The following is a 72,089-nucleotide window of genomic DNA, read 5'->3' on the forward strand; positions in this document are numbered from 1 at the left end:
GGAACAGGGTTGCGGCGGGCGGCTACAGGCGGCGGTGCTCGGTTGCTATGGAGAGGCACGCCGGCGGCCGGCCAAGCCAAAAACGGTGCCCGCACACGGCCCATGGGAGCACAAGGGAGCTCACCGTGGGTTGGATACGACCGGAGGGGCGGAAACACGGCGGCTTGTCGAAGAGGGGCGGAGCTCAACCGGAGTGGAGGAAGAAGGCCGGTGCGGAAGGCTTCAATCCAACAGGGAAGAGGGCGAATCGGCCGGGGAAAGCTCGAAGGAGGGCCTAGCGTCCTCCTTCAACGCTTCAGGGAGCTTGGCCGGGGTGGAGGTGGGCTCAACAGCGCGGATTTTGTCGGGCGGCGCTGCTGTGCTACACGGGCGGCTCTGCTCTGCTGTTGGCGACCGAGCGCGAGAGGGAAGAGAGAGTGAGCAGAGAAAGGGGGGTCGGGGGTATAAGGACAAGGCTGATTGCTTCTCCTTGAAGGCTCGGCTTCAGTGACTCAACGGCCGGCCGCAATAGTCAACAACGGTGGCCGAGAGAGTAGCAGGGAGCGGGAAACAGGAGAGTGGGCGTATGAACAATGATCAACCGGTCAAATTCATCCCCATCACTTTATCCATCCAATTGAAGATCTTTTTGTGGTCCAAAATTCGTGGGACAATTTTTGTGCGAAACTATAATTCACGTGCAACCCCATTTTAACTGGTTTGACCCATAATGCCTAAGCCAATTTCAAACTAAAATTCTCCAAATATGCAACCTTTTCTAACTTGTGGTAATTTTTATGCCTTCAAGACCATCTCCAAAAATTTAGGAAAATTCATTTATACTATTTACATTGCATTGACTAATTTCTAAAATTATTTTCAACCCTATGTTATATAGCAACATCGTGAGTTGCTTACCCATTCACCAATTAATATTGATTTTTACTATTTATGTTTAATTGAAAAAGCATGTTCATATTTCACCAAAACAATTAAGCATGATACCAATGATGTTTATGATGCTTAATGATATGATTAAGTCATTTGGGCTGTTACATGCTTAATCATCTTGAATTTTCACTTTTTGCACTTTGATAGCTTGGATGTTTTCTCGAGTATATATAAGGTTCTTTAAACTCTAGCATCTTCAAATGACTGAGTGAAGGGGTATTTATAGCCTTAACCCTGCGAACTAACCGTTGCCTCTAATAGCTCAAATTCTCTATATACGTCGGATATTCTGATGTAGACAGATTGTACTCACCAGAACATCCGGCATGTATATCTTCCAAAAACTTGCCCCACTCAAAACCAATGTGAACACCAGATGCTACGGCGTGTTTAACTGAGCCATCATGCACCTTTCTCAGTGTAAAATACTCCGGTGTTGTTTTACTACTTCACTGAACCATCCGACGTGTTAAACTATACCAAACCGGACTTTAACATCTTCACTGTAACAAATACTCTGACATATACTCCAATGTGCACGCTTCAATCGTCGAACCTTCTGGCGTGTAGTCCTTCAGCCTTCTAGTGTTGCAATCCTCTCTGCAATAATTACTCTGGCATGCATACTACCGATCGTCGAACCTTTCAACGTAGTCATTTTTCTTAGAACCTCTCTAATTCAATCAAATTTTATCTCAGTTGTCATAACTTAATGTATTACAACCATAAGACCTATTAATATATATTCTTGACAAATATGTTAATCGTATTGATTATATTATTATTAATCACTAAAATTATAATTATAACCTAACAAGACTACTTTCACTACACTGTTTGTATCGCCACGTGCCACGTCGACCGTTAGCATACCGTGTTAGGCCAAGCCAGACGTACCGAGTGCTTAGCCACACCGTGCCTAGCGAGGTCATCTGTGCCACACGAGCCGCTGTCGTGCCAGGCCAGGCCAGGCCATACCGACCCATGCTGTTCCCGGGTCAGCCTGTATCAACCGAGACGTGTTATGGTCGAGGCGTGCTGCGCTGGCTCGGCATGCTGCATGCACGGCTTGTCACACCTTGCTGTGCCCGTGCCATAACTAGACCATGCTTACAGTGACGGCCTCGGATAGGCCTAATAGGCAGAGTCCATTTGAACTGGTTCGGGTACATCCATGTTTGGATGCTACAAGGTTAGTGTGTGCTGTAAGAGCATCTCCAAAAGAGACGCTATCGCGCCCTCTATCGTCAAAATGGCGTCCACAGCGCAAAAAACATGCTCCAACAAACACGCTATTGCTCACGCTATTTTGCCGGCCACGCTATCCTCTCGCTCCCGCACGCTAGATCTAGCGGGTTTCTTCCCGCACGTCATCCTCCAACCGTCGCTCGGCCGCGCGCTTCCCGCCACCATCCGGACGCCCGTCTATCTCCCCGCAGACCATGTGGACGATGCACTGGGGGGCATACCCGGCGATCCAGAAGCGGAGCGGCATGGAGGGGCTCTCGTTGAGGCTGAGCACGAGCACGACGGCGGAAACGAGGATGAAGATGAGGTTCAGAGAAGGTCAAGGGCCAGCACGGGGCAGGAGTAGGCCCAGCCGGCCTGCCGCTCCTCCAGCTGCTCCGCCGCGGCCTCCCGCACCAGCAGCGACGGCTCCCGCATCGTCCAGGTCGGCCGGCACCCGCTCCTCCGTAGCAGCCGCGCTGCACCCCTGAGCGACGGAGAAGAGGAAGTGAGGTAGCACTGTGCGTCCGTTTGACGGCCGCTCCGGCAGGGCGGATTAAAGGTGGATGCGTATTGTGTGAGGAAGAGAGAACGGGAAAGAGAGCTCACAGAGAGAAGGGGAAAGAGTTGTGCGGCTGATTAAAAAAAGGAGGTGGAGGTGTGGAGGCTCAATTCCAAGGTGGTGTACTGGATTTTAGACCGCTGTACTTCATAGCTTTTATTGAGTGGTTTGCCGAGTCCGTTGTAGCATTGATCTTGGTTATCATATTTGTTATGTTTGCATTGGTAGTTCCAGGATCTCATTTGTTCATGGTGGTATTTAGTTTCCATGCTTGTGGTTGGTCTCTAATTTTGAACAACTCATCTTCGTAGTGAGCCAGTGACATCTCCTGATGATTCTGAACTTGTAATGGCATGTAAAGTATCCACTTTTCTTCTGAATAAAATGCAAAGAGAGAGAGATAGCCGTTGGAAATATAGCCGTTAGAAAAATATCTATTGAATAAATAGCTGTTAGAAATATAGCCGTTGGAAAAATATCCGTTAGAAATATAGCCATTGAAAAAATAGCCGTTGAAAAAATAACCGTTAGAAAAATAGCCGTTGAAAAAATAGTTGTTACAAAAATATAGTCGTTACGAATATATTGTTAGTTATAGAATACTATTAAAAAATAAAAGAGAGAATATAGAGGGTGAAATATGGATGTGCTGTTGGAGTGGTGGAGTAATATGGATGGAGAATCTTTATAGATGGCAATCCATATAAAGATATAGAGGGTGAAATATAGATGTACTGTTGGAGATGCTCTAAGTATACAGCAAAGAGTTTTGTGTTGATTAAACAATAACGCTGAACAGTTAGGCTGATCAAAGAATGCAGCGCAGGAAGTGCTCAAGTACCTTGAGAAATCTGCTATCTCAGCAGTGTATTACAATCATATATGATCCCAGCTCTTCATGCGAATCTTTTAGCGTAGACAAGAACCAATGCACAATTAGGCAGCTCGCACACGGATTTTCGCTGAGATATAATAACACTAACAATAGTTGTTCATGACACAGCTAGATAATTTTACAAAACATACAATCATATCAAACCACAGAGCTGCTACTTACAACCTGTAGAGCAGCAGGAGCAACACCTAGGAAACAAGGCAAGAACAATGGACACTGACCGGCCGGAGTCACTGACCGGTGACAGGCCGACCACAGGAGACGCCGGACATAAAAACGCCGGCTTCCCATTGGTTCTCCAGAGACCCAGAGAACCAAACCTAACATCGATGTAGAGCAAGAACAGTAAGACAAATAATTCTACACAAACTAACAAGATTAGAGCTAAGGATCCACTAGTGCCCGCGCATGATGTCTAAAATCCCATCTGCGCGTGCCTCTGTAGCAGTAGTTGAAAGAAGTGGTTAATTGGTGGCGAGGAGGGAGTCCCAGTCGATCTCGTAGGACGGGTACTTCGTGAGGGCGAACCCGGCGTCCCAAGGCGCCTCGCTGAAGTCCAGCTGCTGCATCTCCGGCACCGTCGTTGCCTCGGGGGAGGGCGATGGGGACGGCGAAGACTCGGCGGACTCCAGGCAGGACGACGCATCGTCGGTGGTCGGCGAGGAGTAGTTGCTGGTGGGGGCGGAAGTGGAGGTGGAGGTGGAGGCGGACTTCTTGGGCGCTTTCTTGGAGGCAGCGATGTTCTGGCAGAGCGCCTGGAGCTTGGCGTCGACAGAGGCGTGGAGCGGGCCGCGGGAGGCGGCGTTGTCGGGGAAGTTGAGCCGCGCCGCGTCGCCGCGGAGGCGGTAGGCGGCCTGGTCGTAGGCGAGCGCCGCCTCCTCGGCGGTATCGAAAGTGCCGAGCCAGAGGCGGGTGCGGTTGCGCGGGAGGCGGATCTCCGCCACCCACTTGCCCCAGTGCCGCTGCCGCACGCCGCGGTACAGCTTCTGCGGCCGCGGCGGGGTGGGCGCCGCAGCCGCAGCAGACGCCGCCTTCATGGGCTGGGCCCGCGGGCCCAGGACGGACTGCGCCTGGCGCTGCAGGTGGAGGCGGGCTTGGATGTACTGCATCTGGGCCGGACTCAGCTGGCCCGCCCCTGCCTCAGCCGGGGCCTGGACTCCGGCGTACGGGTACCAGCGGTAAGCGGCGGCGGCGGCGGCGGCGGCGGCGGCGGCGGAGTGGGGGAAAGAGAAAGGCGAAGTGGGACTGAGTTGTTGGAAAGGACTGGAAGGAGCAGAGGCATCCCGGATAAAAGGCTCGAGTGCTCTCATCAGCTCTTCCCCGGACAGATCTATAGCTGCAGCCATGGAACCTACTCACAAAGATCTAAACAAACTCTTTTTTTTTTTGGGATTTTTCTAGCAAAAGAAGAACAAATCAAGAAACTGGCAGAGGCCCACAGCCACAGTAAAAACAGGTGGCTCTGGTAGATCTGCACAAGAACAGCAGCAACAAGCGCAAGGGAGGTGTGGAAAAAGAACCCCTCTTGCCTACCTAGCTCGCTAGCTACACTAAAACAGAAGACGGAGCAGATCTGAAGCCCGGGATCTAAAAGGCCCTGGGTCTCTCGCTCTCTGCTCTGCTCTAGGAAGACACAGAAATCAAGAAAAAGAGATGAGACTAGGAGGAGAGGAGCGTCGGGTCGAGAGAACTTTACCTGCGGCGCGCGAGAACTCGCTCAGATCTATGGCTTACCCTCGCTCAAGCTCACGGGAAGGTGGTGGTTGGTGGCGTCGGGGCGGTGTGGCTATGATGGCTGTGGATGGCTGGATGGGTGACTGAATGGGAAAGGGGGCGGGGAGGAAGAAAGGCGGCCAAGGAGCTCTCTTATAGGCGGCCGAGCGAAAACCGCCGGCCATTTCCAACGGCGCATTAATTTGGAGCGGTGATTTCCGATTAGGGATTACTTCGCTCTTACTCCTCCGCTAATCTCTTTTCAGGAGCGTGTCAGTGATGATGGCAGGGCCAGCCGAGGCACTGCCATGTGGGGCACCGAGCGATGGTCCCACACGGTTTCATTATTGCACGGGCATTGATGATGCATCGGATCGGATGCGATGGAGCTACCACCGGTTGCGCTGTTGCGATCCGCGCGCTCAGCCAATGGCATGGTGCCAGGTGTATGGTCTACTGACACGTATGATCACGCGCGACCGGCTGGGGCCGGTGGGGGAATACGTGGCCGGGCGCTGCTGGGTGCCGTGGTGCTCGGTGTTCGACGGGCATCAGTCTTGGAGCTGCCGCGAATGTGCCACTAGAGCATCATCAGCAAGTTTCGTGCAGCGTACTGTTTCCCTTGGAGCCGAGGGCATCTCTAAAGAACTCTTCTATGCCACTCTCCGCCCCATTCTCCATCCATTTTTTCAAAAAAATAGCTTATAGTAGATCCTTTATCCGGCACACTACTCTAACGACACGTTATTCACGTCCTTAGACACTCCAGATTTGGCATCTCTTTCATCATGCTATCCTTCAACTGCCGCTCATCCATGTACGCTCCCATCATCATCTGGCCATATGCCAGCCAGTATAGTGGTCGAGGACGCATAAAAACACATACACATACAATCGAACACAGAACACATGAACAGCCAAAGCACCTCAACGTTATCAACACGACGGCTAGCCAGAGCGTCTCAATAGCAGATCAACGGCACATGGCTGGGCATATGCACAGCGACAATGCACATGATGGAGGAGGCACAAACTAGCACAACAACGGCACATGACTCAATGTTCGTAACACGGCAACGGCACTCACCGGCGGGGGCCGAAGGCCAGCCGCGTGGCGCCACATTGGCCCTCAACAGTAGAGGCTTAGGGTTTGCCGATCTATGCATACCAATCTTCATGAGCGGTAGCACGATGGTGATCGACTTCATGAGCAGCAGCAAGGGCTCCACCCTCTTATCTTTCTCTGCCCTCCCTGTATAGATCGAATCCGGGATGTGTTATATAGGGCGTGGCTCAAGTCTCGGTTAAGAGATTAACTTGATTTTATTGGGATTTGAGGAGAAATCGGTTGGGATTCCGTTTTGCATGGATTCGACTTGATTTGCTTTGAGATAGGGAGGGAGAGCACTTGGCTTTGGAGATAAGGCACAGGTGCTGCTCGATCGGGAGGCACAGCCGAACTCATGCGGTTAGGGAAAGAAGAAGAATGGGGTTGCCAGCCTAGGCTAGATGAGCTTTTCCGTGCTCACTTGTGCAAAAGGTAGAGGAGAAAAAGAAAAGGATGTGGGCCGACAGAGAAAGTAAACCTAGCTGCTCTTTCCTTCTCTCTTTTTTTTATTTTCTTTTCTTCTCCTTTTATATCGATATATATGTGTATGTGTATCACACAAATATCGTCATATAATATAGTCGTTACAAATGTAGCCCTTATAAATATATAGTTAGTTATAAGAAATTACTAAAATATAGAAGAGTGAAATATAGAGGGTAAAGTATGGATAATTTATTGGAGTGGGAAGAGATATATATGGAAAATCTTTTTAGATGATATTCTATATAGATATATGAAATGTGATATTTAGCTAGTCTGTTAGAGATGCTCTAAAAGTTACTCACCAGTTTTCTTGTCTACTGTAATTCTGTGAACGGTGATTTTCCTTAATTCATATATCGTCCTTTTTGCGAATTTTCATCGGGTTTTTAAAAAACACAAGTCTGTTGCGTAGTTGTGTCGTGCCACTGAGTGTTAGCAAAACTGAACATGCTCATGCGGTTTTGCTCATATCTTTTCCCCGGTTTGCATCGGCGCGCGTTCATCATCCCTTGCGCGTGTTCGGCTGCTGGAGTGGCATGCAACAGGCATCATGATTCATGGGCCTCACGGCCATCGCTTGGTTCCGCGTCGCGCTCATCTCACCACACACACTTCTCGTGTTGCACGACGCCGTCGTCGTCGTCCTACGTGACGCCATAACCTCCTGCTCGCTGTTACAGTCACGCCCGGTGGCCTGTACTGTGTGCCGATCGACGTGTTGCGGCTTTGCAGCGTCACGAATTTCGTCCCAGGTTTCAGAAGCGCGTGTGCTCGTGAGACGATCACGAACGGTAATGAGATACTCTGGCAAACGGGATTTGCCAGTTACATAACGGTTAGAAGCGTATATTTTTTTAAAACTGATCGGTTGTTCGATTCATGATAAGTACAAGGTATACGTGATCAGTCTCCCTGCACTATCATATAAACCTGCGACTAGTCTCACTGTCGTAGAGTCAGATCTGACACAACCTGTCCAATCGTATTTAATGACATTCACTTAAGTATTTTTCTTCTTCAGACGCCAACTCTATTGGACAAAGTTATGGATGGCGTAAAAGGGCATTGTCCCATTTCGTAGCATTAAATGCTACGGAATAAGACTTTTTGCAGGTCGATGCGGCGCCGCACGACAGACGAGATGTTGTCAGCAGACCGATCAAGCAAGTGGTCGGGGACAATCTTTCGTAATAATGGCTTGAGTTAGATATTAGGATAAGCAGGGTCTTCTGTTTAGATTCATACGTAAGTTTTCTTCCTCTCTACTATATAAAGGGATGAGGACCCCGTTTATAAAGGAGAGAAAGATCAAGTCCGGTAATCAGCTAGAACTATCTAGTAACCAATTGAGATCTTCCATAACACAACACACAGGACGTAGGGCTATTATCCTCCGGGAGTCATAAACCTGTATAACTCCTGTGTCTCTAAGTCCATTATACAAGCACACATCAATTCTTAAAACGTCGTTCACACACCCGCTGTCTAGCATACCCTAAAATTATTATCAGAGACTAACCCTCGACATTTTGCGTGCTAGGTAGGGGCACATTTTTTGTCGTTTCATCAAGTTTGAAAAGCTTGATCAGGTTACCCATGACCGGATCCACGGCAACGACTGAGTCCCGTTCCGAGAACCCTGGCTGCCGCAAGGTATTCAACATGGGGTACCACCCAGATGAGCCCGGTGTGCTCCAGACATGAGACACTGAGACAGAATTTGGAAGCTCCGAGAAACGTGAGGTCTGCATGGCGGACCATGCATCAGGAGGCGCTGGATGCCCTCACGTCCCAAGCACTGGTGGCGAACCCCTGGCTATATGTGCAGAGGGAAACCAGTTCAGCGTCGGACAGACAGGTTCATCGATACAGCCCCCATATCCTCAACTCCGTCCCGATGAGCCCCTGCACAGGGCACAGTCTACAGTGGTGTTATCGCCTAAGCTATCGCACCACCCAAGTGTCAGGGGCTCCTCCCTCGTGACTTATCACCGCTCTGTACCCAGCGTCTCGACTACGAGACCATGATGTTGGTGTAAGACCCTATGAGTGCTCCTTAGCCACCCAGGAGTACTAATATCGGAGGGCTCGCTTGTGGCACCATGGTTGTGTGACCTCGCCCTCCTGGTCGAGACCATCCGACGCTAGATCGTATCAACATGCACCGCGCTCATCGCAAAGGCCAGTGAGAGTCACGGTTGCCAAGGGTCACAGCAGGGTCTGTGGTGGAATAAGTCATGTGCTCCCTTAACCACAGGGGGTTCGTGGACCACCGCCACATTGGGACAATCAACTTTCCAACATATGTGACTTTCTGCACCAACGTGACCTCTGTGGTGTGATCCAGAGCCAAGTGGCCACTAAAGAGCACAAGGATCAGGCTAAACGAGAGCAGGAAGGGGGCAAGCAGACCTACCGCACACCTTCCCCCTACAGGGAGGCATTGGACGGCTTCACCCCGTCACTGGGACCCCGAGACCGCCGGCCTCACTGGTCGTAGGGCTGGATCTGACACAACCTATCTAATCGTATTTATTGACATCCACTCAAGTGTTTTCCTTCCTCTGACGCCAACTCCAGTTGACGAAGTCATGGACGGCGCAGGTCGATGGGGTACAACACGACGAACGAGACATTGTCAGTAGGCCGATCAAGCAAGTGGTCGGGGACGGTCCTCTGTAATGATGACTTAGCATGAGCATGATCTTCTATTTGGACCCACACGTAAGTTCTACCCCTCCCTACTATATAAAGAGATGATGACCCCGTTTGTAAAGGAGAGAAAGATCAAGTCTGACAGCCGATTAGAACTACCTCTATAACTAATTGAGATCCTTCATAACACAACACATAAGACATATAACACAATACACAAGACATATGGCTATTATCCTCTAGAAGACCTAAACCTGTATAACTTATTGCGTCACTGAATCTATCGTACGAGCATATATTGATTCTTAAAATACTGTTCACGCACCCGCTGTCTAACAAATATCGAAATCATTATCAGAAACCAACCCTTAACAACGTGTGAAAGAAGAACTAGTGCTTTTAGCAGTAGTTAAGCAAAGCTTTCCCCGTCACCATACCGGAACAAATAGGTTGGCGACTTTTTGGATGGTTGAGCAGGTCACTACCGGATTTCGTGACTTTGCCGTGTGCCCAGCGCACACGGCGAAGGCTTAAAAACACTCGGCAAATGGTTTGCCGAGTGTAACACTCGGCAAACAGCAGTCGGCGTACAACGTGCCGGCAAACAATTGTTTGCCGAGTGTTTTCTATCGCGCACTCGGCAAACTATTTTGCCGAGAGTGAAATCCGACACTCGGCAAAAAAAAGCGTCTAAACGGTAGCAGGGCCGTAACGGCCGGTTTGCCGAGTGTCGAGGGAATACACTCGGCAAAAAGTGGAGGGTTTGCCGAGTGCCCTTAAAATACACTCGGCAAACCATTAAAAAAAGAGAAAAAAAAAGCCACCACAGGAGCAATCTTATCACTGCAATAGTACATTCAGCATTCGCTTCATCATCGCTGGAAGGGAAAAAGAACATAAGCAATGCGTGCTCTTGTTAGATCAAGATAGACGATAATTTGCTAGGACTGCAGTGCTGGACAGAATTTAATTGTACTCTGAACAAACTTAACACCAACGCAAATTAAAATCATATTTGAATCCATGGTGCAAAGTCACAATTTGTCACAGTACGGCTTTTCCACGAACTCTGAGACCTGGTAGTTACATCACCTAAATGCAGAGCCGCTCTGCACCAACCCGTACAGCCTAAGATCTGAACTCTGATAGCTCAAAACTCATTAACATTCAGCAAAAGCGGCTATTGCAATTCATGGATGAACCGGTTTCATGAAAAGCACAACTACAAGTGAAGCTTGACTGGTCCACTACAGACACAGGTTTATTGAAAGAAATCTGAATAGGTTAACTAATAAAACATTAAATTTCAATGCTCTGTTCCTTTTAGCATAGCATGAAACTGGTCTAACAGCCTTCTAAAAGGACCAGAACTGAACATGTAAAAGGGACTATTCATGGTTCTCACACTCTAAATCTTATCAGGTGATCATTACTTGCGAATTGAAAATTAAGACAAATTTCGGATAAGCATATGAAAATCAACAGCACTAGCCTACATCAGATGGACAAAACCAAACTAGCAGAATACAGAAGGTCAAATAGAGACCAAATCATTCAGTTTTGCTCAACAGCAATATCCACATCAACATTACCTAACATTCAAAAATGAACAAAGACACCAGCAGAAACATGATTCAGTTAACGACAAGTCACAAGTAGTCAGGTGCGCGACAGTACACCACATTATGAGTGACGAGATGGGGATATGAGCTGGCTTGGACCAGGTGTTCTTCTAAGCTTGCGGAGCAAAGTTCACTGGCACAGAAAAACAAACACTTCAGATATGAGGGAGAAGATTCACCTGCTAAGAGGGGCAGCGGCGCAGCACAGGACCTTCTTCAAGACATTCAACCAACACACAAAGCTAGAACATGGATTGGAGGGGGTGGCGCAGCAGTAGGTGGAGCGCGAAGCTGGCAGCCAGGATGTAGGCGCTGGTGCTCTGCGCCTGCAGGTACTTCTGGATGTGGAAGTTGACGGCGTACGCGAAGATCTGCGGGATGAGTCCGTAGGCGAACTCATGGTCGCTGGTGCCCTGCACCTGCAACTGAGTACTGCCCTGGAGCCCCGCGAGAAAAAACTATCAAATGCCCTGCTCCGACTTGAACTGCGCCCCCCCCCCCCCCCCATGAGGGAAAACTGTCCCCGTCCCTACCCCGTAAGGATCCCCGCCTCCACAGGAGAAATTGCTCAACAAGCAAAAAGTCACATTTTAATGCAGTTGATCAGCTACATGGTACTTAGGTGACAATAGATGTTCATTCATCAAATTGAAGGAACTTCTGGGCAAAACTTGACAGGGGTAAAACATGTTTGTGCTAATCTAGGCCTTGATAGCATACTTCCTCATGGGGAAATACTTCTCACGCTTCTTCTCCCTCTCAGTCTTCAAGGAGAGCTGTGCAATGAAAACAACGCAAGTAAACAAACAGAAAGGGCCAACATAGTTTAAAGCCAGAAGATAGACTACTGCAGTTAGTGAAGAATGCAGATACATAGGTGAGGATTTCATCTCAAAGGAAAACAGGACCTAATGTCTAAGCAACCAAGTAGTTAGTTAAGTGGAGCACTGAACAACGTCTAGAAAACTAGCACGGATATGTAAAGCCCAAAGAATAATCGAAGACCTAAAATAGCTGTGGTGACTAGCATTTACTAACAGTAACTTTGGATCGCTTCTCAAGATGTTTCTTACAGTGGCCAAAAAGAATCATAAACACAACAAGACGTATACAACAAACAAATAGCAAGAAGACATACCATGACATGCAACCCGCACAATACAACTAAGACCTACTTTGACTATATCCAATTACAAAAACCGGAAGAAAAAAGCTGTCCTCAAGTTTGTATTTATTCACTAGGAACAGATTTGAACACCTCAAAGACATTAGACAAGAACCACAGCTCACTCAAACCATCAGGCCATTTGTGAATATTATGTTCTTGTAGGAGTACTACTAATTCAACCAGTACTATTTTCTCCAGCTCACTCAAAACCTCAAGCCATTTATGAATCCAATATTCTTGTAGGAGTAGTACTAATTAAATCAATTGTGTTTTCTCCTCGCTTGTGCCACCAAACATCTCTATTCATTTCTGCCTTTGGATTGGAGCTGAACAATATAGACTGCTTAATATTGCATTCAGTCAAACGAAGTAAATACTCAAGCCACCTAGCAATTTCACTGGCAATTAAACACACAACACACTGACACTACGCCAAGTTGAACCCAAACACAGAATCACTTTCCAAACAATAAAGTCGGCGACGTCGCAAGCCAATTAGCAAACAGCAGAAGAAACGAATTAAACAAATCACTTGCAAACAACTATTGAATAAGCCACACATACATCTTAAATGACACTGCAACCATCCATAACAATTTTTGAAGTATACCCATCTTTTCTACTAATACATAAAAATGGCATTTTGGACAAGTACATTTGACCCACATTTACATGACGCACATCAATTTCACTGAACACATCTAACATTAATAACTAGGGTTACCACACAACATTAAAACCTCCGTCAAATCGTAAGTTTCAACAAGGTAACAACACAATACGTGTAGGCGTTGTAGGAAGGGAGAGAAGAGCATGGCGTACATACCTGGTGCTTGGTGAGGCGCCTGCGGATGGCGCGGGTCTTCTTGGGGCGGAGGTCGAGCGGAAGCAGCTTGTTCTTGTACGCCTCCCGCAGCGCCGCCTTCTGCTTCTGCGAGATCACGGTGAGCACGCGCGCGACGGATGTGCGCACCACCTTGCTGCAAAGAAGAAGCCACGGATCCACACCTCGGTTTCAGTCCGCCGCGAGCGCAAGGAGATGGAGAACAAGATACATAGTTTAGAAGCGAGGGCGGGGGGGGGGGGGGAGTGGAGCAAGCAAATCACATCTTGGAGAGCTTGTTGGGGGCACGACCGCGCCCGCCGCTGCCCGCCCGAGCTTGGCATGTGAGGGGCGGCGGCCGACTGTGTAGGGGTCGTGAGCTCCAGTGGGCAAGAGCGACGGCGCCGGCGTCGAGGATGTGGTGCAGCCCAGCGGAGGTAGAAGGGTCCGGCGGTGGCGGAGGTGCAGACGGGCGGCCTGCCGGCGGCGGCCAGTGCGGCTACAGCGGGCGGCAGGGACGGCGGAGCCGGGCGGCAGGCCTCGAGTGTGGGACGGGCCGGCGCCGTGGTGGAGCATGGTCGTGCGGAGGAGGAGACGCGACGGCGGCGGGCTCCGGATTGGCGGCAGCGGGCTCCGGTTTGGCGGCGGGGGACTAGGGATTGGGGAGGGGCGGTCGGGCGCGGGATGCGTGGGGAATTTTGGAGTGGGGATGTGTTTTGCCTGTGCGAGGGAAAAGTTTAGCGCGAGAGTGTTTCGCCGCGCGCGCCGCTGAAAACACCCTGTTTGCCGAGTGTCAAATAGAGGACACTCGGCAAACAACTGATTTTTTTTTAAATTAAAAACCCACCCAGATGTTTCAAATTTCTTTTCATTTCTTGGGTAAGACCTAAAAATAGACTCAACAACATGAATAAGATTTTTCTACCCATTTTTTCCTATTATTTCATGCACTTGCAGTACAAATTTGACTTATATCCATTAAAAGCCTAGAAATGCACTTAATAAATTAAAAATAGCAAACGAACCTAGAAAAATGCCAAATTTTAACATCGAATATGCTATATTGTATGTTGAGTTTAAAAAAAGTTTCAAAGTCAAACGACGATTCAACCGTCACTTCGGCTTCAAACTTGATCCGTTCCCTCTCGAAACCACGATTTTTCCTCGGAGATGCTTCGGTTTCTAAGCATCATACGTGACAACTTTTGCGAAACCTTCTCAAATTTTTACCACAGCCTCTACGTATCATATCATGACACATGGCAAGTCTCATGTTTTTCAGACTTCGTTTGCTTTTTTTAGAATTAAAAAACCAATAAGCTACATGTTGGTGGTCGAGTGTTGCCACCCAGATATTTCAAATTTCTTTTCATTTCTTGGGTAAGGCCTAAAAATAGACTCAACAATATGAATATGATTTTTCTACCTATTGTTTTCCATTATTTCATGCACTTGCAGTACAAATTTGACTTATATCCATTAAAAGCCTAGAAATGCACTTAATGAATTAAAAATAGGAAACGGAACCAGAAAAATACCAAATTTTAACATGGAATATGCTATGTTGTATGATGAGTTTAGAAAAAGTTTTAAGGTCAAACGACGATTCAACCGTCACTTCGGCTTCAAACCTGATCCGTTCCCTCTCGAAACCACGATCCTTCCTTGGAGATGCTTCGGTTTCTAAGCATCGTACGTGATAACTTTTGCAAAACCTTCTCAAATTTTTACCATAGCCTCTACGTATCATATCATGACACCATGGCAAGTCTCATGTTTTTCGGACTTCGTTTGCTTTTTTTAGAATTAAAAAACCAATAAGCTACATGTTGGTGGTCAAGTGTTGCCACCCAGATGTTTCAAATTTCTTTTCATTTCTTGGATAAGACCTAAAAATAGACTCAAAAACATGAATATGATTTTTCTACCCATTTTTTTTCCATTATTTCATGCACTTGCAGTACAAATTTGACTTATATCCATTAAAAGCCTAGAAATACACTTAATGAATTAAAAATAGCAAACGGACTCAGAAAAATACCAAATTTTAACATGGAAAGAGAGGGGGAAAGAAAAGAAAAGAGAACAAAAGAAAATAAAGAAAATAAAAGAGAAAAACAAATTAAAACATTTTCGTGTTCTAAAATAATGAAATAAGAAATTTTTGCCGAGTGTCCGTTAGACGACACTCGGTAAAGGAGGGACGCGCCGTCAGATTCCGTCCGAAGGGACACATGGCGCGGTGTTTGCCGAGTGCCCGACTTTGCCGAGTGTGTTTTCTCGAGTTTACCGAGTGTTTTTTTTTGTCGAGTGCTTTTCACTGGGTTTGCCGAGTGTCTACTTGTTTGCCGAGTGTTTTCGTTCGGCACTCGGCGTATTGGATGGTTTGCCGAGTGCGCGAGAAAATGCACTCGGCAAATATACAAACACTCGGCAAACTAGCGGTTTCCGGTAGTGGGTGAGGCTGATCGTAAACTAGGGCTCGAAATCTTTATTGAGCTGTAAGAAAATCCCCGGCCATGTGCAGCTCATCCATCTTGGTACCTCCCAAAACGCAGGTGAGTTGACCAACCCTCTAGATCAGCAACGAGCAGCTTGTCTTGAGCCCGAAAAGAAGCAGAAAACAGGTGTAAGCGAGCTGTAACTAGCATCAGATCAAGGGCTCTCATAATAAAGAACTGCCTCACGCACAATTGCGCAGTTCTTGTTCTCACCGCACAGAATGCAAGGACGTTGACCAAACCCCTCTAGATCTACACCGGGCAACAACTTGACCACCGAAAGAGGCAGAATCAGGTGCAGGTTATTAGCTGGAAGTAATATAAAATCTAGCTCTGACCTTCACGATTAAAACGAACTTGTTTGTTTAAGGAAGTGACTAGAGCAAAACAAACTGACGCAAATAATTAGTAATGGTAACAGAATTACAGTAGTATTAGCATGGAGCCCACATGGTGGCTGCTGCACCGGTGGTCTGGGTCTCGAGCCAGGAGTTAGTTGTGGGCAGCAGCAAAGCGGTCAGCTGTGTGCACGCGCCTTCAATGAGCGGCGGTTGCTGCCCGTTGTTGCCTCGTCAGTTTGGGGTCCAGTCCCGTACTCTGAGCGTCTCGGTCTCGGCGGAGACTTGGAGCTGCTCGCAACCCATGCACGGCCATGTGCGCTCGTCCGAGGCCACATGCGCGCTGCTCCCTCCTCCACGCCCCCTCGCCGTTGGGCTCGCCATGTGACGCTGCTGCCGCGCGCGTCCTGGTGATCGGTGAAACCATTCGTGAGTTCGTGATTGCTCGTGGGGTTTCGCGGTTCTTTTTGTGCGTTATCGTGCGAACCTGCGTGCGGGGGTGTGCGGTTCGAGGCCGTAGCGCCGTGCGTGCCGCCGAGCTCGTGCCATCGCCTAGTTTCCTTGGATGGTTGACGTTAGGCTACTAACAATGCTGGTTAGCTACATATTAATTAGGTGCCTATTTAAAAAAGATGAAATCACTTAAGAAGAAATCAGCTTTTTGAACAATCTTAAATGACTGCAAGATAAGAAATTGTCTTGTAAGTCATAAAAAACTAACAACACACATAAATACATTAGAAGTTTATTTTTTAACAGTAATTTCTTATTATATCTTTCCTCTTAGACATCACTTAAGAAACAAGATATTGAGAGTTGGCTTAATTTACCCTTTGCTTTCGTAGGTTAAGTTTGTCGCATACTCCAGTATCATACTTAACGTTAATACTATGTCGGCATGAGAGTGAGTTCATTAATTATTGTAAACTTTTGTGTTGATCCGAGCCGTCATGACTATGTTAATTCATCGCATCTGTGATATCTTTTCTTTGCGACTACCATTGCATCAGTTAAAGCGTCTACAGCACTTAAGCTAGTTGCTAAATATTACCTTCATTTTAAAAAATAGGGTGCCATTTGTCCCCACACGGTCTTCAAAACTAAAGTTTGATTATGAATTTCTCTTATATTATATTATTTGTAGCAACAAAATTATAGTCACAAGAAAGTATTTCTAAATATGAATCTAATGGTATCATTTTTTATCACAAAACTTATGTGTCGCTAGACTAATTATTAGTAAAAAAATTTAAAGTTTGAATCTTGAATTCCGTGCATTCCTTATAAAAAGAAATGTAGGGAGTATTATTATATTCACATCAACTGTAGACAATGTAATAGCTAACCTCTCCTATGGTTGATTCACAACACAATAAATTTTTAATTAGTCCACCCACACATGTTTCTCTCTCAACAAATCACCATGTATGTCTTGTTTTTAATGCCTCATGCGTTAAAATCTATCTACAAATTAAGAGCTAGCTTTTCTCTCCCTTCTTCGCCCCTCTTTCCCTGCTAGACAAAAATATGATGTAGACAACTTTATAATAGCTTATATGTATTGTTAGAGACGTTTTTATGTTACTCACTGTGCCCACTAGACTGGCTATGAAGTTAAGTTGTGATGAGAGGGGGGGGGGGGAGCACGATGTTCTGTGAGCCGAGACCCTGATTTAGAACGAGATGGCTCAATGCATGCATGGGTCTGAGACGACAAGAACACAACTGTGTTTGTGTTCGGTCTCTACTCTACGTGGGAACATTTCTATGGTCCCTTCAAGTTTGATATGACTCCCATTGTCACCATAGTTGTTGCCTTCTAAAATGGGTTCCTCTTGGTTCACATTTTCTCGGTCATGTCGGTGCTAGTTGCATTGCATCATGTTGATGTATAACTTTGAAACAATTACAAATAGATAAGTCATTGAGCTCACCTATCGCTATAAAATAGTACCTCAGATCTAGATCGGCATGTGCACAGTGGCGTATGCAGGACGAAACATCTAGCCATTTAGAAGATGCTCACATATAAGGCAAATGAAGGATAATCTCATGAATCTCATACAAATAACCACTTCTCCAACCTAAGACTTTTAGCAGGTGCCACAAGATGGTGGCCTTGTGCTTGCGCCTTAGCTACACTGGAATTGGATCCGCCCTGCATGCGCATCTCTTGGTGTAGCCCACGGCTAGTGCTTCACTTGATTTGCCACCATCAAGTCTGTTCTACCATCACCTAGCCACTCGGTGCCACCTAGACGCCTTTATTTTTTCTGAATTGGTAAGCTATCCGCTTAGGTGACACCGGTCGGGGAAGAAGCAACGGTGATGGGAGAGAAATGCCGATAGTGAAAAAGAAAGAAAACCAAATGACGACAATAGGGATGAAGAAAGAAAAATGGCCTGAAAGAGTACAATATTTCTCTTTACTCAATAACTATGGACCAACTAAACTAGAGATTTACTTGGGTCAATACGGGAAATTCCTAAACCCTTGTCCTTCATCCTCCAATAGTTGCATGTGCTCCCCTCATCCTTCCACCGTTGGCAACGCTGAGGGCATCAGAAATCCTCCACTATACATACTTCTCTTACCTATATCCCTCTTCTTCTCCCTCCTTATATCCTTCACCTCTCATCCTTGCAATTCCATCATCCGCTAATGCCTCAGGATATTTCAAGATCCCCTTCAGAAACATGTAGTATTTATTTACAATAAAATATTCTGAAAAATGCACCAAAAAAAAAAATTCAAACGCATGAAACTAACAATTTGTTAAAATAAGTGAAATATGCTACCAGTTCGAAAACAAGGTGAAATATGCAACCGAATCCTGAAATACAATATCGGGGCCAGATTTTGGTACATTTTCCACTGCTCAGACACTTTGTTTGGATCTTGAAGTTATGTTACGAACTTATGGTCTGTTTGTTTGGGCTTCTATTTTTGTTTTCTCTGAAAAGCTGTGTTTTTGTCTTTTCTGAAAAACTGTTTTTGATTTTAACGGTTAGATTTTACAATAATTTTTTTGGCTTCTAAGCACACTACTTTTAAAAAAACTATTCTAGCTAGCTTTTCAGCTTCTAATTCATTTTCTTAGAAACAGGCTTCTAACTTCTTTCGAAGCCAGAAACAATCTGAAACAAATAGACCTTAGGAAATATAGCTATTGCGGAACTTGGCAAAAAGTTGTACTCTATGCTCATAGTCGTAGGTAATATTCTCCAATATTACTAATCATTTTCTCTTGAGATGAATATTACTAATCGTTGATTACATAGCTTTTGAGAACATAAGACATTTGCTTCCAGAAAAAGAGAATAGAAGACATTTCCTTTCCAGTTTCCTTTTTTTTAAAGCAGCCAACTTGCTCCTGGCTTTTGGTTGGTTCCGGCGTACGGGCCTACGTCAGCAGCATCCTGGCCTAGCCTAGGCTCAAACAGCCCAGTGGCGTCGATGCATGTGGCCTAGTCCAGGTGGGAACAATTGGTAGAGGAGGGCGCAGTCTCAGCCCACCTTTTGTACGGCTAGTTCCCGAAGGGAGGAGGGGGAGGGCTGCCCACTGCCAGCGGTGGAAACAGCGCACCAACTCAAACGCGGGCATGCGTCGTGGTAAGCAGCCCAGTCCGTGGTTTCCAGGCCGTGGCCGGCTCCCCGCGGTGCTCGTGCCGAGTGCTGTGCGGGCGAGCACGCTCAACGAACTGAACCAAGTTGGAGTGTTGGATGCCGCCATGCGTCCGCAGGCTAATCACGCTGCACGGCTGCACATGTTTGTAGGGGTCTTGTGTACTTGCTGCAACTCTGCAAGCAAGGCCCAGCTTCAGTCACTCTGGTCAATATGTACAGCCTTGTTTACTTCTGGCCAAAACCTGTGAAGCATATGCAAACCTATAGCAGGTAGAATAGGAGCGCAAAAATCTATGCACTTATCAAATGCAGAGCTCATTCAGCCGCCGGAATGCTGCAGAATGGCAGAACATATGCAATGAAGTATCAATACACACAGCATGTAGTTCGCACTCCAGCTGAGCAAGGATATAAGGGTAACTTCGGTGGTTATCTCCAACTGTTATCTCTTATTTCTCTTAGCACATTTTTCAATGGTTATTTTCAACTGTTATCCTTAATTTTTCTCATCACATTCTCAAAAGATTACATTCTTAATTTTCCATACCTCACAATACTTAGATCCATCTCTTATTTTCTCTCTTTAAAAGCTAGTTTCCCAAAATTCCCATCCATATTAACTTCATTTTTACCCCTACTCACTTCTCTTCTCTATATATCATAATAATAAAAGCTAGCTGCTATCTGTAACTACTGAAGTTGCCCTAAAGACTCTAAGCCACATCATGCCACATGACAAGACCGTTTGAACTCAGAACACCTGATTCCAACGCCAGCAGTGTTGCATCTGATCGAAAGGAATATTCAAGCTCAACAAACAGATAAGCATGCAGGCAACCAGGAAAAACATGAACGTCAGAACCTTCACCGGTAAATTTTATAGACATCAACCATTTAGTTACAAAAAAGTGCATCTCACACACATAATTCAACCACTTATAGTTACAAAAATGTGCATCAGACACGTACCCACATATGGGAATGTAAAGTTGGCGGTACACTACTAAATCAGGATAATTTTTTCTCAATCAGCTTCTTTCTTTGTCCTATAAGCTAACCACACCGAAATTCAAAATGATCTGGTATGGTTTCTCATTTCACGTCTCGCGAGCAACGTCAGTTTCTCATTTCACGTTTTCAGACAAGCTGGCCATGGCACCTGAGAACGTCGAGAGTCGATCAAACATTGTTTGTCAGTCTGCAGAATCACCATCTTTGATCCAACTGCGCATTTATAGAAAGCCATATCTAAGCAGTGCCTAGATTTAATTTTTAATGTATTAGAATGTTTTTGATTAATTTCTTAAATAATTTGTATATTTTTATGAACTTTATTCTTTCCTATCCATAATTATTTATATTAATTATGTATAAATTTTGTTTATAGGAGTATCTATTTACCTATTGATATGTCAAATACGTTGATTGTGTTTTGAAAATGAGTTTTGCTCTTCTGGGCGCTGACCTTCCAAACATCCTCGGCTCTTTTGTTGTGGTTTCTTTTGCATGATCAATCTTGGAATATATATACTACTAATTTAGCATGTTGTTCTTTACTTATGCAGTAAAAGTTTTAATCCTTAGAATGGCAATTCTTATTATCTTTGTTGTAGTGTCATCATTGGGTATTTTAAAATGGATGATTCACAATTTTGGATGCACCTTCAAATGTCCCCATTTAATATTGACAATATTGTTACATTCTCAATCCAAACTTTATGGGAATTATATTTCCATATATCATCTAGAAAGTTAAAAATAAAATGTCAAGCTATAAGTTGTCTAAGAACGAGGAAGTTCATTAATCACTAACTTAAAAATTCTTGTTTCTTTTAAGCTATCTTACTGGGGAAAGGATAACACAGCTATATAATGTTTTTAGAGACAAAAACACCTATATGTAATCATAACAAGATAGCATCAATGCAAAGAGCTCTCCAAGTTCATTAAAATACTCTATTAATAATAAGTGGATCCTCCACATAACATTGAGCTCTAAATGAAATTCCAAAAAAAAAAAAAATTATGACGCAATGTGAACATATCACGAAAAACATCTTAAAAGTAAAAATCTAGTGAGTTCACTATGAAGCAATCAAACTGGATGGTATGTATGGTCTTCTTTTGTAGAAGCTTAAAATGTTAGAAGACAATATGCGACACATAACAGTATACATTTTAAAAATGACTGTACAAAATTTTAATATGCATACATATTAGTTGTGCTCTTATGACTCCACTAGCTAATGAACAGATTACAAAAAGTACTGGTAACACCTACTCTCTCTGTAGAGAAATAGTAGACGTATTTCTTTTTGAAAAAGTTAAACTTTGTGTATTTTGACCAATATTTAATCAAATTATAATAATGTCTAGTGTATAAGAATTATACAACTAGGTTCATGATTCAAAATGATTTCACACTATATAGGTTTTATAGCTATAAATGATATATTTTATACGAAAACCTTAGTCAAAATTTAATTTCGAAGCTCGAGCCAGAAAAATACGCCTACTATTTTTGAATGGAGGAAGTACAATATTGTGCACATAAAATAAGATAAATGGTACTAAGGAAAAAAATAATCTCGGTCAGCTACTCAGCTTTGCTACCTTTACAAGCAAAGCCGAGCAAGGAAGTCATCAACTAGGATAGATTTATTTAGGCTAGCCATTCACCCTCTTGTAATAGACTCAGATCAATACAAGATGTTGGGTTATTATCCTAAGTGAGGTCCGAACCTACCTAAAACCCCCTCTGTGTGTTCCTTTGATTCATCTATTTGAAGCATCCCCCATCTATTCTATAAATTTGTAAGATCAACGGTTTACCCATCGTTGACACTGTGTAACTGTAAATACCAAACACATTGCAATTTACATATTGCATTTGAAATCAAAAGATAAACATACCATGTGATGCTATGTTTCTATTTTTGCAACAAATCAACAATGTTGACAGAGCATCTGATGATTTCCCTGATAACAAGAGATTCAAAAAGAAATTAGCAGCAATGTTTAGGCAAAAACAAGTTCAGGAAAATGACAATATCATCATGAAAATATTATCCTCTGTTCTCACCAATTATTTGTGAAGGAATACAAAGTCGAATCTTCCTTGTTTCAATCATTCTTGAGACCCCATGGCACGACTCAGCTGCCTTGATGAATTGATGCTCAATTTCTTCCACTTTGGACAAAAGATCCTTGATACGCCAGTGATGAAACTGGTCGCGTCTTCTTTTCCGCTACATGATTGTTTGGGTACATTTACCTTGTCTACAATGCAAGCTTCATTTTTGTTGTTATCACTAACATTTTTAGAATCCACCCCACCTATAACTTGAGTCTGCACTTCATCAAGGTCTTTCTCCAAGCTCGTGTGATTGGGTAAATGTGTATCAAACATATTAATACTGTTACAATCCGTGTGATGCAAATTTAAATGACTATTGTTCCCATGGACTTCTTTGCATTCAGGTGTGCGCAATTCTTCTTCCATCTCAACAATTTCACTTGAATTTTCAATTGAAGAAGACAAATCCCTTTCATTCGGAGGGCTCCAATTTTGCCACCTTCTAAAGCTAATACATCCGCTGTTCTCGGGGACTATTGTTTCCATGGACTTATTTGCATCCAGGAGTGACCTATTCTCTTCTTTCACCTCAACAATTTCACTTGTGTTTCCAATTGAAGAAGACAGATTATCCCTTCCATTCGGAGGACTCCAATCTTCCAACCTTCTAAACCAAATACCTTTTCTGTTCTCGGGGACATGGGATGGAACATTTGGCATGTCATAAGTTGGATCAAAGTAGTCCCACAAGGGGCACAAATCTGGGGGCGGCGCTAGCGGTGGAAAGAAAGCAGAAATGTGTTGCTCTTTTCGACGAAAGCTGGCCTCACTTGAGTTGACTGTTACTGTCAAGGAATTCTTGCCGCTGACTTCATGTGACTAACATCAGAACTAAGAGGTCCTGGTTGTGTTGGCAAGTTAGCACTGTTTGTACAATTTTCCTGGAGGAGATACCGATGAAAACTTCGTATCTGTTAGTCAGATAATGGTCTACTGCATTTTGTGAACTTCCTGCATAATTCTCCACATACACATCAATATGTTAAGTACAATAGGAAGTGTGATACCTAAATTAATGACGAAACTTACCAATAATGGCAAAACTCGTAATTTATGTGTATGCCACAAGAATTTGTGTGTGTGTGTGTGTGACACTAGCCTCCCAATTGGCATTTGTGTATGTGATGAAAGAGTAACGTTTGATTTGGAGTTGGACTTGTGTTAGGGTTTTAGTGGAAACACACCAAGACAGAGAAGCTAAACACAATATCAACACACAAAACATGATGTGTTTTTTTAAGTGGTTTGACCATTTTGCCTATATTCTCGGAGCATGACTACGGACGCTCTTCCCTATATTTATCTGTTGTTATTGTTACAGTTACACAGTGATGTCTAATATTTATAGGTCTAGAAATAGGATAAGCATGCAGGAAAACTAGGAAAGACATGAACATCAGAACCTTCACTGGTAAATTTTTATAGACATCAACCATTTAGTTACAAAAAGTGCATCTGACACACACATAATTCAACCACTTATAGTTACAAAATGTGCATCAGACACATACCCACATACTGGAATGTACAGTTGGCGGTACCAAATTACGATCATTTTTTCTCAATCAGCTTCTTTCTTTGTCCTATAAGTTAACCACCAAAATTCAAAATGATCTGGTATGGTTTTGTAACTTGCCTCGACCGTCCAATTCTGCATGCCTCGCGAGCAACCTCGGTTTCTCATTTCACGTTTTCAGAACGTCAAGAGCCGATCAAACATTTTTATCAGTCTGCAGAATCACCATCTTTGATGCAATCTCTGATTTCTCATGATCTCCAATTGATTGGCTAGTACTATCATCTGCATGGACATTTTCCTGAGATCTACCTCAAGGTTCTTGATAGAATCACATGATTCTTCAGAAGGAAGCTTCATACCAATCTCCTAAGAGAATAAACATGGGAGAGTTTAACTTCAATTCCTTCATCATGAGTGGTCGTGTGGTGGTACCACACGATTCTGCAGCTAGAAGTGCAGACCACTCACATAGGATTTGTAAGCATCAACCCAGTTGCCCAAACTGGACCAGAGGAAATCCATCTCACTTAATTATAAGGTTCATCAGTGACGGTTTGTACAATTTTCCTGGAGGAGATACCGATGAAAACTTTGTATCTGTTAGTCAAATAATGGTCTGCTGCTTTTGGTGAACTTCCTGCATCATTCTCCACGTGCACATCAACCTGTTAAGTACAATAGGAAGTGTGATACCTAAATTAATGACAAAACTTACCAATAATGACAAAACTTGTAATTTATGTGTGTGTGTGTGTGTGTGTGTGTGTGTGTGTGTGACACTAGCCTCCCAATTGGCATTTGTGTATGTGTTGAAAGAGTAATGTTTGATTCGAAGTTGGATTTGGAAATTGATGAGGATTAAATAATTTATAATAATAACAATATACCAGAGATGCGGTATACCATATAAGTAAGTACCTACGGTACACGTGTCCTTCACTCGATCAACACGGTAGGTTCTAAAAATCTCCATGGCATATAAGGCATGTGTAGGATTTTTGGGTAGCTTATCTTGACCCACACAGAAACTATCCTCGGATAAAGAAATAATCTTCTAGATATTCGTAAGATATGCTACCAAGAAAGGTTACACTCGAGACTACGAGTATGATACGCTCCCCCAACCCAACTATATAAAGTGGGGTAGAGGGAGAGGCAGGGCATCTGGTCTCAAGTCGACAAGAGAAAGCCGAGTCAAGAGGGAAGCAAATTCAACCCTTTGAAATCCATATGCCATACCAGGATCCCTCCGATTGGATTTTCCGTACTAGACACCCGAAGAAAGAGGGAAGCAAATTCAACCCTTTGAAATCCATATGCCATACCAGGATCCCTCCGATTGGATTTTCCGTACTAGACACCCGAAGAACTCACCGAGGTTGTAGTAATAGATCTAGACACACCCCCCGTATTGTAATCCTTTTGTACTTGCATAAGCACGGTGACACATGACGTAGATCTTTTATCATAAGGAAGACCTAAATCTGCATAAATCTTCATGTCTATGCATACAACACGCCAGGACATTTGCGTATCGACTTATGAATCATCGACATAAATTATAGTGGTACTAAATATTCTTACACCTTTTATTGGATAACATGGACCCTAGGCCATCGACTGTTGTGTCTATCCGACTCTCTCACTCTCAACTTGAGTAGATACATAACTCCCTCCTGATTGCTGGGATTCTCTTGCTGTATATCCTGCTGAGTTGTTGAGATGGAGATCCTTATCTCCATGTAAAGCAATCAACTATGAGTATGAAAAATAAATGGAAACACGACATTGTGTGTTCTTCCTATCAAAACTCACGCTCTCCCTCTCTCACTTTTAAATATTTGTGTAATTTAAGTTGATGATGGGTAGTATAAAAATACAATATATGATTGTCCTATATGTATACAGATCTCTAGGGTGTTTGGGAATGAGTAGGCTACACTAGTGCAAAACAAAAATTTCTAGCACGTTCAACCAGGAAACCATACGAGTAGAGGATCAAAGATCTTTACCTCTAGACGCATAGTGGAGCGAAAAAAGAGTTAGAGCAGACCAGTCCAACGTCCTACGCGTCGATGTAGAGGAAGTAGTCGAACTCAACAGGGTTGTCATAGATGATCAACCTCATAGTTGGGATCAAATTTTGGGTTTGGCTTCGTTGTCAGGAGCATTCTAACTACCTAGTCAGGAGGGTTCCGACTAGTCGTGATTGCCTGGTCAGGAGTGATGCTGAGCCGATCAGCGCCGCAATAGCAGTAGCGACTCTACGGTATCCACACGTCCCAGGATGGAGCGTCGAACACCGGTGTGCTAGCACCGCACGTACATCTAGGGTTTTGAGAGGTCAGGTGGAGAGGGCGCGGCTAGGGTTTCGAAGTGGCTCAACTGTGCGCCTCCTTCCCCATGCCTCCCTTTATATAGATCCTATAACTGATGACACATCATATAACAATTCCAACAATATCCCAAGGTGAGTCTATCCAATATCATACTCTCTAACATATGTCTACATTATTGATTTGATATCTCTATATCTATGATCTGTGAAACATGATCATCAATCAATACATGTGCTAGTATGTGAATCATTATTGCCCTACATAATGATACAAGACTAGAGATCATTTAGAATATAATCACAATAAAACAAAGAGCTTCACAAATAAGTTACATACTTGCTAGTTGATGTAAATGATAATTATCCAAAGAACCGAATAACATATTATTCAAAAGTACATAAATATAGACGTGATCCAATCATATCTATGATTGCCTCTACAGCATATTACCAACATAGAGTTTCGTGTATTCTTGGGCATACGTTCATGCCTAGGAAAGGAATCCTTAGACCTATGAAAACTGCTTGTAGGAACCCGAGTATCCCGTAAACAGGGAAGTCTATCTCTAAGGATAATAGAATCCTATTCAGAAAGGAGTCCAGAGGCCACACGGCGATCCCCAAGGCTAGGGACTCTGCGAGGGAGAACAAGCAACAAAAGCCATAAGCCAACAGAAGAAATAAGCGCTCCACGAGCCCCCAAGCCTTCTATACTCATGATCTACATCAACATCTCGCCGAGACTACACGCAAGGAGCCCTAGACTAGGTTTAAATCCCATTTAGGATAGCCAGCCCCCCCTGTAATATGTCTCGAAGATCAATATAAGAACACATGACGTAGGTCTATTATCCTTCGGGAGGTCTGAACCAGTACAAATCTCTGTTTTTTGGCGTACGATTTGGTTGAAGGGAGTATCCCCTACTTTATTCACATATTCATAAGATTGGGGGTTTACTAATCATCGACAGCTGGCGCCGTCTGTGGGAACTACGACAAAAGACGCCGAATCTTCATCACACAATATGTCACCGACTCCACCCAAGTATTCACCAAGAACCCAAGCTTCTCAGACGAGGGGTTCTACAACAACTTTGCCCTCTCGACCGACAAGGATTTGATGGTTGATTAGGTGGATCTAGGGGACAACTTCCTAGTGACGATTCTAGCAATGATGTAAGTCATTTTATGTATCTGTGTGCTAGAGACTACAACATTGAGCTCCAATCGCTCGGTGACCCAGACGATTGCGCAAGTGACGTTTGCCACAAGTCAAGGTCTTCCCCCATGGCTTCCGACAATATGGATTGCCAAACAACCTATTTGGAGGCATCCTCTGATGACAAGTCCATGATGGACATGGACTCCTCCTCTACTAGAGCATATCGTCGAGAAGTCTTCACCATCGGGGACAGAGGTGCTAGTTTATCCAACCTATGTCATTGATCCGGCTACGGGTAACAATCAACCCCCACCGATGACAACAACTCCAATCCAAAACCCTACAGGGAACCTGGATCTTATGTCTTCCAATCATCAGCAAGGAGCCTAGTATTTTAGATCTACGACAGCTCAGAGGCTCCTAATTCTACAGGATGCCCTCTGATAGCCCCCCTACTATAGATCTGAGTACTCCCGAGGGCAAGGGCTGACTCAACTTGATAGATGATCTCACCATGGAAGCTCAGGCTCAGGCCGAGAACTCTCTTCAAGTAGCATCCACAAACAACTCTACCTAGGGGAAGTCCATGCTGGTTCTTCTCATGATGAATCGATTCCTAATGAATGATAATTGATAGTTACCATGTCTAGGCACCCCAGGGTTTCCTACAATTCCCGGGGGCATATCTCTATCTCCAGGAAGGGGATCCCTGGATGAAAGAAAACTACCCGTAGGTACCCCAGGCGTCCTGTAACTGGGAAGGTTTATCTCCAAGAATAGGAAGGAGGAGTCCAGAGGACATACAACACCCCAATATATGTATGGAACCATGGGGCCCTACGAAAGACACGTCCAAAATGAAGAGACAACAAGGCCCAAACAAACCGAATACAAACCAACAAAAGACGATCAATGAAGTCACCGACTAGGTTTAGATCCATCTAGGCTAGCCACATACTCTCTTGTAACATACTCAAATCAATACAAGATAAATATGACGTATGTGTATTATCCCCAGGGAGGACCAAACCTATATAACCTCCTCGGTGTGTTCTCCTGCAATTTGTCTACTCAAAGCATCACTTATTTCTTCAACAAGTACATTAGATCGACGGTTCACAAATTGTAGACACTTGGCACCGTCTGTGGGGATCATGACAATAGGCATTGAAGAATCTACACAGAACATGCTATCAACATCTCCCAAAGCTTTGCCGAAAATCAGTTTTTTGGATGAGGTGTTATACGACAACTTTACCTCTCTTCTCGATGAACCGGTGATTGATCCGGTGGATTTCAGCGATGAAATTTCCGGTGAAGATTCAAGCAATGAGGTAAGTCTACTTATGGATCAATGTGCTAATGATTACGGCATCGAGTTTGAACCACTTGGCTGCCAAGACAATTGTGAATGTCCGATTCACATCAAGTTGGGATCTACCCCCACATCTTCTGACAACATGGATTGTTAAGATACCAATCCGGAGCAATCCGATGAAATATCCATGATGGATCTGTACCCCTCCTCCAATGGATATTACCATCAAGAAGTTTTCGCAATCGAAGACGGGGGTGATAGTCTGGGTAATCATGATGACGATCCTACAAACGAGCAGGCACCTATGACTCTGGGTACGGGTGATGGTCAGTACCATATGAGCACACCACCCCCGATCCTTAATGGAGTCCCGTTATTTCCGTCTCCTGAACATCAACACTGGACTGACTGCTTTAAATCTGTAATTGTTAATAGGATCCTTACTCTACAAGAGGCCCTCATGCACCCTCCGACCAATGATCTAACTACCCCAGCCGGTAAGGACTGGATGAACTTAGTGAACGACTTGACAAAGGAGGTCACCATCTGAATGTACTTAAAGTTGCCTAGAGGGGGGTGAATAGGAGTTTTTGAAAATTAAAACTTAGCAGCGGATTAATCAGAGGCTGGATACTCCGGTGAAGGTCGGATACTCCGGTCTGTCCAGAGTATCCGGTCTAGTCCGGAATATCCGGGTTATACAGGATTTCGAAAACAAATGAATCTAAGCAAGTTTACTAGAGTCTAAGAGATACCACTAGTTCTACTATGAGTAAAATGCTTAAATAACGATAGCTAGCAGTAAGATTCTTACAAATACTAGAATTTGGGAAAAATCCCAAAACTACAACAATTAGTAAAACTTGTACAAATGAGGAGACACGAATTTATCCCAGAGTTCGGCCACCTCACAAAGAAGTGCCTACATTTCTGTTGAGGAGCTCACAAAGAGCCGGGTCTTTTCCAACCCTATTCTCTCCTAGCGACCACAAAGATCAAGCTAGATTTTCTTACTCAAGTCAATGGCGATTACAAACTTCCCGTGGCACTCCATAATTGTTGGGTGCTCTACGGGCGACGCCTTGCCGTCTAGGAGCACGAGGCTCCAAGAGAAAGATTACAAATGTGTGCTTGATGACAAACTCAATGCTCAACAACTCAATTTCTGTTCCAAACATAATCTCTCAAATTTGGCGCAAAACTAGACACTAGAGATGTTTGGAGGGCTCTTGAATGCTCTTAGAAAGTTTTTTCAAAGTGGAGCTCAGCAGCAACAGCAAGCAATAAATGCTAGGGGGTGTGGGGGTATATATAGCTAACCCTAAAAAACTAGCCGTTACTGTTCTGACTCACCTACCCCGGAGTATCCGGTGAACACTGGAGTCTCCGGCCTGAAATCCAAAATGGGATCAGAACAGTGTCAGAACTAGCCGTTACGGTTCTGTTGAACTGTCCAGAGTATCTGGTGAACACTGGAGTCTCCGGGTGGGACTTAGTCACCTCAAAGAAACAATCCGGAGACTTGCCGGACTCTCCGGTCTTTCTAGGTACCGGAGTATCAAGTGAACACCAGAGACTCCGGTCATTTAAATTAAAAGCTTACCGAGGCTCTCTGGCGGAGTCTCACTCGGAGACTCTGGCCAAAAACTTCATCTACCCGGAGTATCCAGTGAACACCGGAGACTCCGATCTTTTTAAATTAAAGGCTTAACAGAGGCTCTCTGCCGGAGACTTTCTCGGAGACTCCGGCCAAAAATCACCAACTACCGGAGTATCCGGTGAGCACCGGAGACTCTGGACAATTAAAATAATTTGGAACCGAGACTCTCTGGCGGAGTCTCTCTCGGAGACTCCGGCCTAAAACACCGAGTACCAGAGTATCCAGTGAACACCAGAGACTCCGGACTCAGGACATTCTGCCTATTTTTCCCGGTGTCCGTGGGTGAATGTGTCTCTCAACTATTGGTTCTAATAGATTACTTTGAGCATTGAGACACCATCAAAGCTAACAAATGCATCCCTCTTAATAGTACGGCTTTCCTAGACTCAATTTCAAAGGTAAAACAAATTAAATCCGATTGAGTACTACAAACCGCTTCTCTTTTCTTTTCGAGGGACGTCAACGTCATGTATCTTCACCAATGAGACTAAAACCTGTGCATAGCTTTAATAAACACATTAGTCCCTTAATCGTTTTATCATCAATAAGCCAAAACCCACTTAGAGGGCCTAGATGCACTTTCACCATCAAGGTCAAAAACTCTCATCTGGACCTAGTCGAGAACAATGCTAATCGTGGCAGACTCAACAATCCCCCGTTGCGAGACACATCAAACTCGAAGAGGTGTAACCCCCGAAACAAAGCTTTCTGGGATGACAATCGGGTGAACAACCATCGTTGAGCCTCGCTGGTAAAAGGTCTTCCAATCAATGACTTGCACGAGGTCATCAACGTCCGACGAAGGCACCCGGGGGCTTCTAAAGAGGTTTCATCTACCCCTCATCGATCTAATCGGGGAACGTCCCAACATCGATCAAATTAGGAACAATCTTCGATATCTATGGGAAAGACTCTCGAGGATGCTAGAATCAAGCAAAGCACCATTAGCGGATGCTTGGCCTTCTCTCCAGATTTACGGAACATAAGCTGACCAACAAGGTTTTGCCCCAAGATGATCAAGAAATACAATGGAAGCACAAATCCCATTGAGTTACAAAGCGGCTGGTGCGACAAAAAGGTAATAGAAAATTACCTCCCTACTACCCTTGAAGGGGCAGCTAGGATATGGTTGACCAATTTACCGCTGGCATGATCTACTCGTGGGAGCATCTTTGCGATGTCTTTTGAGCCAACTTCCAAGGTACATATGTTCGCCCTAGCATGAAAACTATATATTCCATTGCGAGCAGATGGAAGTGAAACCTTGTGCGAGTTTGTACGATGCTTCAGCAATATTTAGAACAACATCCCTAAGGCTAGCGACTATGACATCATGCAAGCATTCATCCAGGGGGTCAAGAGACAGAGATGCATGGAAGATATCATCATTCAGGATCCTAAGACGGTCAAGGAGAAGACTCAGGGCATCAAGCGCCGTCAACCCGGGCTCGAGGGTGACAAGGCAAACACCAAGCGTAAGAAGAATGCCAATGGAGGTAAGGGCAAGACAAATAATTCTGAGAAAGTTTTTACAAATCTGCATGACATCCAGCCCAACAAGCGTCTTGGTTCCTCCCAAGGCAAGGGATCTACACTAGGCTCTAAAGAACACAACAGTAAGCCCTGGTACAACCTCCACTAGACCGATAACCACAACCTCCATGAGTGCTGCCTCTAGAAGAAGATAGTCAAAGCGGAGGTTGAAAAGGTGGCCAAAGGAAAGAAGATCTAGGTCATGGCCCAGGGTAGGGATTCCAGCTCCAACAGCAGTGAGGACGGCACAAATCTGATGTTTTTTCAGCCGGACAAGAGGACAACGGACCACATGTTCGGCGGTTCTATATCCTACGAGTCCAAATGGTAGTACAAGAAGGTGGCTCGAGAAGTCCTAGCTGCTACCTCCAAGGGTCACCAGGCTGTTAACTAGTCAGACACTGAAATATCCTTTGGCCAAGATGACTGCCTTGATAACTTTGTATGGCCAGGTTGCTTCCTAATAGTGGTCGAGCATACGATAAATAACTGCAGGGTTACCCAAGTTCTCATCGATGGAGGGAGTTCTCTAGACATCCTCTTCGCAAATGCACTTGAAGGGATGCAGATCTTCCTGTCTGCTATCAAGCCGGTTACTCTAGCCTTCCATGGTATAATACTTGGATCTTCAGCCACTCCCATTAGCCAGATATCGCTACTTGTTACCTTTGGGAAGCATGACAACTTCTAGACTAAAAAAAGTTCTTTTTGATGTGGTGGACTTCGAGACGACATATAATGTCATTTTGGGAAGACCTACTCTCGCCAAATTCATGGAAGCTACATATTACGGTTATCAGTGCATGAAGATACCGGGACCTGAGAGGGTCATCACCGTCTGGGGTTGCCCCAAGGAAGGTCTCCGTTGTGACAAGCGGAGTCATGACATGGCAGTTCAACACCAACCAAGCGAGGAACCCAAGATCTCAATGATCAAGGTAAATAAGAAGCCTTGATCGTGATCATGATCATAGCGCCTTGAGACGCAAACCTTGAAACCCAAGGGGATTGGCTCTACGGCTAGTCCAGAGCCTATGAAACAATGCCTACGCTACAACTGAAGTAATAAGGGTCACTGCATATTGACTTAATCTAGTCTGTGTCGTTTAGGTTTAAGATTATAGATGTACATAGCTCGTTGGTCATCAATAAATTCAGTAAGTCCCAAGTGTAAGTACTAAGAGTACCTTTTCTATAATAATAAAGACAATATTGCCTAAGAGGTTGATCAAATCCCTTTCTTGCCTTACTTGTCTTTTTGCGCATCGTCATGCCCGACAAGCGGGATAAGTCACTTCTCGGGTCCTTCATACCTAACGCGCACCTGGGGTGGCAAATTTTTTTTCTCAACTCCAAATCAATATGAGTTCTCTTTGTGTTATTATGTTTTAATTATTTCAAGTTCCTACCTGGAATCCTTTTTTCCAAGTAGAGAGTCGGGAGCTTAATAAATACTAGATGCTAGAAATCGAAAACAACATATTGTGCACCCTCTGAAAGCAGATTCTAACAAGAAGAGAAGGATCGTTGCGTTGCAAACTCGGGGTTGTGAAAAGGCTCTTTATCGTGTTTCATGAGTGACTGGTGCTACTATAGAACATGCCATTAGTGGCGGATCAAAATCGTCATCAGTGGGGGTATTGAACCCATGCTGATTACTTGTCACTGATAGTCAGTGACTATCAATGCCAGTTCTAGAACCGACATTGAAAGGCCCAATCACTGCCGGTTCGTGGCTCCAACCGCCAGTGATAGGTTGTTGTCCGTGTAAAAAAAGGAATAAATGAGCTAGCTCAATTCGAGCCGCTTGGCTGCCGTTCCCGTCGCCGCTCGACGTGGTGCTCCCGCCAGTAATGCTGCAACCGCATACTCAAATCGACTCATCGCAACACAAGAATAGATCAATTCATCTCATCCATATGAACACATCTCACAATCAAATCAAATAAATCAACTTATATCACAATCAAATCGAACAAATCGAACACAAGGTGACTCATCTCATAATCAAATCAAACAAATTGAACACAAGGAAAAGGCTGCTGTGGTTGACCTCACCTACGCCCTGCTTGCTGCTATCGCCGCCACCTACACCTTGCTGTCACCACAACCCACAAAGGGAGGAGGCCAGTGGGGAGAGGCTGCATCGGGAGCTCATTGGCTCGACGTGCTCCGTCCTCAAGCCATCCCTTGCTACCGCCACCGCCCATGCCTAGCTACCACCGCTGCCCGCAAAGAGAGGAGGCCAGTGGGGAGGGGCCACATCGGGAGCTCATCAGCTCAGCGTTCTCCGTCCTCAACCCATGCCTTGCTGCTGCCACTGCCCATGCCTAGCTGCCACCATCGCCGGCCCACGAAGAGAGGAGGGCGGTGGGGAGGGGCCACATCAGGAGCTCGTCAGCTTGGTGTGCTCTGTCCTCAACCCATGCCTTGCTGCCGCCATCACCCATGCCTAGCTACCTCTGCCACCTGTGAAGGGAGGAAGACAGTGGGGAGGGGCCACATCAGGAGCTCATCAGCTTAGCACGCTCCATCCTCAACCCGCGCTCGCCTCATTCTAGGTTTGGCCACCCTAACTGAGCTGTGACCCTAGCATGAGTGGATGAGAGATTGAGAGCACAAAGACTTGAGAGCAGAAGGATGAGTGGATGAGATAGGAGGTGGAGTGGATAAGAGATGAGCGGTTGAGAGATGATGGACTAGAAACTATCAGCCGGCCGAGCGGACGTGAGCCAAAAGTTAATTAAACCAAAAATTTGGGTCCAATCATCAATGGTGGTTCATGACTAGAACCGGCACTGATGTTGGTGCCAGTTCGTGTTACAAACTGGCATTGATGTATTAATGTCAGTTCTTAGTGGTTCCATCATGGTTTGGGCGTAGGAGATTAAGAACCGGCAGTGATGAGCCGCCATCTATGGGCGGTTCTGTAGTTGTGTGGGGGCTACGATGCATCCCACTTAAGCGGAAAGAAGGCCATTCATAATAAGCGTTTCGACTAGTGATAAAAGCATCATGAACTAATCGAAGGAATAAGCCAATAAGAAAACCACGATACGCTAGAGCATTTCAATTCAGAAGAAAAAATTGAAATACACACCAGATAGTCTGGCGATAGGTACTGTGAATGATAGAGCAAGAGAGGGTGCAAGTTGGCTCTGGTGGACTTACATGCGTAGAATGGTCCAATGATGTTGAGTATGAATGCCGAATAGATCACCAGAGCTTTTCCTGTAGAGAGGGTGCAAAATGGCTCTGGGGTGAATGCTACTCGCCGGATGGTCCAGTGATCATGTGAAGAGAACACCAGACTGTTTCCTACAGAGAGGTTTGAAAGTTGGCTGGTCTCATTGTTTGCACACGCCGGATGGTCTGGCGCTCGGGAGGGGTACACGCAGGAACATCTGGCGTTCATGTTTTCTCTAAGATGTGCTTTGAACTGAGAATTCTGTTTTTGAGCTAGCTGGAGATGGATTGGGATATGTGTTTGCTTGCCTAATATTGTGCATGTGATGGATGCAACTTGGCGGCAAACGGTGAGATGATCAGGACCATCCAGTTTTCAGACATCCTTTAGCCTTTCTCTTGTTTCTATGCAATCGTCTGGTGAGTTCATTTTTCTCATCATCAGATTATCTGGCGTGCATATCTCAGTGTTCTTCCCAAAATAGTCCAGCTTTTATCTATGGCAATCATCGGATCATCCGATGCTCATATCTTCAAATCAGCTCTTTGTCACATCCTCCTAGACTTTAGTCTGGCGTTCTTTCTTGTCATCAGTAGATCATTCGGCATTCAAAAATTTTATCGGGTCCACTTGGCATATCTAGATTACTAATGTGTTAGAACCCTAGCCTGAATTTGCCTAAGTCCTCGCCCTCCCTCTCCACATCGCTCTCCCCTCCAACTCACCGACATCGCCTCCTCACCCTCCCTCTCCGCTTCGTTGATGCCTCTGCCCCTCCGTGCCGTCCACTCCACACCCATCCACGCCACCACCTCCTCCTCCCCTATGCATTGCCACTCCACGCCGCCTCCTTTGCCCCTCCACGACCTCCACTCCATGCCCCTCCATGCTGCCACCTCCTCCTCCCCTACGCACTACCATTTCATGCCACCTCCTCCGCCCCTCCGCGCCCTCCACTCCATGCCATCTCCTCCACTCCGCACACGCTGTCCTCATCACCGTCCCCTCACTGTCCTCCTTCTTGGCCCCATGACGAGGCCGAGGAAGGGCTCGAAGTCCATGCCACCGACCGTTGCTTCCTGGGCCCCGATGGCCATGGCCACACCACTGACCATTGCTGCAGGTGTCCCAACGGCCATTGCCATGGCCACATCGCCGACCGCTATTGCTGATGCCCCGATGGCCACGACCACGCTATTGACCACTGCTATCGATGATGCTGATACAATTTTGATTGCCATATCTAATCAAATGAATACGGCGTAGGTTTGGAATCACTTAGTAATGTGTTTAAGTTTTTCAGCTTCCACCATTAGGTGCAAAAGAATACTCTAACTTGCTGTGTTTAATTCTAGACTTTGAATCAGACAATGCAAAATTTAGAAAAGGAACAAAAAAGATTAGACCAACAATCCTGCAAGAGAAGCCATGGACCAAGATATAGTTTTGACTGCCATATCTAATCAAACAAATTTTATTATGCAATACATTGGGCATAAATTTACAGGGCATTCCATAACAGTGTCAATATATACCTGAGTACACATCTATCTAGCTTAACCAAAGATATAAAGAACTAATATGTATAGGTTATCATCTCAGATTTAGCATGATTAGACCAACAATCCTGCTACAGACTGATTTAGTATGGCAAAGGTGTGGCCATGGCCATGACCATAACAAGATGCCAGATGGTTGATTTCGTATCAATGAAGTGTCGCAGACTGGGAACCCAATCCAACCTCCCTCATTAGCCAAGCATTTCCATACATCATGTGGAGTAATTACCAAGGAGAGGATCAACATCAATGTTCTGACATGGAAGAAAGTTGCAGATTCTAAGAAGGAGGTGCTTTGGTAGGACCTTTTGTAGAAGTTTGAGATCCCCGAACAATATAAGGACTTAGTACAATCCAAGGTGATGAAGTCGATTGACCATTCCTTTAAAGCATTTAAGCATAACCTTACCAAGTTCTATGCTCTAGTTGGACAATTGCCTCGTGAGAAGTACATCTTCACCCAACAACATGACTAGAATATCTTTGTGCAATTAGGGTTGATGGATGCATTTTCAAAGATCAGCCAAGTTCACAAGGAAATCCAGTCACATAACACAAACCCCCACAGATTTGGTACCGCCGGGTACGACGATAAGGTTGAGGAATGGTAAAGGGAGGATGAGGAGGCAATCAATGAAGTACGAGAATCCACTCGGAACTGGTTGCAAGGGAGGACTTCCAAAACTTCTACGGGCAAGCTCATCCTCAAGAACCCTAGGGACCAGGAGGTGTCTTTAATAAATCTGTGTTACATACATGTTGTTGTTTTTTGACCACATCTTCTCCACATATTACTTAACCGCGTGCTTCACCCTTGCAGCTCCGGTTGATTGTTGAATCTTCGCAAGGCTCCATTCGATTGGACAGGGAAGACAACATGCTAGCCAAAGCACTTGGTCGCTCGGAGCAGCTAGGCTGCACATGCGATGTTAGCGTGTACGCTGCCTAGAAGCAAGGGTTTTCGAATGATGATTCCTAAAGTAGCAAGAAGAGGAAAATGGAAGATCGTGAGAATAAACTGATCGAGGTAGTTCGTGCTGAGTTCTGAGGGCACATATCAAACCCAGAGGAAAAGATAAACCACCTGACCCAATCTCACCAGGGTTGGGCTACCTCTTTTGGAGCACGCCACCCAACGCATGAGCTTCGGAGCAGTTGTGTGTCCACTCAACTTGTGGACACTTTTCCTGTCGATGACATCTAGGTTTGTAGTGAAGATATGTTTTACTACATGATGGATGGTTTTGGCCCATGATAGTATGTAACCTGCATGCATTTGTTCTGTAGGTGCCTATGCCCTGAGAGTCTTGAGAAGCCCACAAAAAAAAGTGAAGAGAAAGGGGAAGGGGAATGAGAAGGAGAAGGATAAGGACCAAACTCAAGTATATCCGTACAAGTTGGGGTTACCTTTTAGCAATGACGCCTCTCTGAAGTAGATGACTTTTGCCTCCCAGAAACTGCATAGGTGGTACATGAAGAGGAGTAGCGAAAACAGGACTTGTCACAATGTATCATTGGCTTCATCTCGCATGAGGTGCTTCTTGGCGAGGACAGCTAATTCATGATAACATTCGATGACCTCCACCTACTCTACCAAGGAGCTCGACGTTGGGTTAATGAGATTTTGGACATTGTACATGATCGAAGAAGCCCGGCTTGACACAGAGAAGTTGGGGTTCTTGGACCCTGGCCTCATCAATGAGAACATGACAATTGATAACATGAAAGCAGTAGTGGATTACTTCTTCAAGGTTCTAGTCGCTAGCTGAGAAAAAAGTTACATTGTAGGAGCCTACAACTCCCAGATTAAATGGCACTGACTAATGGTTGTTATTGATCTAACTACAAACTCAGTGGTTTACATGGACTCCAAGGACTATCCTCAAGAATCCACGAAGTCTATTACAACTGCAATTGATAGGGCTTGAGAAATGTTTGTCCAACTGGAAGAAGGAACATGCAAATGCCGGAATGCCAAGGTAAAGCTTTACCATGTTTCAGTTTTCCGGTATGTAATAGCTAATTACTAAATAATCATTGCTCACACCATTCATTTTTCCAGTATGCTATACCAATATAGAGTTGATGCAAGCTAAAATGGATGGGAACAATTTTATGGATGTCATCAAGTCATTCTTAATTTACCTTATGAACCTATTCAACTTTTATTACAGTGGTAACATATTATTCACAACCATTTAGGTTATTTATGATTATCAATTATTTTCTTGTAGTGCAACAAGCAGAACCAAGGAAACAACCAATGTGGCTTCTATACTTGCTGGTACATGCAAGCATTAGTTTCCACTATGCCTTCGAATATTCTGGTTTGTTACCTTCATTTCTTCATTTCTATTTTCCATATATATATAGACATGCTGTATGAAATTTCATATCTTTTTTTTGCAGGCCGAGGGAGACAAACCGCAGTGGTGTATTCCCACTACTGCCTTGCAGGAAAAGGACTTGCAATGGATTTGAGGACAGCATTGCAGATTCATCAACCGAAAGGTCCTCAACAAAGAAGGAAAGTATTATTTGCCGGAAGCCCATAGTTGAATCTTGATTTAGTCTACACTTTATGTCATGTGCATATGGATTTGTGCTTGTGGACTTATGATGTTGAACTTGTTGGATTTGTGCTTTTGGACTTGTTATGTGGAACTCATGGTATATTAATGTCATATTGTGGAACATATGTGATATATTGCTGCTGTTTTGAATGTGTGCAGGGGATATGCAGTCCTAGAAATTGGTCACTTGGGGGGGGGGGGGGAGGACTATCGAACATGGTTCTTAGGTACAACCGTTTTCAATAATGAACTACAAAAATGGCTTCATCTTGGAACTGTGTCCGACAATGTCCTTATTAGAAATGGCTTCATCTTGGAACTGTGTCCCATAATGTACTTATCAGAAACGGCTTCATATTGGAACTGTGTCCAATAATGTCCCTATCTGAAACGGCTCCATCCCAAAACCGTGTCCAATAATATCCCTATCCGAAATGGTTCCGCACCGGTTTCTATTAATTTTGTTTATCATAAATGCTACAGTAGAAATGGTTGCACAACCGTGGTGGATGAGGTGTCATGAACCGTTTTTGATGACTCATTCTGTAGTAGTGTATATACCAAATACTCGATCAAGCCATGCTATCAAAAACAATTGCACCAACTCATCTACACATTTAAAAATATAATGTAAGCATAACTCATTAGAATTAACAATTTAATTGCAAGACATAGTCTCCCAATCTCAACTACTTCAATCTCAAAAAAAAAAAAATAGTTGAAACTTTATAACTTTATCGTGCTTAAAAAACCGATTGATTACTTGAATGCAAATAAGGAAAAAATTATTTGTAAGAAATTATATACACCATTAGTCTTACTTTTCAACCAAGCCAAGCTAGCTCTTCAATTTGTGTTAGAGCTTCACACTTTTCACAAGGTTTCACCAATTCAAGTGGTATTTGAGCCTTCGTCTCATTGTGATTGGTTAGGCTTCACAACCTAGTGTGTTGTGACATTTGGGATTTGGATGGATTCCTATAGTGCTCCACTTTTGGATGGTACAAACTTCCCCCAGTGAAAAATTCTAATGACTTGTTATTTGCAAGCTCGAGGGTTAGATGTTTAGAGAGTCACCGATGAATGGATGATACTTCACATCACCAACAAAGAGAGGTAATTTGATGCATTGGCAAAGAGTATTCTTTTATCATATATATGTGTTGATGCATTTAATCATGTTTATTCTCTCACCAATGCACATGATATTTGGAATAGTCTCATTGAAATACATGAAGGCACAAAGGATGTGCGCAATGAGAAATATCATGTGCTTGTTACTAAGCTTAATGGAATCAATCAATTACCCCATGAAAGTGCTAATGACAAGTACTCACGTTTGAATATTCTTGTCAATGAGATCAATGGGTTAGGTTTGACGCCAATTGAAGATGATTAAGTGGTGAGAAGGATACTTCAAACTCTTCTTCTAAAGTACAAGTTGATAGTCTCCATCATCTATGACAACAATGACATCTAGAAGATTACTTCAAGTCAAGTGCTCGGTAAGATCACTACTCATGAGATGACATTGAACATGGGGGGGGGGGGGGTGAAAGCTTCTTTCTCATCTGACACAAAGAACCTTGCTCTCACAATCAAGCAAACTCAATGCCAACACATGAAGGCAAGGGTGGGGAGAGAAGAGCAAGAGTCAAGCTCAAGTGAATATAACAGAGATGAAGATGAAGAGAGCTATGAAGAGGATGATCAAAACACATCAAATGATGAAGAAATTGATCCTAAGATGGCCAAGCTCTTCCCAAAGTTAAAGCTTCTCAAAGTTAGAGAAGAACATGAAGAGGATCAATGCCAAGGTTAATCATCCTATCTCTATTGAAGACCTGGTCAACACTATTGATCATATCAAGAAGGAGAAGAAGAAGACCAAGAACAAGAGGGAGAAAAGGGGAATAGTAAAGATATTCACAAGCATAGGTAGATGGGTGAGCGACGATGAAGAGTCAAGCTCAAGATGAAATCTTCACCATCCTCCCCTTCAAGAAAAAGCTCTTCTTCAAGGTCGTCATCACACAAGTCGTCATCGCGCAAGTCATCTCACAAGTTCTTATGGCCAAAGGTATAAATAGCGATGTAAGTGATGATAAATCCGATGAGGATTCTCCTTCCTATGATGAACTCTTTCATTTGATCAATGAGCAACAAAGGTCCCTTAAGAAACAATCAAAAGGGCTTACGAGACTCAATGCACTTAATGATATTCATGTTACATTTGTTTCTAATTATGAACAATTAGTGAGCAAATTTAATTTGCTAAAGAAGGAGCATGATGAGATTAAGGCTAAATTTGAGTGCATTGAATCTCAAACAAAGGTTCCTTTGAACCAATCTACCTCTCTATTTAATTTCAATCCTAAGGTAGATGCTTCTACTTTTGTGATGATTCAATTGCTTTATCTAGCTCACCATTTTGTAATGACATTTTTGTTAATAGAATGTTATTGTAGAATCATCTAACAACCTCATTGCATAAGAGAATGATGAGCTTAAGCAAAAAGTGGAGAAGCTCAAGAAGAACTTGGCGAGTTGAAAGAGCAAAGAACATGTCCAACCTCCTCAATATAACCGTGCTTTCAAGGTGAAGAAGCTTGCGGAGGGGTCCACCGTGACATGTTTCAAATGCCATCAAGAAGGCCACAAGTCCTTCCAATGCAAACAAGTGAAGAAGGAGACCAAGAAGAAGAAGAAGATGGAGAACCTCTCTAACAAGACCTCCAACCTCTACACCAAGCCCAACTATAAGATCAAGACCAAAAACAACGACTACAAGCTCAAGAAGAAGAATATGGCAAGGTGGTTGCACACATGGTTGGGAGAAAGGATTGGAGGTGGAACCAACTCATTTGGTTTCCTAAGGAAGTCATCACCAACATGAAGGGCCCCAATCAGTTTGGGTTTCAAAGAAGACTTGAAGCCTGAAGCGGCTATAGGCTCACAAGATGAAGTGAAGGTTCAAGCAAAGAAGCCAAGTGTACAAGATGGGCATATTGATGAAAATCATGATCATCGTATACCCAAATCCCCTTCCAAAGTTAAAAGAGGTAAATGGTAGCTAGACTTATGTTCATGCATTTTGTTTTTTGCTTCTAGCTTATTTGCCTCGTCTAGGATTGCACATGCTTATTTCAATTTATTGCAATGTATAGTGTAGGTTTTCATATGTTAGGTTGCTTATGTTTATCTCTAACCTATGAGCAACCTACATGGTTTATTAGTGTAGGTTCATTTCATGGCACTTGTTTTTACAATTGGTATCTTTCATGTGTCATGATCCATTCTATAGGATAAATCTCCATTGTTATCAATAACAAGTGCATATATCTCACAAGTATTCAACACTTCTATGCACACTTTTAGGGGGAGTATATCCTATAGGTTGTGATTTTGAGACTATCATGTGTTCCAAGTTGTATCTCTTGTAGTCTCATGGAGCAATCAACATGTCCTCGGAGGTATGCAATACTTAAATGCTTCAATTGGTATCATTGTCAAATCTTTTATTATTTAAGCTATCTCAATATATAATATAGCTTAAACTTCCTATCTTGACACATTGTCTAATTGTTCATATATTTCTTTCTCATCATATGTATGCACACATATAGGGGGAGTTTAGACTATATTATATGAGTTTCATAAATTATCATTCATTTGTAGTGATATTCATACAATTGGTATCCTTTTAATTGGAGAATGATTTGTGAAGCTCTCTCCCATATGCTCTAATGTTTTTCCCTTTGAGTTCAACATGTGCATATAGCCTTTTTTGGGAGATTGTTGACAAAGGGGATAATTTTGATGCCCAAAGCAAGATGCAAGTTGCAAGATGAACATTTTAGAGGAGAGAAGAAGAAATCTCTTACAAGGTCGATCAAGGGAGATAGTGGTGATGGAGAAAGATGGAGCCACAACAAAAAGGGGACTAAGTGGTAGGAACATACATCCAAGCAATATGGTAAGACTTTGTGCTCATTTATGATCTTATTATTTAGTATCATTTATTATTTGCCACTTACTTTGGTTGTGTTGTCATCAATCACCAAAAAGGGGGCAATTGTAGTGAAAATAGCCATATTAGGCCACGATTGTGATTTTGGTGATTAATGACAACATAGTCAATGTGACTAATATGTTTATCAATAATATATGATAGTAGGTCTCATGGATGTAATACATGAAGAAGCCACCACAACCGGTACAAAGTTGGACTGAATTAGAGAAGTCCCAGGAAGATTTGCCTCATCAGATGATCCAATGCTTTGGGTATTGAACTCACTAGTGCATATTTGGCAAAGGGGGTGAGAGAGGCTTGAAGACCTCATCGTAAGGTCCAGTGATCAGCAAGTGTGCTCACTAGAGCAATTCTTCTAGAGAAGGGTGTCGTGCTGAAGAATGAAGGCTAAGCCTCACCGGATGGTCCAGCGATCGAAGAATGGCAACACCAGAGTGTTTCTGTCCAGAAGGCTGAATGGAACAACCCACCAAAAAGTTCGATGATTCGAATAAGATACACACCGGAGTATTTCCACTAGAGAAGGTTGCAGCCATGGAAGATTGAAGATCAACACGCCGAAAGGTCTGGTGATGAAGTAAGGCTACACCAGACAATACACCGGATAGTGAACAGTGCAAAGAGGCAGAACGAAGTTCAAGGCATCAAAGAGTTCGGTGATGAAGTGATGTGCACCAGATGCTAACACCTGAGCAATTTACACAAAGAGGATGCAGTTGGCTCGGATGGCTCAGGATAACTTACTGGATAGTCTGGTGATGGAGATGAAGTATATATCAAAGTGTCTGGTGTTCTCAGAGGCTTGAGTGGGGTTCCAACAGCTAGTTTGTGAGAGTGTACTCACCGGATGATCCCGTGTTAGTACTATTTTTTTCACTAGATCATCCAGTGTTAACAACTTTTTTAAGCCGTTGGATTAACGGCTAGTGTGCGGGTTAGAGGCTATAAATACTCCTCCCTTAGTCATTCAAAGGATGGCACGCTGCTAGACTCTAGAGGAACATCGTACACACTTAAGAAGACATCTAAGCCACCAAAGTGCTTAATGTCATTATCCAAGGCGATTAAGTACAAGATTAGTGAGTGATTAGTGCTTATAGGCCTAGAGAGGGTGTTGCTAGGTGATTGCTGCCTAGAGAGTGGATCAAGGAGTGATCCAAGCTTATACCAAGTGGTATGCCGGCACCTTGGAGTCTTGGTAACTCGTCGGTAGCTTGTTGATCCTCTGACTTGGTGTGGAGCGACGACAAGAAGTGTGTATGGGGATGCTGAGACCCTTGTCTTGGTGGCTCAATCTCCGAAGTGATCATGACGGCAAGGAACCGGAAGAGAGACTAGTGGTGGGACCTTGCCTTTGTGGCTGGGTGGCTCATCTGGGTGGAGGCCTTATCTTTGTGACTTGGTGGCTCAAGAGCCTTGACCAGGTGCCGATCGGGAGCATATCCTTTGTGGAGGTCCAACGTGGACTAGGGGTGGCATTCATTCTATCGATACCACGGGATAAAAATCTCTCGTGCTGAGTTTGCTCTCTCTACCTTATTTATGTTTCTGCATTTACATTCTTGCAATTTAGCTTCTTAGATATGTTACAAGTGTTTTGATCTGTAGAGTAGACACACTAGATATATCAAAAGCATATTTAGATAGAAATTGATATAGGTTTATCTTGTGTAGTTTTTGGAGCCAAATAGATTCTAAAGTCCTAATTCACCCCCTCTTAGGACGTCACTGATCCCTTCAGGTGGTCATGGTCATCTACCATACGATGTTGGTTATGGTCATCTATCCATGTGGCGATTACATGGGGTGTCCCGTAACGCGATGGTACGGGAAGTGAATCCGTTGGTAACAACATATGAAATGTCTCTTGTGCGGCGAATTGCACAAGCACCGTTTGCGTGAATACCTTTTCTTTCTCGTGAGAAGGGTGATGTTTGGTGGTCAATATTTATGAATGCCTATGATGATTGTGAGCTTTATGCTTGTGGGGAGTGATGAACTCGAGAAAGATATGTGTAGATAGGGATTGAGCATACTTTCATTCCTAGTGACGCATGTAATATTTATCGTGGGCTTTAAGGAGCCGTACTGCATTCATGTTGATTTATCCATTCCTTGTCATCCTAAATTCCTAATTGTTGTCTCTCTTGGCGTGATGTTGTCATCACTAACCTTAGGATTGACGATAGGATGAGGAACTGTCAAAACCTCATAATTGATCTCCCTGAGGGTTCCCAGGAGAACAATCCAGTGCCGCCTCTACCGCCGAGCATGATGGATGTGCTAATGTAGATTGAGTAGAACCGCTAGGCCCAAACCACCCTTCTTGAAGCTCTCATGCACAACACGACCCCTCACAAAGGAGGCGGGGCCGCACGCCATGTTGACTACTCGGATTTCCTCCGCACTAGTCCCGTCACCTTCACGCGTGCCGAGGATCCTCTCGACGTGGATCATTGGCTTCACACCATCATGCAAAAGCTCACTCTCCTTCAGTGCAAAGACCATGAGAAGGCCCTCTTTGCCGTCCATCAACTCCAAGGTGCGGCCGACACATGGTGGACAAACTATTTGGCCATGCACGCTGCCAATCATCGTGTCTCTTTGATGGAGTTTCGCGACGCCTTTTGTACCTATCATGTCCCTAAGGAGATAATGGAGATCAAGAGGTGGGAATTTCTGGACCTCAAGCAGAGAGGCAAATCTGTCATGGAGTATATTCAAGTGTTCAACCATTTGGGCCAATATGCGCCCGAAGAGATCAACACCGATGCGAGGAAGCAAGATCTGTTTGTGAATGGTCTCACCTCTAAGATGTAAGACCGTCTATTGGCTCACAAGTTTGTTGACTTTAATAAGTTGGTGAGCACCTCCCTCACAGTCGAATTCAAGATGAAGAACCACCAGAAGGAGAAGAAGTGCAAGAGGGGTCTGTTACCTTCCGTGAGCGGGAACTCCCAACGTCCCCGCACGGAGAACCACCCGAAGCCGATCCCAAGGGAGTGTGATAGGTGGCCCTAGAGACACATGTTACAACTGTGGGCGAGTCAGTTATTTCGTGCAGGATTGTCGTTTCCCGAAGCCAGGAGCGTTGGTGACTGCTCCAAGGCCACCACTACCCAGGCAACCCCTCCAACAAGCTTCCTAGGCTACGCACGTTCCCAAGCGTGGTCGAGTGAACCACATCACTGCGGAAGAAGCTTCAGATGATGACAACATGATCGTTGGTACGCTACTCATGAATTCTCACCCTGCAGTTGTACTTTTTGATTCAGGAGCATCTCATTCTTTCATTAAGGAGGGTTACGTATTGCATCACAATATGGTCACCAAGTCCCTACACTCTTCCTATCATATCAATGCACTCGGTTAATGAGCACACGCCTGCGATGCTCGAAATTTATCCCAATCTTTCACGGTACCACAAATAGCAGCATATATCTCTCTTCACTTTGGCAAACTCTGTTTTGGCTATGTCTACTCAAACTTTCTTTGGAATACTCAATATGATGGAAGAGTGTGGATGTTTGAGAGAAACTAGAAACAGGTAGACTACGACTAGGTTGCAGAGGCGAATCCGAGTGAGTGCACTTGATGGTCAAGCTCGAGTAAGGGGTCGAACACGACTAGTGGTCGAACTCAAGTAAATGATCGAAGTGGTAAAATAGCCGACCAACAAGAATTTATGGCAATGAGATTAATCCTTAATCAGCCAACCAATTAGCAAGAAGCAAGCAAGAATAAAATGAGGCAAACCAAAAGCAATAACAGATTGGATCGGTTTGTAATTATTGGAGAAGAACAAACTGAAACCCTAGAAAATATTTCCTCCACCTGTGCATCCAGTAGAAACATGATCAGAGAGATGGGATTCCCTAGGAATCAAGCAATGCACCCAAGACACAAAAGCCTCATCACGCACTCAAACAACCCAATAATGGATCAACAAAGTACTCAAGATGGGATTGCCATCTTGTCTGTTCTTCAAAGAAAACCCTCGATAAGAAACATGTCGAGATCGGTTCAAGAAATAAACCAATCTCATCTATGTGCTGAGCTCAGTAATCAATCCCAACACATAGTGACTTAATTGATGATAATCATTACAATATCCAAACTTAATTGAATAAATCATCTTACAAAAGTGACCTTCGAGGGTCGAAGTACCAATTAAACTCTGCAGCGGAACTAAACAAACTAAGAAGAATCTAATCCTTAATGACTCTTCCACATGCATTATCGACGTAGAAAGCATCTTGGAATGATCCACCTTCAGCGTACTCCTCGATTCCTTATCCAACTGAGTATTTGATGATATCAAGAGTGAGCACTTGTCGTACTCAGCAAGTTGTGAAGAAAATAGTATGCATATGAAGGCTTGACAAGAATAAGGCTAATATGGCTCTCATGCATAAAACAACATTTAAGTAAAAAAAACATTTGAAAAGCAATAATAATTAAGTGAATAACAAACAACCTCAAGATTCCATCCATCTTGACTTAACCAACTAACTAACACCTCAACCACAGTTCCATCCACTGAGGTTGAACCCTCGATCATAGTTCCCTCCGCTATGACTGACCATCCTTAGCTATGATTCCCACCATCACAGTTGACCCGGCTAACCAAAACATCAAGTTATAATCATGGTAGGTTTTCAGTGCCACTCATGACCATGATATCACGTCCCAAATTCTTAATCATGCAATTAAGCATAATCATGCTTTTTAAGCATTATGTTTAATTTTGCGTAATTATAATTTGGAATACTAATACAATTCATTGAAATCATTGGGATGAGGGAAAGAAATACGGGAGAGAAAAGGATTGAATTCGCAGTGAAAATGGACCCTTTTCACTTACCTGTGGGCCCCACATGTGGCCCCACATGTGGCCCCACTCCTCACCCACTCCCTCTCTCAAGTGGGCAGCAGCTTACCTGCTCCCTCTCTCTCCTCCCTCACTCCCACACGTGCAGCAGCAGCTGCAGCTCTCCCTCCCCACTCAAGCTCTCACTCCCTCTCTCCATTTCTTCCGAAATCCGAGCTCAAGTGAAGGATTGGAGGTATGCATGTGGTACCATTGCATTCTAGAGCTCATAAGCTACTCATCCATCCAATTCATTTTTGTTTTCTCGAAAGATTCGAGCCGGATTTGATGTCTTTTGGTGTTCATGGTTGAAGCACAAGAAACACCGGTGTTCTTCGATTTTCCTCCATTTCCTCCACTTTCCAGCGGTCACCCAACTCCACAAGCATCTTGAGTAAGTCTCTTAGACTCCCCATAGCAAGAATTCGTGGTTTGGTTGGTCGATTTCGAGTTTTAGCAAAGTTCATGAGTTTTTGAGGTTTTGGACCAAAATGAGGATTTAGATGAGTTTTGAGCTAGGAATCAAGTTACTAGGTTGATGAGTGAATTCTAGACTCCATAAACCATCTCAAACATGTTCCTCTTTAGTTTGGAAAAGATCACAAATCGATTTGGCAAATTTTTCCCCAAATTAGAGAAGTTCTAGGTAGTGCGGAGTATCCGCATATAAGTGCAGATAGTCCGCACATGTGCGGAGGGACCGTACTTTCTAGAAAAATGGCAATTTGAATTGTATTCAAGATTTTCTTAGGGTTAAGCTACAAAGTTAGTCTAGAACCCTTGGTATGGTATATGCACAGGTGTATGTAGCATAGATTCAAGTTTGGAGTTAAATTAATTGATGAATCATCAAAAAACACATTTTAAGCCCAAGTCCGGAGTGTCTGGACAAAAGTCCGGGGGGTCCGCACATGTTCGGAGTATCCAGAGAAAAGTCCGAATAGTCCAGAGTTTGCCTGCAATGTCCGGATGTTCCGCATAATTGTGTGGATAGTCCGCATATGTCCAGAGGTTCCGCACTTTCAGCAACTTTTCAAATTGGTTTGAGTCCCAATTTTGTTCTAGTTCGCATGTTTGCACTTTAAACATGTTTTGCCCATCCTATGGCATGCATCGTTGCATTTCATCCATACTATGCACGCGTTATTCTTTTTAGAGAACGTCGAGTCGGTGTTCTAGGAGAGCGAAGGAAATTTTAGGTAGCCACCTGAACAGCAAGGCAAGCATCTATCATATTGCACCTTTGTCGTATTGAATGAAGTCTAAATATTGATAAATTATGCTTATGTATATGTTTGCATGTATAGGAAGTCAATGTTGGGTTTTGATGGGTAGATCCTATGTTGAATTGCATTGTCTCTACCTTGATGTATTGTTGATCCATATCCTTGTAGCATGGGTTTAATCATGCTAAGGTGTAACTTAAAAGTGATGCGAGATGCTTAGCAATGCATAGGTCCTCGGTAGAAGTCGAGCGGTGGAACGTCCTATCGTTTGCGAGTTATAGGTTAATTACCTTCACAATGATTACAATGTTGGGTCGATGATGTTGGTTGGTAGAGTTATGAGTATGAGACGAGATGTGGGCGGTGTTAGGAGTGTCATCTGCCCTCAAGGAAAGTTCGGGGTAGTTCGGGAAGGGAACCCGGATACCGTAGGCCGCTTGCATCGTTTAAGGCCGATCGTTGGGGTAGTTGGCTTTAGCACTTACCTTTCTCACCACATGCCGATCTAATGGTAAGGCGAGCCGAATACCTTCATAGCTGTGGCTTTGTGGGCGTGAACATCGATGGTTTGAGCGGGCGAGCTTGTAAGCGGTACTAGTTTACTCCGGGAGTAGTTCTAGTATCGCCGTGCCGAGCGATGCATGCCCCACACGGTTGGGGCTGGTTGGGAAAGGTTGTGACGAGTACCTCCTTGTGTGCACTTTGGTCGGTGGCACAAGTCGTATGGTCCTTGTGTCATGTGGGTCCAGGAGTATCCCCCTGCAGGGTGTATAAACAGTTCAAACTACCGCGCTCTCGGTCATGAGCATGCTATTGTTTCATTTGCACCCGGTTGTAGAGTTCTCGTGGTTGGTTCGGTTGTATGGTTCGGATATGTGGTTTGTGGTTCGGATATGTGGGAGGTGGTCGAGATGGCACTTGTTATACATTGATACTAATGTGGTTTCAGTTTATATGATCAGTTGGAAGTTGCAGGGTAATTTCATATATGTCGGTTAAGTTAGTTGCTCACACATATGTCTATGTTGCTTACCGCACATGTTTTACTTAACCTTGTGGCCTACTCTTGCTACTAGCTCAATTCATAATCCTTGGAGTCGGGATATTATATACCCATATTGTGTAAGACTTGCGAGTACCTTCGTACTCAGGGTGCTGCCCTTAAGTTGATGCAGGTTCACAGGTCGGCGAGGAGGGGGCGGTGTTTGGCTACTTTGTGTCTGCCGATCAGGGTGGCAGGCAGGAGTAGCACACTCTACTCCGAACTCAGTGTTTTGGTATGGAACCTAAGGGCATGTGGCTCCATATCCTTTTGTTGTATAGCTTTTAGTCTTCCGCTGCTTAGTTCTTTTGCTGGTTAGGAGTTGAGCAGGTTTTAGTCTCCTCATAGCTCTCTTTTGTTGTAAATTGTGATAACTTGTTGCATGCTTAAGAACTTGTAATATAATGTTAATTACTCGCTCTCTCTTAAGCTTTATTGTGATGTACATGTTGGAAAGGCATGTGTTTCGATCTTGGGCACAAAACACGTGCCGGGACTGCCGGGATGATATTCTAGTTAATCATCGAGGTTGTGGTTATGAGTAATGATCCTCCTGGTCATTAATTAGAATATTATTTGGACGGTTCCTCACACTTGAGCACGGTTGAATATTCAGTTTTAACTCTGCTGAAGTTGTACTTTATCCACAAGACATTTCATCCCATTTTGTCAAGCATCCGTTGGCCAATAGAAAACTCTTACACACTACTGAGGTGTGCGCTAGGAATATACTACAAAGCCTTTACAATGCCCCTCTCGGCACGTGTCAACTCACTAAGGTTTCATTGCCGCGTGATTCTACCTCAACAATGGAAACCCCTCTTGCGCCTTTTGGATCCTAAGATATTGTCCATTCACCGCTCTTCTGCCTGGTCTACACTATGCTAAGAGTAAGCAAATTACTTGGCTAGCCCCGCCCCATACCAGACTTGTAGTTGTACTATAAACATAGAAAGGTCACCCCACAAACCGGTCCATATATTTGAGCAAGACTACCACTTTCTCAACCATACATCTCATCATACCACATGCTCAAATCCCTATATCATATTGCTACAAAAATTATTCCATCATATTTTATCATTGTTGCATATGACCATTATCAAGTTCGTGGAACAATTATCATGATTACCATCCCAAAGCATGGCTAAGCATCATCTACCCATCCATAACCCAAAACCATACTATGTGGACAAGGATGACAAGGGAAAACTAGGGTAAAGCCTAACTCTTGGGATTCCAAATAAATTATTAGCACGTATGTTTATAAAGTAAAACATTTGTGTGGTTAGGTGGTCCGTTTGGCGGTTAGGTGGTCGACCGCAGGTTCGGACATGGCGATGGTGGTGCATGCGGTGGTGGTCAAGTGCTTGCTGCTGTGCTGCACTGAGGTGAGCAAATAGGGAGAGAAGAGAAAGAGCAGGCTGGGCTGGCTTGGGCTGGATTAGGGAGCAGAGAGGAGAGGAGAGGTGATGGGTTTCAACCTTTTTCATTCTAAAAGCTTTTCTATTTCAAAACTATTTTCTCTCATGTATATACACATGTATTCTTATACATATAATGTATATACCACATATTTATACTATATTGGCTTACAAAAACATACAATCAATCAAGCAATCAAATATATATACATATATACACACATACACACACACACACACATATATCTATAGATATTCTTTTATAAATTATAGCCCTCAATGTTTACATGTATTTATACACATAACACATATATCCACATATATGCATATATGTATAAAGCACACATAAACACTTAGGGATTTATTTAATTTTGCAAAACACCTTTTAATTTCTTTTGAAAAAAGTTTTAAATTTCCTTGGTTTTAAGAATTTGGGCTCTTACAAAACACAAGATAAAAATCATGTCTGATTACAAAGGTCGCCGGCCCTAGGCATATATATGGCACGCAGGCCCTAGACTCGACCTGAACCAAGCTCGGACTCGACCAGCACGATGAAGTCGGACTCAAACACAACAAGACTGACTCGTAATAGAAGCACGCATGCTCCTTTACACAATAGACTCGACCAGACCAAACATGGACCCAACACAACTCAAACAAAGAAAATATTAAAATAATTTGGCAACTTGCTAATATTCCTAGTTTAACTTTCCTAATTAAACCAGCCTAATTCTAGCTAACATGTACAAACATAGACCCAATCTGAACTATGTGCTCCTTCCTTGCTTGCTTCTCTTCTTTGTGCAAATTAATACCCATGAATATTTTCTTGCACCAAGTATCCGCAGCCATGTTGTTCTCTCCCTCCTTGCATTGCTTCTCAAAATTAGGGAAAGAACCAAATTGAATAGGCTCAATTTGCAAAACATTACCTTTTGAAATATGTAAATCATTGCACTTCAATTCAGGATGACTAGTTGAAATGAGTTAAGGAGCCATGGGCTCATCACCCGTACCCAGTTAGAAGCCAATCGAGTTGTCCCTCTAGCCACGATCCTCATTGAAGAGGTTCCGTTCTCTGCGAATTTGATCGTGATTGATACTAGAGGAGTCAATATCATCTTAGGAATGAATTGGCTGGATAGCTATAGTGCCTTTATTGATTGCTCAAAAAGGGTAGTTTCTCTCATGAATTCTAGTGGTGTGCATATTCCCCTTCACCTTAGAGAGTGTGATCCCCACCTATACTCTTTGACAATGGTCACAACCACGAATCTCTTTGATATTCCTGTGGTCTATGAGTTCTCTGATGTCTTCACAGAAGAATTATCGGGAATGCTACCTAGCCGAGAAGTACAATTCTCCATTGAGCTTTTACCTAGAATGACCTCGATTTCAAAAAGATCTTATTAGATGCCTCCCAATGAATTAATGGAGTTGAAGAAACAATTAAAGGAATTGCTTGAGAAGAGTTTCATTCATCTAAGCTCCTCACCTTAGGGATGCCCGGCTATCTTTGTCAAGAAGAAAGATAACACTTTGAGGATGTGCATTGATTATCGTCCTCTCAACACAATCACCATCAAAAATAAATACCCCCTTCCGCGCATTGACGTCTTATTTGATCAATTGACCGGTGCTCATTTCTTTTCCATAGTTGATCTAAGGTTGGGTTATCATCAAATAAAATCCAAACGGAGGACATTCCAAAGACGGCTTTCTCTACTTGTTGTGGGCTCTATGAGTATACCATTATATCCTTCGGCTTGACCAATGCACTGACATATTTCATGTACTTGATGAACATGGTCTTCATGGAAGAACTTGACAAGTTTTGTGTGGTCTTCATCGATGATATTCTCATCTATTCCAAGACTGAAGAAGAACTTGTAGAGCATCTCTGGGTTGTTCTTGAACGCCTTCGAGATCACCGTCTCTATACCAAGTTTAGCAACTGCGAGTTCTGGCTCAAAGAAGTTGTCTTCCTCGGCCACGTCCTTTCCGAAAATGGTGTCGCGGTTGACCCTAGAAAGATTCAAGGTGTGCTCAATTGGGTTCAACCCAAGAGTGTCACTGACATTCGGAATTTTCTTAGACTTATGGGTTACTACTGTTGGTTCATCGAGAACTTCTCCAAGATTTCCAAGCCCATGACTGAGCTACTGAAGAAACAAAGTGCATTTGAGTGGTCCGATGAATGTGAGTCCACTTTTCAAACCTTCAAGAATCTGCTCATGACTGCTCCTATTCTTGCTCACCTGAAATGGACATGGGTTTTGACGTCTATTGTGATGCTTCCCGCATCAGCCTCAGACGTGTCCTCATGCAAGAAGGCCAAGTTGTTGCCTATGCTTCTCACCAATTGAAGCATCATGAAGAAAATTATCCTACTCACGATTTAGATCTTGCAGCCATTGTGCATGCTCTAAAAATCTGGTGTCACTACCTTCTTGAAATTTTTTGCAATATCTATACCAATCACAAGAGCCTCAAATATATCTTCACTCAAGCTGACCTCAACATGAGGCAAAGGAGATGGCTTGAATTGATGAAGGACTACGAATTGGAAGTTTATTATTACCCTGGAAAAGCGAACATCATTGCCAATGCCTTGAGCCGAAAGGCTCGATGCTTTTGCCTTTTGGTTAAGCCCAGAAATGCCACACTTTGTAATGATTTTTAGAGGTTTGGACTCGAGATGATCTTGGAGGGATTTCTTGCAAATCTGGAGATCAAATCCACCCTCCTCGACCAAATTAAGGAAGTACAAAAAGAAGATGCTGGCATGAACAAAATCTATGACAGGATTGAGAAAGGGCAAGCTAGATGTTTTTCCGTGGATGATCAAAGTACCTTGTGGTTCGGAAGACGTCTAGTGGTTCCTAAGGTTCCTGACCTAAGAAAGAAAGTTTTGGATGAAATTCATGACTGCTTGCTATCTATTCATCCCGGGAGCACCAAAATGTATCAAGATATCAAGCAAAGATTTTGGTGGACTCGCATGAAGTAAGAGATTGCTAGATATGTCACTGAGTGTGATGTTTTCTGGAGAGTGAAGGCCAAACATCTCAAGCCAGCTGATACGCTCCAACCCTTACCAATTCCCTCTTGGAAGTGGGAGGAAATCGGTATGGATTTTATTACCGGACTACCTAAGACCTCTCAAGGGTATGATTTGATTTGGGACATCATGGACCAGTTGACCAAATTAGCTCATTTCCTTCCCGTCAAAACCACATACTCTGCCAAGCAATATGCGGAGCTATACCTCTCCCGAATTGTTTGTCTTCATGGTATTCCTATAAAGATAGTCTATGATCGTGATTCCACCTCTGTATCCCATTTATAGAAGAGCCTTCATAAAATCATGAGAACTAAGCTCTTTCGTAGCACCTGTAGCGAAAATGACCCTATTAGGTCATGATTGTGATTTTGGTGATTAATGACAATATAGTCAATGGGACTAACATATTTTGTGAAGAATATATGTTAGTAGGTCTCATATATGCAATACATGAAGAAGCCACCACAGCTGGGACAAAGTTTGATTGAATTGAAGAAGTCCCAGGAGACCTGTTCTCACCGGATGGTCCGGTGTTAAGGAAATTGTACTCATCGGACTATTTAACAGAATGACTATTTTTCTAGAGAAAATCTGAGTTGAACTGACTGGATTGTCCGATGACTTAAAAAAGTTATCACTAGACTATTTAACAGAAGCTTGGTATTTTTGGAGGAAATAGATTATAAGCCACCGGATGGTCTGGTGACCAAGAGTGATGCACACCGGAGTATTTTGTGCAGGGGAGAAGTTTGGCGCAGTCTGGCTCAGGATAACTCACTGGATTATCTGGTGATGAAGAGGATGTATACATCGGAGTATCCGGTGTTCCGAAGTACTCTGAGTGGAGTTCTAACGGCTAGTTTCTGAGAATGTACACACTGAATAGTCCGGTGCTTGTACCTCTATTAACGCCAGATCATTCGGTGTTCACAGAATATTTGAGCCATTGGGATAACAGCTAGTTCGCGGGGTTAAGGCTATATATACCCCTCCACTCATTCATTTGGAGTGGCTGGAGTCCAGAGAAACCTTTGTACACCTAAGAAGATATCCAAGCCATCCAAGAGCATAAAGTGTTCATCCAAGGCGATTAAGCAAACCATTAGTGAGTGATTAGTACTTATAGGCCTAGAGAGAAGAGTTGCTAGGTGCTGCAACCTAGCGTGTGGATCAAGGAGTGATCCAAAATTGTACCAAGAGGTACGTTGGCACATTGGAGTCTTTGTGACTCGCCGGAAACTTGTTGACCCTCCGATTTGGTGTGGAGCGGTGACAAGAGGATTGTGCGGGGACGTGGAGGCCCTTGTCTTTGTGACTAAAGCTCCGAAGTGAAGACGACATACAAGTGACCGTGAGAGAGGTTAGTGGTGAGACCTCGCCTTGGTGGCTTGGTGGCTCATCGTGCTTGAGGCCTCGTCTTGGTGACTTGGTATTTCAAGAGCCGTGACCGGAAGAGACTTTGTGACTAGGAGCATATCTTTGTGGAGCTCAAACATAGACGAGGGGTGGCTTGTGTTCCACCGATACCACGAGATAAAAATCCCTCGTGCCGAGTTTGTCTCTCTACCTCATTTACGTTTCCGCATTTACATACTTGCAATTTACCTTGTAATCCTTATGAGTGGTAGAAGTAGAAATACTAGATAAGCCTAGAGCACATTTAGATAGAATTTGATGTAGGCTTATCTTGTGAAAATTTTGGAGCCAATAGTTTTAAGTGTCCTAATTCACCCCCCCCCTCTTAGGACGTCCTCGATTCCCTTCAGCACCGCTTACTACCCCCAAACCGATGGTTAAACTAAGAGGGTAAATCAAACACTTGAAGATATGTTGCAAGCTTGTGCTCTCACCTATGGAAAGAAATGGGAGATTTGCTTGCCCAGAATTCTCATACAACAATAGCTACCAATCCAGTATGAAGATGTCGCCTCTTGAAGCTCTCTATGGAAGGAGATACTGAACATCGTTGAATTGGTCCGAGTCTGGCGAAAGAGCTTTTTTGGGCCCGGATTTGGTCAAAGAGGCAGAAGAACATGTCCTGACCATTTGCAAATGTCTTCTCACAGCTCAATCTCATCAGAAGAGCTATGTCGATCGTCGTTGGCGTGAGCTTGTGTTCAAAATTGGAGACTTCATCTATCTCAAGGTCTCTCCTCTCAAAGGAACGCAACATTTTCAAATAAAAGGAAAGTCGGTGCCACGTTATGTTGGTCCTTTTTGAATTATTGCCCGGAGCGGCGAAGTGGCTTGTCAACTAGAACTACCTCCATCCCTCTCTGCCATGCACAACATCTTCCATCTCTTACAGTTGCAGAAGTGTCTCCGTGTTCCAACTAAATTTATAACGATGGGTGACCAAGACCTTCAACCCGATCTTTCTTATTGCGAGCATCCTATTCACATTATTGATGAAGTTAAGCGAAAAACGCAACGCAGATCAAGTAAATTCCTCAAGGTCCAATGGAGCAATCATACCGAAGATGAAGCAACGTGGGAACATGAAGATCGATATCGTGCTGATTATCCCATGGTATTTTCTAGCATGTGAGTGTTACCTTGGTTTCTATTCCTCACAGCGAGCAAGTCAGGATGCTCCTAGTCCACCATACTCTCCCCTAAGCTCACTCGAATCTTGGGACAAGATTCTTTTAGGGGGGGGGGGGGTTTGTTAGTTACTTGGTGGCTTTAATTTTTGCTTTGAGTTTTGAATATACCTAACCATTGAGTTTTCTTTTAGTTTTAGTTTCGCATAGGTATTGTGGGTGAATCCATTTAAAATAGGTTTATCTTGTATCAAAATCATGGCACCAAAATTCTTAGAATTTTTGGAGTATGAGAGCACCTTATTTTGGGTTAATAAAATGAAGAGAGAAGGAATTAAAATTTCAGCTGAAATGGATATTAGGCTAGCAAGTGGGCCCCACCTAGCCGGCCCACCTCCTCACCCCCTCCTTCTCCCACTCGGCTGCCACCCCAGCAGCACCCTCCCCTCACTCCCTCACTCTCTCATGTGCTCCCCCTCTCCAACCGGATAGCACAAGGGGCAAGAACAGCTCTCTCCCCCTCCCTCAAGCTCTCTCCCGCTCCATCCAAAATTAGCCTTCTAGAAGCAAAAGCAAGGTATGCATGTGTTGTCATTGCATTTCCCGCCTCTCTAGCTTCCCATCCATCCAAGAATTTCTTTCATGCATGAAGATTTCAGTGTTGTTCAATCCAAATTCGTTACCTCTCTTCTCTGAAAATTTCAGCAGCACCTTGGCCTCTCTTCTACAAGCATTTTCCCACCAATTTATCCTTCACCGATGGTTACCAACCTTGGCAAAGAACTTTGGTTAAGTCTCTAGGATTCCCATGGTGGTAATGCATGTTTCGGGATGGTTGATTTTGAGTTTTTGATCTGCGATCGAGGAATGGTGAAGCACTGTTGTGTTCTTGAGGCAATGGAACTAGTAGAAATGTTTAAATGAGTTAGTGTTAGTGTTTTGTGTGTGTGGAGTGGGTAAATTAGGTCTAGAACCAATGTTTTAGTGTCTATACATGCTTATGTGGTTTAGATTTTAACATGCAAGTTAAATCGGCATGAAAATCGTCGCAAAGCTCTCCTTTGCAAGAAATCGGAAGTTCCGGGTTACAACCCGGAAGTTCCGAGAAATCCTTGTTAGAACAACCCAAGAACCCTACCCAGAAGTTTCGGGTACAGCCTGGAAGTTCCAGGTTAATCCGAATAAATTTAACCAAGAACCCTATTCGGAATACCACGTGGAAGTTCCAAACTCAACCTGAAACTTCCGGATTTATTGTTCATCAGAAAATTTTCCTTTTATTATGTACTTTGCTGATAGCTTGTATATTTCATAGTTAATTCATACGAACTCTAAAAATTATGAAACTAGTTGCTTTAGATTTTTATGAGTATGAACTATATGCTAAAAATGTTGGAACTCAAAATATACTTTCGGAAAATTAATTAAGAAATTAAATGTGTTTTAGCTTAACTAAACCACAGTTAATTAATAACATGACCTAAAATTATGAAACCACTTGGATAATTCATGTTATTATCAGTACTAACTAGGAAAAATGTTGTCATAATATGTTGCATTGTATTTTGTTCATGATCATGCATTATATGCTTATTGCTTTGCATTTCTTTCTTTTAGAGATCGACAAACCAGAGAGCGACAGGGGTATTCTTGAGGTGGAACCTGATTGTGATATTGTGTGTAAAAGAACTAATCACCAAGGTAAACATCTAAGCATAGTTCACCTCATAATTTGGATCATGTGGAGTCTAATTTGATAAGTTATTGTTTATGTATGTTATGTTTGTTTAGTGAGTTTTGTTGGGTTTTATGGGTAGAACCTATGTTGATGCATCTCCTACCTTGAACTATTGATGTTCCTATCCATGTAGCCTGGGTATAACCATGTTAATGTCTAACTTAAAAATTTATCTGATATGCTTAGCAATATATAGGTCCCTGGTAGAAGTCGAGCAGTGGTTCGACTATCGTTCATGAGCTTAGGGCTTATTAATGTTCACAAAGATAATGATGATGTTTGTTTGTATGAGTTGTGAGGATGAGATGAGATGTGGGCGGTGCTAGGGGTAGGTCAGGGAAGGGACCCCGGATGCCATAGATCGCTTGTATCGATTAAAATGTTCGTTGTTGCAATTGGTTTTAGCACTTTTCCGTACTAACCACGTATCCAGCTATGGGATGGATGAGCTGAATTCCTTTGTAGCTGTGGCCATTTAGCGTGCGATTCTATACTGTTGTTGGCATAATAGACTTGTAGAGGTATCTAATTTGCTCGAGAAGTAGTTCTACATGACCTCCACACCTATAGGCGCATGTTCAAATGGTTGGGGCTTATTAGAAAAGGTTGTCACGAGTACCCCCTTGTGTGGACTTTAGCGGGTCGCACAAGCAGAATGGTCCTCTTGTCATGTGGTTAAAGATGTATCCCCTGTAGGGTGTAAGAACAACTTGAATTGTTGCGCTCTCAGTCATGAGCAAGCTTCTGTCCATTTGCATCAATCATAGTCCGATGTCGAATAATGTTATGGTATGTTGGGAGTAGTTAATTGTGGTTGATGATGAGTTGAGATATTTTAAGTTCATATATGTTTATGTTGTTGATCTTAGGATAGAAGAGTATAAGTGGTTCGGCGTAGTTGCTCACGCTTGAGTCGAATTGTGCTTTTGCATACAAAGTCACTTAACTTTATGGCTGATTCCTTGCTAATTCATCCAAATGCATTATCCTTAGAGTCGGGTTATTATATATACTCATTATGGATTAAGTTTTTCGAGTACATTTGTACTCACGTTATTTTGTTATGCAGGTAAGGAAGAATTAGTGTTCGACTACTTCACGCCCGCCGATGTTGGCGACGGGCGAGAGTAGTGCCATCTACTTGGTGTTGTTGTTTTGGGGTGGTGCCTCTGGGCAAAAGGCTCCACCCATCTTTTATTGTAATTGGTTTATTTTATTTTCCATTGCGTAGTATCTCTAATCGGCTAGGAGGCGTACTGTCATTTGGTCCTCCTACCGTTCGTTGTCACACCCGGTTTTAACGGCCAAACTAGATGCAACTTATGTGTGCCCAGGATGTTCAACACATATAAGGACGTCACATGTGAAGTAACAAAAGCAATACTTTTATTAAATAAACATTAAACTCTTACAGCAATTGACATATATTGTCTTCTATGAAGATATCTGCAGCAGAACAGAAGTACTAGTGCCCAACAACACCGCAGGCAACCAACCGGGAGACACGCGCCTAGAACGTCACAACCTCGTCTTGATAGTCTTCAACATCTTCACTCACTGAGTAGCAGCACACATGTCGCATTACATAGGAAAAATAGCAAGTGTGAGCACATGACGCGCTCAACAAGTGTGGGAAAGATAATGATATGCAGGCTTATATCAAGAATAGGCTAACACATGGTATATTTGCGTAAATGCAAGTAATGAAAACATATTTGGACTAAAAAAGCATTAAACAATTATTAAGTGAATGTAACCCATACAGTCCAACATCCAGCAAATAAGGCTCCCCACCTTACACATCATAACTGTCTAGTACTCCCTGTACTATAACCAAAACCACAACCATCTAGTACTCCCTGTACCAGAACCATAACCACAACCAAATCCATAACCACAACCCATAACCACAACCAAATCCAACTAATCATGTGAGGATCTAAGTCTCTCATAACCGTGAGCACGGTTGTTATAACAGTTTTTACACTCTGCAGAGGTTGTCCAGCTTTCCCCACAAGTCATGATTTCCATGTTGCCGTGTTAGCTAGACACTTAACACACGCCAGTGGTGTGTCACCCGGAAAGTCACTTCAAAGCTGTTACAAAGTTTCATCTAGTATGTGCATGCCCGCTAGGTTTCACCGCCGTTAAAGTGGTATTCACACCACCCAAAAGCCCCTTTTTGCGCCTTGTAGCTCCAGAAAGATTTCACTCTTCCCTTCCACTACACATCTCATACCACTAACCAAATAGTTTTGGCCTTTACCATCCCCACACAACCACCCTTCCATTTGGCACGCACAAGACTATAATCTACTAGTTAATAGGCTAGGTCTGTCCCATACCAGGTCTCGTGGTTGGTACGATATTTCTTGGGTTGTCGCTCCACGAATCGGTCCTTACTTAGGTTATTTGAGCAAACACTGAACCAACATCATAACCATGACCACTATCAAAACCACTTTGCTCAAGGTCTAAGGTTCCATGTTGCTAGACCATTAACACATTAACGACCATTGTTGTATAAGTTCATTAATCAAGATTATGATATTTCCCAGTATCCCAAAAGCACGGCTAAGTAATCTACCCACCAAAGATACCTAACCATAAACCATATAGGTTCTAAGCGATGATAAGGGAAAATCTAGGGAAAACCCTAACATAGGTGACTACCCATCATATTGACAGACACTGCATGCAATTTTGTAAAACAAAACATTTAAAAACATAGGTTCAAGATGATGAAGGACACTTGCCTTTTACCCAATGCTGCTCAGTGTTGTCGAAATCTTGGTCTTGAAGTCCTTCGAACTGCTCTGGAACGTTATCGACTAATCACGAGGACTACCGACAAACAATACAAAGGAAAACACTAAGAACAACATACTAAACATCATTAAAATACTTTAAAGACACTATGGTTGGATGGATATGATTTTAGAGAAGAAATTTAGATGCAAGAATCGTCTAAGTCGGAGTTAGGATGAAAGATAACGGCTTTCGGAAGATGGATTAGGCTGAAAAAGAAAGGCTAGTTTACCGGAGTTATCTTCCTATAGGAAAAGATTTATTGCGCAATCATTGTGTTAGACTTGACAATATCATTACGCAAGATTCAAGAAGTTAGGGCAGACCAGACTTCGCTGACTAGGCTAAGGAGAATGATGTGGCGCTGACTTGGCATGCTATGCAAGTACCGTCTTAGATTAAAGAAGGGATACGCTGATGTCTAGTATCAATCACCTATGATGGATCAAAAGGGCCAAAGGTTGCGCTTCTAGGTTAAGGATACTACCGGTGACTCTATATAGCAGTGGTGGTTCGGGTTTCATCGAAGATGGCGATCGGGCATGTGGCCACAAATATCGATGTCGGGCTTCAGTGGTATTTCAGTGAAATGAGGGAAGCATGACATAGAACGCGGAAATAATAACTCAGCGGTATGGTTGGTTTTGGAAGGGGTCATCTGAGGTAGCGGCAAAACAGCGATGACTGCTTCTACGTTTGGTGGTGACCACGAACAGATGCAGAAACGAAGACGCTCGCGTTCTCAGAGATTGGCTATGAAATTTGAGAAACCATTTGAAAAAAGATGTTCATATATCCCGGGAACATAATGCTATAGCATAGTTTTCGGTAGATCATCCACTAAGAGGAAGAACGATCAGCAGAGATGGGACGGGTGATGGCTGCGACGTGCTGTGGTTGGCAATGGTGTCCTGGTCGTGTCGCTGCACAAACGTGGATGGGCTCCTAGGGTCACGTAGAAGACTCAATGGGACACGCCATGACGCGGTTGGTGCATCCATACGACTTCCGGATTAACGGGCAACGCGAATGCAAATCCGGTGCACGCGCATAATGCGTCTAGAAACAGAATAGCGGGTATGTCGACCTTAATTACGGTGGTTTGGCTGCTCTACTGGCCAAATTGGTTGGTGAGGGTATGGGGAACATCATGGGACATGCAACGGTGAAAGGGCTTGGTGATTTGACCTCTGTTCGGTCGGGAACATCGATGTCAATCTGCTACAGCATGGCTGTCTGCGACGGCGATGATCGTGGCAGCGTAGATCGGGCTTTGGACGAGGCTAGGGCTTGTCTAAGGACTTAGTATGATGATAAAACAGTAGTAAGGGAGGAGAAGAAGGGGTCTTCACCTTACTTTGATGGTCGAGGAAGGAGGATTCCCGGAGAAGACGACGTAGCGTATCACGGGCAACGGCTCCGGCGGACGGTGGCGCTCCGACGACGCACGGACAGGGCAGCAACGACTTCTAGGGCTTATGGGCATGGAATAGGGGTAGTAGAGGGCGTGCAACTCATATTTATAGGGCTAGGGGCGGCTGGTTGAGGTGAAGTCCAAACCGAACACGAGTCGGATTCGAGTTCGAGTCGGTTACGATTTCCTTTTTCGCAGCTCTGTATTCTGAGTATGATATCTCCATCGTCCGGACTCCAAATTGGACATTTCTTGATTCTAAATTGTAGTACTCGAAAAGATCTACAACGTAGTCATTAGAACTTCTGAAAATGTCATCTTGATTTCCAAAAATGCGCCACAAGATAAACTGTTTGAACTCGGACTTATCTGCGCAGCACTGATTTCAGGTGCCATAACTCCTAGCTCCATTATCCAAAGAGGACTTCCATAGGTTCAAATTGAAGCTTTCGACGAGACCTACAACTTTGGTATTGTCAAGATTTGTATTTGAGGTTGTTTTGAACTCCGAAACTTCATGAGAAGATGAGGTTGTCCAGGACTCCTCGAAAATTTGCAGATTTCGTGGATCCTTTGTTGGGCCATCTAGAAGACTTGGCTCAGGGTTTAAACTTGAGAAAGATTAAGTCCAAAGACATTTTAAGTATATCTAGGGTTTATAAAAGAAACTTTTGCAGAGAAATTTGAAAAGGGTTTGAATTTGAATTGAGCTTTGAGTGAATTTAAGAGAAACGAAAAATGAGGTTGAAAGAATAGGAGTAGATAAGGAATTTGAGTTTGGATTTGGGTTGAATTTTAGAAAGAGGAGAAATTGGCTTTAAACAAGGATTTAGATAAGATTTGAATTGAACTAGAGAAGAATTAGGTATAATCAAGAATTGAATAGATGATGAATTCAAAGATTTCAAATTCCAACCATTAAGATTCTTGTAAAAACCTTTTTCAAAATCTTTTTCACTCAAAATACCAAAGAGAAAGAAAAAGAAAAAGAACTCTAATGCATTTACCTGGCTCCTAACAAAACTCAGCATGCAATGCACACAAAATAATAACCTATATTGATTGATTGATTAAGAAAATAGGTTTTAAACCTATACTGCTGTTGAAGCTATTCAATAATCTTGAAAAATTTAAAAAAATTGTAAATTCTGAAAATCAGGGTGTTACATTCGTTCCTGTTAATGGATGAAAAACTGTAATAACTAAAAAACTTATTAATATAATTTTATTACTCGCTCTTTATTATGTCTTGAGTTGATGAATTATGTTGTAAGGGCTCGTGTTCCAGTCTTGGGTATAAAACACTTACTGGGACTATCGGGATTGTATTCTGATTAATCATTGTGGTTGTGATTGTCTAAATGATCGATCTAATGATTAATTAGAATACAATTTGGATGGTTCCTCACATTTTTGTACTCTACAAACATCTACAGCAAAAGTTACATCCGTTTCTCCGCAACTTTGTTGGGTTCAGAAACATTTTCGAGGCCAAATTCGGCTTGGAAGATTGAGTTCTCGCCTCGTGAAGATTTTGCATCATTTTTAGAACACGCGCTTATGTCTATAGCGGCCACCCCTTACATCAAACTTGATCAGAAATGTCCAATAGTTCCTATTCTAGTGTTCCTGAGGTGAGAAAAATAAAACAAAATTAAAAAATATTTGTGAATAACCTATTGTATTCCATCTATTCTAAAATGAAAGGCTATGTAAATCCATCAATTAAAAATAATAACAACGAATAACTAGAATAAAATAAATAATCAACTCCAATCCAATTAATAAAAATTAACAACAATGAGTATCTTAAGTGTTTGACAAATGCTAGGTGTTACGAGTACAACAAAATTTACAACTCTACATTTTTTAATTTGTTTTCTCACAACCTTGTTTCATTTTCCATTTAGTGATATTGAGGTGAGAAAAAAAAAGAGAAAAATAAAAAAATACTGTCATTAGTGATGGGTCACAACTTGACTCGTCACTAATGATTGGCCTAGGATGACTCGTCACTGATGAGTTAGTCATTAGTGACAGGTCATAACTTGACCTATCATTATTGTCATCAGTGACAGGTTATGTTACGACCCGTCATCAATATCATAAGTGACGGGCTACTCATTAGTGACGTGTCATCTATATCGAGTCCCGATCAAATAGTACATTGGTAACGGGTTATAGTGGAACCTGCCACTAATGGGTCTTTAGTGATAGGTCCCGATGACCCATCACTAATTTCGTGTCTTTTTCATCTGTTTTTCACGTAGTGAATGCGGGGCAACTCCACGAGAAGAAGTGCATATATAACTCAAAAGGAGGAAATGCTACATAAACCAGGACACAAGCAGAGAAACATGACCATATGAGTGCACCTAGCAGGTAGGTTCGCAATCCAGATGAACAAAAAATAACATGTATAACTTGGGTAGCTCTAATGGTTGTAGATATCAGCTATCTCTTATTACTGTGTCATGCAGAGAGAAGAGAAGTGGGTGGGTGAAGATGAAGCTGACGTGAAGGGGGATCTTGTTCATGTGGAGGGGGATCTTGGAGAGCTAGCTCTTAAAGGAGAGAAAATAAGAGATAGCTCTAAATATTATGAGGTATGAAGAATTAGAAATGAAATTTTTTGAGAAGTATGCTGAGAGAAATAATATATAGCAGCTTGAGATAATCATTGGAGCTACCTAAAGCATTATTTTCCGCATCACAAGACCAATGTAATATCAAAATGCAATTCTTGACACCGAAGTAGTATCCAAGCTCAACAAATAAGAAGGTAAGCAAGCAAGAGATGTACAAGCACAGTAGGCAACTTTTACATGCATCACCGGGGACATACATAAAACAGCCATTTTGTTATTTAATAAGGAGCATCAGACAAATACCCAGACTAGGGAATGTACAGTTGGCTTTTATCATCTCATTGTTTTTCTCAATCTTGTTTCTTTTTCCTGTAATTTAACAACTGGATTCAAAATTATCTGGTATGTTTTCTATAGCTTACCCTAACCGCCCGATTCTGTATGCCTCGCAAGCAACCTCGGCTTCTCGTTTAATGTTTTCTGACAAGCTGGCCATGGCACATGAGAACTTTGAAAGCCGATCAAACATTGCTATTAGGCCAGCCTGCATGATATCCGTGTTTGATTCTGTCTCAAATTTCTCTGGCTCTCCAACTGATAGGCTAGTATTATCCTCTGCTTGATTGTTTGATGATTTCTTCCTGGCTGGTCCATCTTCTGCTGCATGCCTGCACATTCTTCTGAGATCTGCAGCAAGTTTCTTGATAGGATCACAGGATTCTTCTGAATGAAGCGATGCAATACCTTCATACCAATCTCCCAAGAGAACAAACATGGGAGGAGCAAGGTGTTGACGAGGTGAGAGAGTTATCTTCCTTCTCCGTGATCGGTCCTGCGGTTGCATGACACATTCCTGCAGCCATGAGTGCAAACCACTCACATAGGATTTGTATGAATCAACCCAGTTTGCCAAACTTGAGCAGAAGAGACCCATCTCATTGATAAGATTCATCAATGACTGTTTGCACAATTTTCCAGGAGATACTGATGAGAACTTTACATCTGATAGTGAGGTAATGGTATGCTGCATATGGTGAACTTCCTGCAACATTCTCCACATGCGCATGAACCTGTAAAAGTAAAACAGGAAGTATGATATCTAAATTTAACAACAAATTTTACCAATAAGGCATAGCATTTTATATCTGTGCATTCAATTTCTTCGTAATATAGGATTATTTTTCAAAAATAATACAATAAATAACACAAATAAATGCAAATTCTGTTTCAACAATAGACCTTAAGTTTTGGATGTGTCAACACTACAAAGGAAATGAAAACTTACCCATCTAGCAGTTCAAGAATTTGAGGCTGCAGCTCTTCATCCCGTAACTTCTCAATTGTTTTAGAAATTGAGGATAGTACTTCAGTTCGTACCATTAGCTGTGAATACAATTCTTTGACAGTAGCGCGAGTTTTGTCAATCTGTCTTGCACTCACATCCTTTGCAAACTGGTTCTGTAGCTGAGTACATTTTTTGTCATATGTCTTCTTGAGTAATTTGTTAGCCTGCAATTTGAACCCAACAAAATTTAAAGTAGCTCAGTTAAAGTATAGCAAAACAAACAGAAAAAATAGCACGCAGAAGATATTGCCAAAAAACTGAAGGAATAGAAGACTTTGGATAGTTTTCAGCTATTTTGAAATCCATCTATTTAGTGACACTCATGTTAAATTTTTAACCCAGAAACCTATTTCTGTTCTCACCTGACCACCTCTCCTCACCACTTGCAATCCTTCCTTGCTTTATTGTGGCGTTCCATGGCGGCTCGTTCCTCAACTTTACCCTATTTAACCTCCAACTCTCTACCCCCAACATCCTACAGACACAATAAAATCCCCCATTTTCACCACCCTTTTTGTCACGTCTATCATCCTACGCAGGACCGGCAAATGGCAAAGCACAATCACTTCGCTATCAATAACCTGAGCCTGCTAATCTTGAATCATCTAATATAAAGGATCTACTGGTAGTTGATCCTGGATGGGATTTTATGACACATATCCAAAAGGAAATCCAAAGGTGATGGATGTATCTTTTTTTTAATATAAATTTTAGGTATTGGATTATTACCACTCGTAAATTATATTCTTCATTTGGTATGAGCAAATAGGTTACAGTCCAAATGCTTAGATCTCAAATTGGTCGCATGTATGTAAACCCAAATTTTGGACAAGCTAACCATTGTGGGTGTGCTTTCTTGGGAAAAATTGTAGGGATAGCCGGGAGGGAGTGGGCTGCTCCAGTGTGTTAGATAGATGGCACAATTGGAAATTACTGAAGGGTAGTGGGGTATAAGAGGCAAACTAAAGAGGTTGGGAAATCGAAATTTGAAGGGAGTGTATTGATTTCTTTCTTGGTTGATAATACATTACGTAGCCACATCCTCTTTCCTAACCTAGTTTATTACCTCTCTCTCAACTGAATTAGGTTCCTTCCGCACAACTTATAATTTGGCACCACATACATTCAGTTCTAGCTCCATGTACAGTCTAAAGCAATTCTCCCTGTCTAAAGAAATTGATCATCTCTTAGCTGTAGTTCAAAGTGCCTTTTCTCATCACCGTCGACATCCACGCTTCAAGATGTTAGAGTAATTTAAATGTAACATCGTAGCCCATGAGGCCCGGTGGACCAGCTGATTTGAGCCCATGTGCATGCATATGCTTGCATGGGAGCCATGAGCAAGCTTGTAGCTTGTTAGCATGAGGTGTGTGATATGAATAGTACCATATCGTCAGTTGAATGTGAGCCGAACCAACTTAAATACCGAGTGAAGCAAGGATGAAAAAGTAAATGGGTTATTGGATAGGTATGGTCCACCCAGCGTGTGGGTGGGTCTGAGCCGCCTTGAAGGGGGGGGGGGGGAGGTAGCATTCATGCAATCGGGACTCGACTTGAAACACGTCAACATGAGTGATGGATGTTTGACCATCTTACGAGCCTTGCACCCTAGAGTGTAAAAGATACATGAGATTTCAATTGGTTCAGGTGCTACGAGGCACCCAATGTCCAGTCGACGAGCCCCCTGGCCTTTGCATGGGAAGAGCTCTTGGGGTCACCCTTTCAAATGTTGTGTATTATGAGTGATTAGGAGTATTACATAGAGTATTTATAGGCCATGGGCATGGCCTTGTATACAAATCAGTAATGCCTTTGAGTCACAGGGGTTGACTAGGGGTATAAATGCCTATTACAAGATCTACAATATTTCAATAGTTTGCATGCTTTTCTTCATCAGGTATTGCCTGGTGCGGGCCCACTTCCTTGCTGACCCACAACTTATTCTTCAAGATCCTTCTGGGTACCCTTCCATGGGATTAATCAAATCTATAACAGTTTCCCTATTGGAGTTCTTTTAGTGTTCTATAACTTCTTTTACTACTATTGAGTTATGCCAGTAATATGATAAGCATCAAACTATACCTTTTGTTCATTCTTGGTTCTTTGCTCTAGGAGCAATTGTTTGCAATTGTTGAGCCAAAGCACCAGGTCGTCTTTGCTATCTTAGTTTAGAAGTTCAAGCTTATAATACCTAGGAAGGGCAACTCATGTAGTTGTAAGGGTAGTGTAGTAGGGATCGATGTGACCTTAAAATGTGATAGGGTGTGTAGTTGCTACGCCATAAAGATGAAGCAACTCTAAGACCTCAACAAAGGTTCCATGAAATGCTTGTTTAAGTTGATAATCATATCCTTAAAGTTGTTGATATCTTTCATGTCTATGCTAGAAGCCATGTGTGCATGTGTGCGATCGACGTATTTGATACCAAATGTTCTAGGGGCACGCTCTCTTGTGAATATAGTATGGATGTTGAAAGTAATTTGAGAAGAGTAACAGGGGTAGAAGAGAGAAACTAGAGGGGCCAAACATTAGCAATTGGAAGGGGTATATTGGTTTCTTTCTTGATTGGTTAATTATATCACATAGATGGCCGAACCTAGGACTAGAACACGGACAAAGTTTAGATGGCCGAACCTAGGACTAGAACCTAGGATCTTCAATTGAACTTTATCTTGATTATATATCCTTAGTCTAATTAGACTAATTTGACCCCCTCCTCTTTCCTAATCTAACCAACTGCCTCCCCTAACTAACTACACGACTCGATGCCAACTCATCCTTGCTAAATATAGTCCACAACTAACAATATTGGTCCATTTCCTAGTGCACATGTATAAAAAGCCATATCAACACTATATAAGCATCACCAAAAGTTATAGCAGTGTTTGAATTTAATTTTTAATGTATTAGAATGTTTGTGATTAATTTCTTAAAATATTCATACATTTTTATGAACTTTATCCTTTCCTATCCATAATTATTCATACTTACTTATGTATAAATTTTGTTTATAGGAGTTTCTATTTACCTATTGATATGTCAAATATGTTGATTATGTTTTGAAAATGAGCTTTGCTCTTCTGGGCGCTGACCTTCCAAACAGTCTCGGCTCTTTCGTTGTGGTTTCCTTTCCATGGTCAATCTTTGAATATATTCAAATTTACCATGTTGTTCTTTACTTATCCAGTAAATGGCTTAATCCTTAGAATGGCAATTCCTATTGTCTCTTTGGTGTAATGTCATCATTGGGTAATTTAAAATGGATGATTCGCGGTTTTGGATGCACCTTAAAAAGTCTCCATTCAATATTGACAATATTGTTGCATTCTCAATACAAACTTTACAGGAATTATATTTCCATATATCACCTAAAAGTTTAAAAAAATGCCAAGCTATAAGCTATCTACGAATGAGGAAGTTCAATAATCACTAACTTACAACTTTTTTTTTCTTTTAGCTATCTTACTAGGGAAAGGATAACACAGCTATAAAATGTTTTTTGAGACACAAACACCTATATGTAATCATATTTAACCACATAGCATCAATGCAAAGAGCTCTCCAAGTTCAATCAAATACTCTATTAATAATAAGTGGACCCTCCACACAACATTGAGCTCTAAATGAAATTAAAAAAAAATATTATGACACAATGTGAACATATCATGAAAAACATAAGAGTAAAAATCTAGTGAGTTCCCTATGAAACAATCAAATTGGATGGCATGTATGGTTTCCTTTAGTAGAATCTTTAGATGTTAGAAGACAATATGTGACACATAACAGTAAATATTTTTGAAATGATTGTACAAAATTTTAATATGCATACTTATTAATTGTTCTATTATGACTACGCTAATGAATAGATTACAGGAAGTACTGGTAATACCTACATAAAATAAGATAAATGGTACCAAAGAACAAAATAATCTTGGTCAGCTGCTCAGCTTTGCTGCCTTTACATGCTTCAGATCTAACAATACATAGGACAAGTACTATTTCATGATTATGCACTTCTGTTTTCAAAGTTTCATTTCTAAATATAGTTAATCCTATAGGCATTGGTTGAACAACGCATGTTAGCTCACCTTGAGTTCGTCATAAAGCTTTCTTTCCCAAGCATAGAGTCTATCTAGAGAGGATGCATGGCTTCCCGAAATCAAACAAAATTCTTCAACGAAATCACAACAACTTTGTGGATGGTCATCATCCTTCTGTGCTGACATGTGTGGATTCTTGGATGACTCCGACCGTGATGAAAGTGTACGACTCCAGGTGATAACTTTTGTACGATGCTGCTCTGATTCTGAATAAAATTTTTAGAGTGAAATAACAACTTTTTTTTGTAAC

At 43.0% G+C, this 72,089-nt stretch overlaps 4 protein-coding genes and 1 pseudogene across 7 annotated transcripts in view; 1 reads left to right on the plus strand and 4 right to left on the minus strand.

Annotated features, from left to right (window-relative positions):
• Positions 1-2,134: 2,134 nt before the first annotated feature.
• LOC133901456 (E3 ubiquitin-protein ligase At1g63170-like) lies at positions 2,135-2,870 on the minus strand (annotated as a pseudogene).
• Positions 2,871-3,653: 783 nt separating this feature from the next.
• On the minus strand, positions 3,654-5,482 carry LOC133901613 (ethylene-responsive transcription factor RAP2-13-like). The gene has a single exon (XM_062343033.1). It carries the CDS (start codon positions 4,958-4,960, stop codon positions 4,079-4,081), a length of 882 nt encoding a protein of 293 aa, XP_062199017.1. The 5' UTR covers positions 4,961-5,482; the 3' UTR covers positions 3,654-4,078.
• A 6,284-nt stretch (positions 5,483-11,766) lies between these two features.
• On the minus strand, positions 11,767-36,387 carry LOC133901457 (uncharacterized). The gene is made up of 4 exons (XM_062342822.1): positions 36,235-36,387; positions 13,474-13,688; positions 13,193-13,346; positions 11,767-11,974 (listed from the first exon to the last, which is right to left on the minus strand). The coding sequence occupies exons 1-4, from the start codon at positions 36,385-36,387 to the stop codon at positions 11,900-11,902; spliced, it is 597 nt and encodes a 198-aa protein (XP_062198806.1). The 3' UTR covers positions 11,767-11,899.
• Positions 36,388-54,044: 17,657 nt separating this feature from the next.
• LOC133901458 (uncharacterized mitochondrial protein AtMg00860-like) lies at positions 54,045-60,715 on the plus strand. The gene is made up of 2 exons (XM_062342823.1): positions 54,045-54,438; positions 60,654-60,715. Exons 1-2 carry the CDS (start codon positions 54,045-54,047, stop codon positions 60,713-60,715), a joined length of 456 nt encoding a protein of 151 aa, XP_062198807.1.
• A 5,933-nt stretch (positions 60,716-66,648) lies between these two features.
• The window catches only part of LOC133902045 (protein ALTERED PHOSPHATE STARVATION RESPONSE 1-like), a 10,131-nt gene continuing 4,690 nt past the window's right edge, over positions 66,649-72,089 (minus strand). For 3 of the 4 annotated variants that reach the window (XM_062343620.1, XM_062343621.1, XM_062343619.1), the window contains 3 exons: positions 71,828-72,045; positions 67,680-67,903; positions 66,649-67,464 (listed from right to left, as the gene is read on the minus strand). In XM_062343620.1, the coding sequence (XP_062199604.1) occupies positions 66,813-67,464; positions 67,680-67,903; positions 71,828-72,045 (1,094 nt within the window). In that variant the 3' untranslated portion in view covers positions 66,649-66,812. The remainder of the gene's footprint in view (positions 67,465-67,679; positions 67,904-71,827; positions 72,046-72,089) is intronic. The other variant, XM_062343622.1, reaches the window with a different exon arrangement.

This window comes from Phragmites australis, chromosome 20 (genome assembly GCF_958298935.1).
Source record: "Phragmites australis chromosome 20, lpPhrAust1.1, whole genome shotgun sequence".
NCBI classification, from domain to species: Eukaryota; Viridiplantae; Streptophyta; class Magnoliopsida; order Poales; family Poaceae; genus Phragmites; species Phragmites australis.

Bases quoted from the DNA above. Each gene is read 5' to 3' on its own strand.
- LOC133901613 (XM_062343033.1), bottom strand. From the start codon at position 4,960: ATGGCTGCAGCTATAGATCTGTCCGGGGAAGAGCTGATGAGAGCACTC.
- LOC133901457 (XM_062342822.1), bottom strand. From the start codon at position 36,387: ATGGAGTGGAGGTCGTGGAGGGGCAAAGGAGGCGGCGTGGAGTGGCAA. The intron at 13,689-36,234 runs GTGAGTTGGAGG...CGCCCGCTGTAG, and splicing joins AGGGTGAGGAGGCGATGTCG to CCGCACTGGCCGCCGCCGGC. The intron at 13,347-13,473 runs GTGATTTGCTTG...TCTTCTTTGCAG, and splicing joins CCCAACAAGCTCTCCAAGAT to CAAGGTGGTGCGCACATCCG.
- LOC133901458 (XM_062342823.1), top strand. From the start codon at position 54,045: ATGGTCTTCATGGAAGAACTTGACAAGTTTTGTGTGGTCTTCATCGAT. The intron at 54,439-60,653 runs GTGAGTCCACTT...TTTGTTATGCAG, and splicing joins ATTTGAGTGGTCCGATGAAT to GTAAGGAAGAATTAGTGTTC.